The sequence below is a fragment of the Crinia signifera genome, chromosome 11 (genome assembly GCF_055691185.1).
Source record: "Crinia signifera chromosome 11, ASM5569118v1, whole genome shotgun sequence".
Lineage (NCBI taxonomy): Eukaryota > Metazoa > Chordata > Amphibia > Anura > Myobatrachidae > Crinia > Crinia signifera.
Genome location: NC_139227.1, coordinates 43,408,053 through 43,480,141, shown reverse-complemented (window position 1 = coordinate 43,480,141; position 72,089 = coordinate 43,408,053). Strand labels below are relative to the sequence as shown.

Genomic DNA, 72,089 nt, shown 5'->3' with positions numbered 1-72,089 from the left:
ATGCTAACCTGTCTCTAGTCCACACAAAGGAGCGCAGGTTGCGGACAGATATGGGTATGCCGCTGCCGGCTTGGATAATGTTATAAATCACCATCATAAATGTTAGTTTAAGTTACCACAAGCGATGTGACAGCCCCTACCCGAGTCAGTTCTGTAAATAAGCAAAGCATATGGCTCTGGGCAAAGGCACATATGTTCTTAGGCAGTGGCTTCACAGATGATGCCTTGAAAAATAAAATGATAAAAAACTCTAATTATAAGCAGCACATACAGTATGAGAATTTCATAACCGGTTCATCCATGAATCTCCATAGGCATCCTATGTCAACAATTATTCTTGTTAACCTATTTCCAAAATACGTTTCTATATATCCCTCCCACCAGGATACACAACACTAACTGCAGATCTCTAAAGTGTCATCAGAACAATTAATGAGAATATTGTGTGTTTCTTACAGTTTTTTGACAATCAGCATCTTTTCACTAATCCACGGACTTTCCGACTCTCGACAGTCGGAACATTGAATTCCGACTGTCGAGTTTGTGCAGGATCAGACAAAAACAGCCAGGAATTCCAACTGTCGGGACATTCCAACATCCGGAATCCCGAATTGAGTACCTCCTAGGTGTTACATCTCTACGCTGTTGGAATGTGCACCATAAGAAACACAAAGGAAAATATCATTATTTTGTTAATTTGTGTTAACCACAAACCTATTGCCTTACACTGGGGGTCACAATATTTTGGGAAACAGGAATAATTGTCATTAGGAACTATGTTAGTATAATATAATGGGCACCTTTGCTGCTATATTGCACCACTGCCGGCGTAATATGAAGGGATGTGAATCATAGTGTCAATGTTGTCTAGGTCAACACTCGATAGGACAACACCAAAATGTCAACATGGAAAATGTTGACTTTGACAAAAGTTCAACATGGAAAAGATCGACATTGACAAAAGGTCAACACAGCAAAAAGTCGACAAGAAAAAGGTAGACACATGAAAATGTTGACGAGTCTTTTAAGTTTTCATGTCAATGTCAAGTTCTGTCGATAATATACGGACCCCCATTAAATGTAGCATGTACCCTCATTTGGCTTGCTTTGCTTGCCATTCTTCAGGCATTAGGTTGACAGGTTAAAGCGGTCGACAGGTAAAAGAGGGACCTTGGACTGTATCGTTCCCAATTGTAGTCGACGTGGATTGTAAAGCCTGAAAAGGTTCCACGAAAAATTATGAAAAACTCATGGCGATCCTTTTCACGCGTTGACCTTTGTCATGTTGACCTATTGCGTTTGGCGACCTTTTGGCAATGCCAACCTAGTGCATTTCGACCATATCGTATTGACCCCTAGACACTGCCGATGTATCACCTGGATACCAATGAGAAGGGACACATAGCTAATATAATACAATGTGCTCCCCTGGCAGTGTAATGGGCACCAACTGGCATTCTATGTAGGTCAGCACAGCAGCTGGTGTAATATATAGGGTAAGATGTAGTAAGTCTTGAAAAGTGATAAAATGGAGTGATAAACCACCAGCCAATCAGCTCTTAACTGTCATGTTACAGGCTGTGTTTGAACAATGACAGTTGGGAGCTGTATGTTGGTGATTTATTATTCTCCATTGTATCACTTTTCACGGCTTAGTTCATCTCGGCCATAGTGTTTTGAATTTTTTCCTATTTGGGGCCCATTTTTTTTTCTTGTTGGGGGTCAATGGGTTTCGTATTCCTATCGGGGGGGGGGGGGATTGCCATTCCATCCACCTTGCACCCTGCCTCGTGCTCCTGGCGACAAGCATTGCCTCACAACATGTGTCTCAAATAGGACTGCTCCATCTGTACACTGGCTTGCAGTCCTTAAAACCCTCACATTCTAAAGTATTAACATTATTTATCTCTTACCACATTCAGCAAAACTTTGGCAGTGCTACATGGATCACACAGCCGTCTCTCTCTGTTACTGATACTCTGTGACTTACAGTCAATTATTGTTCTGCAAAATATAGTGTTTATGCAGCTCCACTCCTGGCATTTCAAGGAAAACCATTCCTCAGGCCATTTTATTTATAACCAGGTCTTCTCAGGGGCACTAATGGTCTCTTAAACTATAGCTGTGGACCTGCTATCAGTGGATGGGTACAAAGTCACACAGCTCTCAAGGCTGAACAACTTACATGACAATTCAGTTCAGTGCCATGACTGTTTGATGAGATGGAAACTCATTGCACCAATGTAACACCCTGTTCAGAATGCAGCCACTGGACTGACTTCATTTGCAAAACAGCTTTTCTGTTGTACCGCTCCACACTGTCCACTGTTTTATCTGTCGAACTTTTGACCCTGTTGACCTAATACATGTCCTTACCTCCTAACTGTCCCGATTTTTGCGGGATGGTACTATTTTTGTGTGACTGTTCTGCTCTCCCATCCCATGGGCACCAGCATTCCGTGGGGGGGGGGGGGGGGAGTCCCTCTGTCACTGCCCCCTGTCTATTTCTTCTGAGAATAAATGCTGTACATTCCCCCATAGTGATGAAAACATTGGGGGCAAGATGGTAGACGGCATTAAGCCAATTGCTTAAAAGCGTATAACCACTTAGCGAGCAGTCCTGAATCACCCCTAAATCCGAAATGGGTTGGCATCTCATCCAGGTCTCCCCGTCCATTGCTCTGTCCATGGTATTGTGGATTGAGAGCAGCATTCTTAAACCGATGACTTATCAAAGCAATGAAAAAAAATATCTTTAAAGAAAAGCTTATTGACTACATTAAAGACTGAGAGCTAATGGTGACTTTTAACTATTTGAGACCCTTAAAGAGAAAACACTCGTCCGCCGCGGCGTTCTGCGAGGCTGGCGATCGCCGGAGAGGTTAAGAAAGAAGAAAGTTGTATTTCTCACTCTCGAGCCTTAAAAGTCTCTACGTACAAATAAAAAAGGTGCAAAAAGTCATTGGAGATCAGGAGTGCGGTCAGCGATGAGCAAAAATCAATCACCAGACGTAAGTCGGAGTCTTTCTTCTGCCATAATGATTAACCCTCCAGCAATTCACAAGAAGATAAAAGCTGGTATCGCTCAGTCCCAGCTTTCTGGGTTCTCAGTTCTGACCTTTACACTTCACAACTAAAAATATAGAGTGGAGATCCTTTATGTTACAAAAAAAAATGCATCGTATCGAAGGCCTAGTCCTTGAAGATGCATTGCTTTCTTGTATGATATGTGCTTTGTAGTTGAGAGAGAAAGAATAAAACATACGAGTTCCAAAGGACGGAGAAATGTTTACTCGTGACTTCACCACCTGACAGTTATCACCTTATTACGCATCTGCGCGGGATAATGCAAATGTGATGTCAGAGGTAGAGATGAAAGAAAAGCTTCCAGTACAATTGTTTCATATTTGCTCAATACTTCCTGGTTGTCCTACATAAGTAAAAGACAGATAGTGAGTTTGAAGATGCTACATGAGACTGAATACTGAATACTGTATAATTTACATAGTGAATAAGAATTCAGTGGCACTGTAATACATACATGCGTACCCTCCTGGAACTGCTTGGAGGCTCCGGTAAATTGTATGGTACTCCTGACTTCCTGGAAAGGTAAGCAAATATCCAGCTTTCCAGCCAGCTCCCCGAAACCCTCATTCTGCCGCCCACAACAGCGTAAATAAGGGCAAACCTAGGTTTTCAGAACTGTATAGCAGGGCAGAGTCACAATGATGCAGTTGATGAGCCCCGCCCCCAGCCAGACTTCCTTCCTACACAGCCCTAGTCTATCTATATAGCAAAGTAGCTAATTATAATGTACAATCAATGCACCAGTTTTTGTACCAGTGGAGCTTACATTCTATTTTCCTACCACGGTCCTACAACATCCATAGTTGCTGATTTTCAGTCGTTCCACTCTGAGAGAGATATGCTGGTGCACAGTGCTGGGGAGTTGGGCAATGCAAAGGACATCTTCAGCCCCCCCCCCCCCCCCCTTCATGATGGGGCAAAAGTGGCATTGTGAGACTTTATTCATGTAGCCCAATCAAACCAAATTTGCAAGCACATCTATGCCTGGCGGCCATATTTCTGTATTTATTAACAGTTTCTTATATAGCGCACACATATTCTGCAGCGCTTTGCAGAGAATGGTTGAACATTCACATCAGTCCCTGCTCCAGTGGAGCTTACAATCTATATTCCTTACCACATGTACATGCACACACAGACATTCTAGGGTTCATTTTGTTGGGAGCCAAATTAACCTACCAAAATATTTTTGGATTGTGGGAGGAAACTGGAGTAATCCTCGCAAGCACAGGGAGAATATACAAACTCCACGCAGTTAGGGCCATGGTGGGAATTGAACCCGTGACCTCAGTGCTGTGAGGCAGTCATGCTAACCATTACACCGTCCATGCTGACCCATATTGAACTGTTTGATATTTTTGGTATGTCACTGAAATGATTGCATATACAAACGCATAATCAGTGGTGTCAACAATTTACCGATTGCGAGTGTCAAACCAACATATTGCTCACTGATTCTGATTTTGGCGTGCCAATCCAACAGAGTGGACCTTAAAAGACCCGGATAAAGAACTGCAAATATCTGATTGGTTGCTTTGGTCAAATTTTCCATTGAATCTCAAATGCCCCCTTCCAGTTTCAAGGACCGCTGCGTGGGGCTTGTGCCAGCTCTGGGAGACCTGCCTACCCTTGCAGCGGTTAGGAGGCAGGAACGGCATCCAATTTTTCGGAAGCATCCTGGCTGATCCAAGATGGTCAGGGGTAATTGTGTATTGTCAGCGTGGTTAGTTTTTTTCCGTGGTTCCTAAAGGAATGTAATAAAGCACAGGTTCTCAAAGTTGGTCCTCAGGTCCCCACACAGTGCATGTTTGGCAGGTCTCCTCACAAAACCAAGTGAAATAATTAGCTTTTAAAATGTCTCAGTCAGTAATGAGTGCGCCTGTTAGGTGACCTGGAAAACGTGAAATGTGTGGGGTGCTGAGGACCAAGTTTGCGAACCACTGTAATAAAGTGCTGAACGACGTTGTGGTTGGGTGTTCATTTAACAAATTATATTTTTATATGTGTGTCCTGTGGGGTTTTGTAATACTTTTTTATGCAAGTGCACTGCAGATCCCAATGGGCCCTATATGCCAGAGCATGCTGTCACTTGTGGTTCGTATACTGGCAGCAATTTATCATCTACATGACAAGTTCAACTCGATGAAATCACCAATAAATGCAGCATTAATTCCCCTTATTTTCCCTTCTCAGTATTTTAAACCTCTTGTAAAACAGGTTCCTGAAAAGATATACCATACGAATATTAATATTCCAACCATAGGCCCCGTGGTGATATTATTAAATGCGAGCTCATCTTTATTGCAACGCTGCATAATGTTTTACACTTCGAGGCGGAAGTGTTAGGACAAAATACTGATTATTTCAAATATGTTTAAACAATTCACTTTGACACTTTTGCCGTCATTCGCTGTTTACGCTCTCAGTTTTCCCATCACCTATCAGCTGAGGCAGAGACAGATTACAGCGTCCTTTGTAACCATCGCTGTTACATGATGGGAGATTGAAGAAATCAATAAAAATTAAATAGATAAAAGCGATCTACACATAGGACATCAACAGACACCACGCCGGATATGTGTAAGGCTCTGTGTACACGGGAATTGATTTTTGGAGGATAGGGCTAATATATGTTTCCTTGTGATCACCACTTGTTGTATTGTTGGACATTTTAAGATTATTACAGAACATACCAATGTGTGTGTGGGGGGGGGGGGTGTCGCTGAATTTGTGTGATGTGATCAAGCGTTTTTGCTTTATTCACAATTCAGCTATCAGGTATACGCCGCCCTGCCAGATCATCTGCCCTGTTCAAGGCTGCCAATGGCTTAGTGCAGCCCAAAATTCAATTAAGGGAGCCACAACAACTGCCAGTGAGGCCATTTGGAAAGGCAGTTGGCGGCAGTTGCTGTGCCTCCCCTTTTTGAATTTTCAACTGTGCTGCAGCCCCACCTCTGGACTCTGAATCCAGTCACCTTTTTCAGCCAGTCAGAGTGCTGCCTCTGCTCGTCTGACCTCAGCATCAAATCAGAGGACAGCATTTCCAATAAAAGGACTTCCTGTAGCACCAGCAAGTTGCCAGTGCAGCAACATTATTCTTTCAGATGCCAATCTGGTCTCTTGCAGTCTGCACACTAAAGACAGAGAGTACACGTCTTCTTTTGAGAGACAATGTAATAGCAGATCATGTTAATAATTATTTCTGCTCAGTAATCACTGCTGAAAGAGAGGGGAAAGGGCCACAGTTAATTTGCAAGTATATGCAGAAAAATGAGGGAGAATCAAGTACATTGATAAAGGAGACAGTCCTAACAGGACTCTCAAAACTGAAAGTGGATAAATCAATGGGGCCAGAAGGGATACATCCAAGTATACTAAAAGAGCTTCAAGGGGAGCTGGTAAAACCATTAACAGAATTATTCAACCAGTCACTAGCTACTGGAGGACTGGAAATAGCAAATGTAGTCCTACTGCACAAAAGTGGAAGCAAAGAAGAGGTAAGAAACTACCGACCAGTGAGCCTTACATCAGTAGTAGGGAAATTGATGGAAACAATCTTAAAACAAAGAGTTGTAGAATATCTCAAAACCAGCAATTTACCGGATCCTAAACAGCATGAGTTTACTGGGGGAGATTATGTCAAACAAAGCTTATTTACTTTTTTGACTGGGTAAGTAATATATCAGGGGGGGCAGTAGATGTAGCTTATCTAGACTTTAGTAAGGCTATAGACACTGTCCCACATCACAGACTGTTAAATAAACTTGAAAGCTTGGGATTGGATTCTAAGATGTTTGAATGGATAAGATCTTGGTTGCAGGACAGTAAACAGGATAAAAGGGTGCATGACCTATATCAGAAAACATACCAAGAAAGACTAAAAGATCTTAATATGTATAGTTTAGAGCAGAGAAGAGAAAGGGGGGATATGATAGAACCTTCCAAACATATCAAGGGCTTTAACAAGGTACAGGTGGGAGACATTCTTCACAGGATGAGGAGCAACAGGACACAAGGACATGCACTGAAACTGGAGGGAGGAAGATTCATGGGAAATTTGAGGAAAAATTACTTCACAGAAAAAATAGTAGATAAGTGGAATAGCCTCCCATCAGAGGTGGTAGAGGCAAATACAGTATAGCAATTTAAACATGCTTGGGATAGGCATATTGTTATCCTTACAAAGAAATAAGGATCAAATATGGTTTGAGGTAACATGTTATAAAAAGAGGCAGACCAGATGGGCCAAGTGGTTCTTATCTGCCGTCAAATTCTATGTTTCGATGTTTCACACTACTCAGTAGCTTCAGCTCAGTTACTGCAATCAGCATTCCGGTTCCAGTCCAGTTCAGTCTACTGGTTGTAGTCCAGATCAGATTCCTGTCAGGCCTGCATTCCGGTTCGAGTCGAGTTCAGTCCTCTTGTTCCAGTCTATATTGGTTACTGTACTCCTGTGCCTTCAGCCACTTCACCAAACCACCTAGCTTCCTGCACGTAGCTCCTAGCCCAGCTCCTTGCACCCAACCCTGCCCGGGGAACAGACAAATCTTCAAGAGTGACACAGGCCTTATTCTTCATGCAGCACATAGTCCAACACCTTTCATCATGTCCCGAGAACACGGTCTATTAGGTTAATTGAGTTGAGGGTTATGAAGAAGCCTTGGCGCCATTAAACATGTTTATATAAATAGAATATCTCCTTTTTACTCTCGGGTCATATTTTTCATTAAGATAAAAAAAAGCCCTCGCACTTGATTTACTGTAAGCCATACTAAGTTCTATTAAATGGGGCAGTGATATTAATTAACACTTAGGCTTCAGAAATATGTCTTAAATTGGTTACGTCTCCAATGTTATTATTCGTCTCCTACAACTAAATGGATCCCGGACATTTTTCTTCGCGCGTCTCAGCCTCATTTTATGCGTCCTACTTGAATTACGGAATATGTTTCCTCCCAAGACTCCAAAGCAGATACTTATAAAAATTAAAATCAAATTAATTTGTCTACATTAATCTCAGTAATGACTGTCTAGAAGGCACTGAGCCGCACACTCAGAATGCACTTTACATATTATTAAGGACAGGAAACGTTCCGTTCACCCTTCGCTCATGACAAATGTTTCGCGGGGAAGTAAACTACTGGCTGACAAAACAGAGACTCGTTAGCATAAACATGTCAGATAAATCTTTACTTCTATTTTTAGATGGTGTGTTTGTCAAGTTTAGGACAAATACTGAGTAGAATGTGTACAAATCGATTTATAAATCAGCATTAACCGTTGCGGCAAAGGGTCCGCGAACGATGTATACCCAGCGCCATTGTTAGATAATAACCAGCAGATCTCTGTTAGGTTCTACCAGATAAAGGGCCTTATTTTGATTCATTCTTTCTGACAAAATCCTTCTTAGATGGGCAAAACCATGTGCACTGCAGGTGGGGCAGGTGTCACTTGTGCAGAGAGAATTAGATTTGGGTGGGGTTTTACTTCAAAGTGAGATCTATATTGCAGTGTAAAAATAAAGCAGTCAGTATTTTCCCTGCACAGAAACAAAATTACTCACCCAAATCTAATTCTCTCTGCACATGTTACATCTGCCCCCCTGCAGTGCACATGGTTTTGTCCATCTAAGAAGGATTTTGTCAGAAAGAATGAACCAAAATAAACTTATTTGAATTATTATTTAGGGGCCTATTCATCATCTGTGATGAGTGCGTTACACATGCATAAACGCTAGTTTATGCATTTTTTTTGTACCCAGAACCCCATTCTTTACTATGGGAAGGAGGCCAAAAGTTGTGGAGAGGGATATGATCAGATCCCTTAGCCACCATGACACTATGGGGGTTATTGTTATTGGTTCGTGCATTCACAAGGGGGACCAATGTTTTGGTTTATTTATGCACATGTCCAGACACAGGATTCAAGTGGGCACGGCGAACTACATGTTCGTCATCCCCATTGAATTGCATCATCGGGTCCCTCTCGAACCGCCCACTTGTACTGCTCCGGGGAAAGCAGAGGACTTGCCCACCATTCTGGGGGAATTTTCAGGATGCCTCCCGGTTATTTCAGGAGGTTATGCATGTATGACATAGGCTCCTAAAACATTATAATCCACTTTTTACCAAATCAACCTCAATCCGATGTCACCCCTACTCTGCTGTTTTGTGGCAGCAGTAATTGAATGTTGCTCAGCACGGTCTGATTGTGGCATACTTGGGGTGCAGCAATCTGGGTGGAGCAAAGTTGGGGGTGGAACAAATTTATTTCCCTTTTTTTTCTTTATTCAGGAATGTATTCACTATTGTTTGGGCCATTGCTAGTGGGTGAATTCATCCTTATTTGTATCCATTTTTCTAGATTTTCAAGCATTATTATGCATTTAAGTAAAACTTGGCAGGACAGAGACACCGAATGCTGAATAAGCAATGAGGCTGACATAAACCACGTAGGGTTCCTGCAGGCTGCACTGCATAACTGTCACATGGTTATGTTGATGAGGATGGGCACGAGGCCTATCAGAGCAGGGGGGAGGGCTTAGAGGGGTTAGAAGTGATCACGAGTTAGGGTGATCCTCCTCTGTCTCAGGAAGCCCCACCCACCCTTCCCTATTTCTCTTCTTCGGCGGCGGTAAAGAACGGTCATCTCTAATAGATCTGTGTGTACTGTATGTAGATAGTGGGTGCACTCTCCCTTGACAGCGATTGTCTTGGGCCATGCTTCTGCACGGGGGATGGCCGTTACAATCTGCCCGGGTGGTTGTGTAGGGAGAGTGATCACCAGCGTTGGTATACATTATCATGTTTAACCCCCACTTTCCTATAATGACCGTTCTTTGGTGTCGCCACCATTTATAGTTATATATAGTTATTTGTCAAAATAAATGTTGACAGTCTTTTGAAACACCAGCACTTTGTGTCCGTGTATTTATTTTAGGATTATTAGATAAGTAAAAGTTAAGTTCTGGTTTATGTAATGGTTTTAGAGTGTGGGCCTGGGCTACCCGATAGTGAGTTTATGGCTCACAGGAGTAAAGGGAGAATCCCTGGTGGGCCCCACTACCTTCTGGGCCCACCCATCCTGCTGGAGTCCTGTTCAAAACTGGACTTGTGCACTCCTACATATATTGTTACTGTTGGAGAAGGATCACTGAAGGGTTCTTAGTTCTATAGGAGCTGAAACTACACCAACATTAACCTTATGGCTAGTTATGTGTCTGCGGGGACTGGTCACACCCCTTCTGGTGACTGGTCACACCCCTTCTGGTGACTCACTACAACCCTTCTGGTGACTGACCACACCCCCTAGAATTCAGCTGATGCCAAACAGTTCTACCCGTCTATAGTTCTATCAGTTGTTTCTGCCAAATCAGACATTTACCCCGCTATGCTGAAGCAATCATAAACCAAACTGAGGGGGACCCAGCCACTATCTGTTGCCAAGTAATGCCCCCACTCCGAAACTACCTGTGATTGTCTGCATGGCTCCTACTAATTTAGTGTTCAGTTGTTGCCAATATGTTATGTAATCTCTTTATTTAATGCAAATTTCAGTTTGTCAGTTTTAATGTACAGTAACATCAAGGACAAACTACATTATCGATTTTTATCTCAGCGGACAGTCGCTACTAAATAAGTGTTTTCAAAAACATTAGGACTAGCTCCGCTGGATTAAAGGGGACGTCGGCTGCAGCTTTATACGCTGATTTACCAGAACATCTCCTATATAGCAGCATGAAGAAAATCATTCATTACATATCATCAGTTATATAGGCGCAGTGGGCAGGGCTGTCATCTGTGGTGGGCTGTGGGGGGCTGGACTCAGTACAGAAAGAGGGGGGACAACCATTGGCTCCTATTGTGGACCGATGCACAGGGAGGACTTTTTAAAACAAGTCCTCGTCCTTGCAGGTCTGCAAAGCTCCACCTATATGTCACAACATGTTAGGGGCAGAGTCATGTTGCAGAATACTTTTTCAGGGGCAGTAAGCGGACCGGACTACTATAACCCAATTGGGTCCGAGATAAACACTATTGGCCAAATGTAATTTAGATTTTGGTAGAATTTTCCCATTTCCCACTTTTTTAAAGTGGCAATCATTTACACTGCAGACCAGGTTGATTTTGCCAAGTAAATGATTTCCACTTTAAAACAATAGGTAAGGGCTACCATCCCCTACTTTTGGGTGACCTCCACACAACCGCCTATATCCCGTTGGATACAGAGAGTCGACTTCTATTTGACTATGGAAGACCTCACTTCTACCTCGCAGATGTCCCCTGCTAAGTTCACCACCACCTGGGCGACATGGCTCACCTTCAAAGAATCTTCCCTCTATTACACATACGTGGCACAAACGTCTGCCTAAACACCCTAATACCACAACGACGAACCACCCTACCTTCTCCTTCCTCTAGTTTCATGCCCGAACTGCCTTTTTTTTTCTTCTTCTCTTTCTTCCTCCTGTGTCCCCCCTGCATTTATTTGTGTTCTTTTTCCTTCTCCTTTCCGCTAAATGAGTGATTCATTGATTGACTTATAAATTTAATATTTTATACGACAGATTTTTCCGACGTACTGTAACCGCTGTTATGTACTTGTATGCTTATTTTTTTTTTACTTTGCAACCAATAAAAACTAGTTTGCTGAAAAAAAAATAGGAAAACTCTCCCAAAATCTCTCACTTTCTAAGTCTCACACCCTATTACATTTGGCCCTAAATATGTTCTGCCCAATATTACTGATAATTATAATACTGCTCCTTTTTATTTGCATTTCTTGAGTTATTGGCATTTCAAAATAACGCTCGCCCGAAAAAGGAGTGGCCTGTATGAAAGGGGGTATGGCCATACTCATGGGAAGGTCCCATGAAAAGTGGGACAGTTGGGAGGTATGCATTAAGTGACTGTAGTCCTGATTCGGATTTGGAAGTAAAGCAAAAATAACAAGTAACTTTGTGTCTGGAACAAACCATGTTGCCTTACAAGAGGAGCAAATACATTTATATTGTTTCTGTGCAGGGTAAATACTGGCTGTTTTTGCATGTAGCCCACAGATGATTGACTGCATTTATTTCACACTGCAATATAGATATCAGTTTGGACACACCTCACCCAAATCTAACTCTCTCTGCACTTGTTACATCTGCCCCCCCTGCAGCACAGCATCGTTCTTCCCAGGTGCAAACATTTACTCCACATAACCCTAGAAAATCTTATGTCAACCTTTTCACGTGTTGATCATTTTTAAATTAACCTTTTGCTTGTGTTGACCCTTTTCATTCTGACCTTCTGCAAATCTACACTGTCAACCTTTTTGCTGTCAACATAATAATCTACCCATTTGACAGAACTAAAGGCCCCCATACACTATGCGATTTGGGCCAGATTCTGTTGGATTGGGGCGAGAAATTGGGTGAAATCGTCCCAACTTGCATGTGTATGACATCCAATCTGATGCGTGGTCCTGTGGGCATCAGACCGGAGTCAGAGGTCCGACATGCTGCGCGTCCGATCTTCGCGTCGTACTCCCTCTTAGCGCCGGAGAACGGGATCACATGTGATACATCACATGCAGAAGACCGCAGGCGATACATCGCATATGATCCTGCCACCTGGGAAGGCTCAAGGGAAATCGGATGCGACTTCTACCCGCATAGTGAATGGGGGGCTTAAACATCAAAATAGAGCAACCACAAAACAACTGTAAGCACGAACCATTGATTTCCATTTAATTTAAAATGATATTTTCAGGTATTCTCACCATTTAACCCTGGTCTCTATGGGGTTGTACCATTTGCAGGAATTAATATTTTGCAGATGAGATGCCTGGGGGGCTTGAGACGATGGCTGTTGGGGACTTTGTCGCAGAAACAGTAGCCTAATAAAAATGGAGATTATACCGCACCTAACTGGACAATTACATCGCTAGGGGATCTGACTGAAATGCAGTTTTCTGTAAGTATTATTAAGTAACATACCAGATTTTGCTGCTCCATTTCTGAAGTGGTTCTGTGTCCGGATACTGACATTTTCTTGTGTCCTCATATCTTCCTGAGCCAAAAAACAATTACAAGAACGTCAATAAATGTCATTTTCTGGCTCAGATCACATGTGGAGTCAGTGGGGAACGCAGAGCATCAGAGACAGAGAGAGAGAGAGCAGGGGGTGCAGATAAAATGGTTTCCTCTGGGGACTAATGTAATAATAAATGGCACCATATTGTGTTCACTTTGTCTCAAAGACAATAGACATTTTGGACACATTAGCACTAGCGGTCTGCATTTAAATATTTCTAATAAAATAATATTCATATCAAATCAGTGTAAATATCATGCTATTTTGTTATATATAATTTGATCACAACTGTACATAGAAAACCCTTTCGGGGATTATTCTGGTGGATTCACAGCCTTGCGAGTCCACCCAACCCCGCCTTGCAAATGGTGGCCTGGCTGCCACTGATTCGCAAGGGCGATTGCCTCGCAGGGCCTGCGAATGGATGTAACATCCATTTGCAGCCTAGGGGGATCCACCCACATCGTTTAATGGTCGGCGACCATCGAGTGATGGCGACGGTGCATGCATATAAACGTGACTCTGAAGTCACTTATATATGCTAGATACTGGGAGGAAGCATCTGGTGATGTCAGCTGGCCGCCCCCCACGTTTCGGGGTATTTGCATGAGAACGCCCAGCGCCACCCCACACCCCTCCACGCCCCCGCCCCGCCCACATACTTGGGTGCGTGCGCCCGCCGAACACCCTGTTCGCCGTAGCTGCATGCACCCGGCCTATGCACATGCACAGAAATGACCCTGCGCATGCGCATACACCCACCATCGGAGCCCCTGCAAGTATACATTGCCTAGCGAGCCAATCTGAATCAGGCCCAAAATAAATATATAAATGAATGTCTATTAAAAAAAAAAAAATTCGGCCAGAGCTTTATCTTGCCGAGGTTTCAATCCCAGTATTGGAGTTTCCAATCCTGGGATTTTAGGACTGGACTGCACGTTCGCAGTCTAATGCCGGACAGTATCTGAGCACTCGCTCAGACACTTCAAGGCTTTGCCTGTCCTCAGCTATGCGATGTGGTCAGAGGTCACACGGTGCAGGCCAGTCAGCCACTCCGCCTGCCCCAAACCCATATCGTTCTCCCAGCCCAACTACCAGCCACTCGCCCGCCTAAGTGCCACCCACCCACCAGGCTCCAGGCCGCACCCACATGGAGCCTTTTTAGGGAATACCAGAAATCACGAAATTGAGCATTTTTCCAGGATTGGCTTCCCTAGTTGGGTGGATGTCTCCCCTAATGCACCAGACTGAGGAGGAGACTTTTCTTCTACTAAATCCACCCTTGTTTGGAGTTGTCAATGCTCCTCCAACTTGATCATCTTATTCACATGAATGACACCTGCAAAGAAAGAGTTTTTGACACCATTAAATTAGGTCCACCCAAAGAGCAGATTTCCTGCTGATGTCTGCAAATTGCAGGAACCATACAGCATGGGAGAGAACACAAATTCTACACAGAGAGGGCCTTGGTCAGAAATGTATCTGATAACCTCGAGGACGTTTATGTATCGGCAATGGGTGCAAGGTGTGTGTCACACACAAGGGCACCAGGGTTCAAGGAGGCCCACACAACACCCATATAATTCTACTAACCCTTCCAAAGTACTTTTGCAGGCCGCACTGATGACACAAATCACCAAGAAAATGGCGTGGTGGCCATTATAACAGTGACTCCCGCTTGGGCAGTAGATATGTCCCCGGAAATAGACAGGCGCTATTTTTTTCAAAGAATCTGTTAAAAAGTGAGAGTCTACAGTGCCGTGGCCAATGATATAGAGGGGGCCTTCAAGGATCCAGGATTCGGGCCCCTTCCTCTTTTAATCCGACACTACACAGTGCTGTGAAGCAGTAATGCTAACCTCTAAACTAAACAGGGCTATTAGCTTCTAAAACATGGGTGTCCTAGACATAGAAACACCTGACACGGACATTGTGATGTCTGGTTTCCATCTTGCTTCTAAAATATGAGTGTCCTAGACGTAGGAACACCTGACACGGACATTGTGATGTCTGGTTTCTATCTTGCTTCTAAAATATGAGTGTCCTAGACGTAGGAACACCTGACACGGACATTGTGATGTCTGGTTTCTATCTGACCTTTTGTTAATTTTGTTACATTTTAAATTCATTGATGTTCCCGCGAGTTGCCAGCTGGCTGCTCAGCTCTGCCGTACCACCTGCCACAACAACACTCAGCCCTGCCTTACAATCATTTTGCAAAGTGAACCCCTTACGGAAGTCGCTTGGTTTTATACGATTACTGAATAATTCATGGTGTTTGACAATGGATTATAACAGATAAGGAAATATTATTTGTAATCTTACCGTCGTTATCATTAGCGTTGCCATTTTCATACAATGTTATTGTCTCATAAGCATTGTCACATGCCCATGTAGCTTAATGTTTGCAGAATTCTGCGCTGCCCGAATGGCTTGTCCCTTTCCATTTTGTGCCTGTGATTTTATCTCATATCGATTCTGTTCAACTGTGTGAGGATCCATTTATTTGTAAAGGTGATGATGAATTTGCTCAATCGTGACGGGAATTGTCTCTGCAACAAAAATTGCAAGAGACCTATTACCATAAACTCTTACTGAGCAACATATTTCCCATGTTTCACCTCTCATATCTTTCATGTATTACTTAGCCCTTGCTCGGCCAGAAGAGACGGAGCATTAGCACCTAGAGATTGTGTACAAGTGTGTTATTGTTGGCGGAGGTCTGTTTAAGGGCACAAGTCTCCGAACTGGATCTTTGCGGCCATGGGAATTGCTAGATCTTGGAACCCAGTTCTTAAAGTGGTCATTCTGGTTTTATAACTGACACTGTACAATCATCCTAACAGCATAATACAGTATACGATCAATGGCTATCTCCCTGTAATTTCAATTGTTGGTCCTCGTGTCTAGGTACACATATGGGCGTGTCTATGCTTAAATGCTTGTTGATGTTAGATATTTCTATATAACATTAGTAACAACATATTTTGGGAAGTTTTAGAATATTGATACTAACACTGCTGCCAGCAATATGAGGTTTCTTGTTTGCACCTATATATTTGCTGCGATATTTATTTTCTTCTCGCTCAGCACAGTATAAATTATACATGTGATGTCTATGCAATAAATAAAAAATGCAATTCGACCTTGTGTTCAGTCAGATCCGTGCAGGCTGCAATGTGTAAAAAAATAGAAAAATAAATAAATACATTTTAAAAAACGTCCCCCCCCCCCCCCCCCCCCTTCAGCCTGGGGCTGCTTTTTAAAAATCGTGGGGAACCCCTATTTGCCATGTTTCCTGATTTTTTATTACCAGCCCCGGCTCTTTCAGCCTGGTGCTGGTTACGGCTGTGGGGGAGACCCCACGCCGTTTTTTTTTATTTATTTATTTTTCTATTTTTTTTACACTGAAGCCTGCACGGATCTGACATATCTGATCCGTGCAGGCTTCTGTCAAATACGACAGGAAAATAAAGTGTATTTTCCTGGCGTATTTGCACGGCCATTTTACGCCGCTTAGTAAATCAGGAATCACCATTCTTTTGAATGGTGATTCCTGTCGTATTCTATCAATGGTGTATTCATTCATCTTTGTAAATACAAATACGTATGTCCCATCAATACGAATACGAAAAATCGTATTATTGGCATAGTAAATGCCAAAAATACGAATACGCCAAAAAAAAACGTATTTTCCTATGAAAATACTTTTTTTTTTCAGCTGGCTGAGAGATGCTCCATCTGTAAACAAAAAAAACCATGAAAAAACTCATGTCGACAATGTCCATGCTGACCAAGTGAGTGTTGACCGTCTGTCAATGTCAATCTAGGGTATGTTCACCATTTCTATTGTCGAACCAGTCACCATCGAACATTAGTGGTTGACCTAGTAACTGTCAACATGGTCAAATTCAACATGGATTGATATGGGCAACATGAGTTTTTCACAATTTTTCCATATTGTTTTCATATATTATCATCAACATCGACTACAACTAGAATCATTCATTTTGGACACGCTACACTAATTAGGGATTCAAATGCTACAAGTTGACACACACCACAAACATTAAAAACAATGTTGACCTTTTTATGTGTCGACAATTTTCATTTCAACCTATTTGCTTGTGTGTCTGTCTTTTTCCATGTCGACCTTGTGCAAGTTGACCTTTGAGGTCAAATAAAGGAAGCAACCCTGTCTGACCAGCGCCAAGAAAGAGCAGAAGCAACAACACAACAGTAGTAGTGCATTACTTCCTGGCTGCCCTCTACAGATCATTGGCAGTAACTACAACGCCTGCAGCTGTCAATAAACAGACCCTCATAGTAAATCCTTGTTTTGTTTTTTTATTCAAAAAAAAAAAAAGTGTACCATGCAGCGAAAAGCTTTGAAATTCCTAGACCGAGTCAGCACCAGCAGCCGGCAGCTGTGACTATAGAATAAATGAGGCCGTAGCACAGAGCAGACACAACTAGAAGCCAGAGATCAGCTGTGTTACAGGCCTCTGCAGAGAGAGCTAAATGCAAGGTTAGTGACTGTGGGTGTGACACCGAGTGTGAATCGACCTAGATTAAATGTGTTTTATTACGGTACACATCAGGACAACAAGTCGGATGCCCCCCCTGGTAGCTGTTGAACTTCACAGAACATATTTTTTTACAGCGGTTTCTTATTTTTTTCCCCAGCTAACCATGACCTCAATCATCCGCAGAGCGATGCAGAGGAGAGCACCTGAAGACGAAAGCGACGTGTCCAGCGACGAAGACCCGCTCCTTCCACCGGGCCCGGCCGATGACAGCGGGATTCATGTAAGTGCCAGTTTGTTGTTTAACTTTGACCTCCTACCGGCAACTTTAGTGGCAGATGTGTCATTTAAATCCTGGCTAGAGTCGCCCGGCTTCGATTAACTGCTATTCTCCTGTACAGTTTCTAAATCTACGGGGCAGAGGATCTTTAGAAAGAAATAGAGGGGGGTAAAAATAACACCCACGTGCTGCGATGCATAAATATGGAGGCTCTGTAGATGCATCAGTGACTCCGTGAAAGGAATTAGAAAAGATTCCAGATAATTCCGCTTGACAGTAAAGGTCTATGAAGAGTTTTAACCTTGTCGTTTTCATCAAAGTTTAATCTACACTAAACCTAATTGTTGCTGTGTGTCACCGGGTCAGCGCTGGTAGAGCATTATGTGCAGACGGTGCTTAGCAAGCTCACACACTGAGACATTTAGCTAATCATCAATACATGGTAGAAGAGGCTAAAGGCGAGACCAACCACTGTAGCTAAATTACCTGATGTACCTAAAGGAATTGGGGGAGTGCAGCTGATTATAGGGCCCAGAGCAGAGAGGGACCACCTTCCCTGTCACAGTTACATGTGTTATATACAGAGTGTAGCTACCATAGGTGCAGGGGGTGCAGCTGCTATGGGGCTCAGAGCTGAGAGGGACCACCTTCCCTGTCACAGTTACATGTGTTATATACAGGCAGGGCCGTTTCTAGACAATTTAGCTCCCAGGGCGAAGAAATAAAAATGCGCCCCCCCCACCCCCCCCCCCCCCCATACATAACATGGTATGACAATAATTGCGCACGCCGAAATAGGGGGTGTGGCGGAATTTTAAAAGGGGTGTGGCTTATTATAAGGGCATGGTCTAGCAGGAAAACAATTACCTTAAATCACACTTTTGCGACCTGCATGACCAGACACTGGTTACCGCAGGAATTGTTATTTACCTCCCACATTTAAGTTGGCGGGCTGAAGGCCACACAGTTACCTAGTATGCCTCACAGATCAAGGCCAAACAATGACAGGCTACTTAAATCATTATACACTATTTATCTGTGATGACAATTACACATTACGCTGTACACTGTGATGACAATTACATATTACGCCACACACCGTGATGACAATTACACATTATGTCGCACACCGTGATGACAATTACACATTATGTCGCACACCGTGATGACAATTACACATTATGTCGCACACCGTGATGACAATTACACATTATGTCGCACACCGTGATGACAATTACACATTACGCCGCACACCATGATACCCATTAGACCCTACACTGTGATGGCAATTACACAATACTCCCCACACCGTAATGCCCATTACACATTATGCCGCACAACTAATGCCGTTTACTAATATGCCCCCACAGTGCCACACATATGCCCCCACAGTGCCAGAAATATATGCCCCCACAGTGCCAGAAATATATGCCCCCACAGCGCCACACATATGCCCCCACAGTGATAGAAATATATGCCCACAGTGACACACATATGCCCCCACAGTGACAGAAATATATGCCCCCACAGTGACAGAAATATATGCCCCCACAGTGACAGAAATATATGCCCCCACAGTGACAGAATTATATGCCCCCACAGCACCACACATATGCCCCCACAGTGACAGAAATATATGCCCACAGTGACAGAAATATATGCCCCAACAGCGACAGAAATATATGCCCCCACAGCGACAGAAATATATGCCCCTACAGCGACACAAATATATGCCCCCACAGTGCCAAACTCACTTTCAGGGAGATTACAACTCACATTGGGCGGGATTCACTAATAACACCCGCTGTACATCGCCGGCATTCGCATAGTTAATAATTGCATATGCATTAACTTATGCGATTATTAACGTGAAAGCGAAGACTGGCGATGTGCAGCAGGTTTCCCCCTCCCTCCTCCCTGCACTCGGAAGCTGTGCAGGGAGGAGGAGCACACTAGTCCGGGCAGCACAGCAGGAGGCTGCCCGGACACAGGTGAGGGGGGTGCGACGCTGATCGGCGGGGGGGCACGCGTAGCGGCGGGGGACGCAAAGGGAAGCCCATAGGCTTCCATGGGGTTACGCCATCTAGAACTGGCGTAACCCCCCGCAGTGAAGCCCCGGCGGTGGGGCTTTGCTGCATATGCAAATGCAGTAAAAACCCCGAAAACTGGGTTTTTACCGCATTTTCAGTTTGGTGAATCCCGCCCATTATAATGTAGCATGCAGCGTCCATTTGAGGGGGTGTGTCTACCTAATCCTATGGGTGTATGCATTGTACCTCAGGGGTGGCAAGTAAAGACTAAAGTACAAAGTGCAGTACTTGCTATATATTGACATTACGGCTACATTGCACAGCAGGGCTACACACAATTCCCCAAGTACTAGAGTCGCTTACTCACACAATCCCCACAGTACTAGAGTCTCTTATGTGCACAATGCCCGCAGAACTAGAGTCGCTTACCCACACAATGCCCTCAGTACTAGGGTGGGTCACTTACCCACATGATGCCCAGAGTACTAGGGTCACTTACGCACTCAATTCCCAAAGTACTAGGGGTCACTTATGCACACAATGCCTGCAGTACTAGGGTAGCTTACCCACATAATGCCCACAGTATTACAGTCACTGACCCACACAATGCCCGCAGTAGTAGTGTAGCTTACATACAAAATGCCCACAGTACTAGGGTCATCTAGCACGTTGGTGGGTGGTGGGCGTTCGTTGGGGTGGCAATTTCTCGCTTGCTAGACAGCAAGTGTACGCTGCCTAGTGTGCAGGACTGAATCAGGCCCGCATTGCCTACCTACAATAGTTAATCCCCTAACACATAATGCTCACAGTAGCAGAAAGGAGGAGACAAGCAGAGAAAGGTACATAGAGGGAGATAAGAAAATAAACTTTCAGTTAGGATGGGAAATTGTCCCAAACTTACCCATTGTTTGCAATGTTGGAGAGCCGCGGGCTGTATGAGGGGCGGGGCCTGATGGAGGGGGCGGAGCCACGACTAATAGCTGGCAAATGAGCAATGCTAGTGCTACACTACAGCAGCAGCAGCAGCACTGGGGATCTCCGGTGAGCACTGCAGAGACACTTCCACAGCTTGTCAGTTTTGGTGTGCACTGTGACAGGTGTAGCAGCAGAGAGCGAGAGAGGCTTTGCTATCTGATGCCTTTCCGTTTTTTGCTGACCTGGGTGAGCAGACCAGCTTCCCTGCTCTCCTACACATGATATTGCGGCGGCCGGCTTTTAAATATTGCGATAATGTCAAACATCGCGTCGGGACGCGCATGCGCAGTCTGGATGTTTGGCCAGGATAAGGAAACTTAGCGGGGCAGCGAGAGGCTCCGGCAGCAGGCAACTCCGGTCTCTCTCTGGGTCCCCCGCTGCTGCTGCTGCTTCCGAGGGGAGGGGAGGGGAGCGGAGCGCATTGCGCCTCTCTCCTTCCCCTTCAGTGTGTGTAGTGCACTGTACCTGAGCTGAGCCGTCAGCCATTCATACCTCGCGGGCTGGCTCCTGATTGGCTGCCGGCCCGCGAGCTCTGATTGGCTCGGCTGACAGTGGCAGCCCAGTGACACAGTCAGTGAGGGAGAGGAAGGAGAGACGCTCAATGCGTTTCCCTCCCCTGCCCTGGGAAATCTCAGCAAGAGGTGTCGTGGAGTCGGAGACAGAGCGGAGGAGGAGGAAGGGGGAGACTGCTGGGCGCCCTGGCTGTCTAACAGAGGCAGACAAGCCGTGCGGCGCCCCGGGCTGCTGCACGGCTTGTCCGCCTCTAGAAACGGCCCTGTATACAGGGTGTAGCTACCATAGGTGCAGGAGATGCAGCTGCTATGGGGCCCAGAGCTGAGAGGGGCCACCTTCCCTGTCACAGTTACATGTGTTATATTTATATACAGGGGTGTAGCTACCATAGGTTCAGAGGGTGTAGCTGCTAGGGGGCCCAGAGCTGAGAGGGACCACCTTCCCTGTCACAGTTACATGTGTTATATACAGAGTGTAGCTACCATAGGTGCAGGGGGTGCAGTTGCTATGGGGCTCAGAGCTGAGAGGCGCCACCTTCCCTGTCACAGTTACATGTGTTATATACAGGGGTGTAGCTACCATAGGTGCAGGGGGTGTAGCTGCTATGGGGACCAGAGCTGAGAGGGGCCTCCTTCCCGTCACAGTTACATGTGTTATATTTATATACAGGGGTGTAGCTACCATAGGTTCAGTGGGTGTAGCTGCTATGGGGCCCAGAGCTGAGAGGGACCACCTTCCCTGTCACAGTTACATGTGTTATATACAAGGTGTACCCAGGGCCATCTTAACAACATTATGGGCCCCCGGGCAAAGCAGGGCAGTGGGGCCCCTACTTACACAGCCATTTAAAAAAAAAGTTTTTGTGAGTGATTACACTATTAAATCTTATAAATTTATTTTAACTGCTGCACATCTCCAAGTTGCTATATACCTACATATCTATATCTAAATGCATGAAATTGGCCCAACAGTGAAATGGCCAAGCATACAGATCCCTATTCAGGACATACAGAATTAAAAGCATTTGTAGTGCCTCGCCACTTATGAGTAAAGGGAAATAATTGAGATGTAACAGGAAATCTAACGTAGACACATGTAAAGTTCAGTTGGGATGTGATACACACTATCAACCTATCACCTTCACCCCCTTACAAACACACGCACACACACACACAAACCCGTTATACAGTAATGTATATACAATATATCTACCAACCCCCACACACTCCTTATATACTATATACCTATCACCCCATTACATTACAACTGGGCACACACCAGCCGCTGGGTGCTTGGGAGGGGGACCACACATATTAGCCGCCAGGTTCTTAAGGGGGGCCGTACACATTAGCCGCCGAGTGCCTTCTGTGGGGGAAGGCACAGTAGGGTTGGGGAGTTTTTTGTCAATTATAAGGTTATTTGTATATAGTATTAGGTACTTGTTTCCTAGCACGGCGCCAGCGATTTTTATCTCAAGCATCGGGACCTACAAAATAGCGTTGATCGCATTGCATGCAACCAAATCGCATGCGATGCGATCAACGCGGTTTTTACATTGGAATCAATGTAAAATGGTCCCTGAGACCCAATTTTACATTGGGCCCAATGTAAAAAGCCCCCGAAACCCCAATTTTAATTGCATACCCCCCCTCATGGGTAAAATGGCCCCCCATTGTTAACGCCACCCCACAATGAACGCCAACCCAAAGCGTGGCGAGCACAGCGACTATCCACGTCGCAACTATCCACGTCGGCGTGTAGTTGATTTTATAAAGTGTGGTGAGCGCAGCGAGCCCTGCGACGGGACGCGCATAACTTCACAGGTATACGTGTCCCCTCGCCACGATTCGGGCTGGGTGGCTCGATGCGCTCACCAGACTTTATAAAATCAACTCCACGCCGACGTGGATAGTGGGGTTATGAAAAGGTCATAGGACGCGTACCGCCGCCCCTCGCAGGCTAGCTGCGCTCGCCACGCTTTGGGTTGGCGTCAATAGTGGGGTGGCGTTAACAATGGGGGGACACTTCACATACTTAAAACCCATGACGGTGCATATACAATCAAAAATTGGGCCCATTGGCCAGTTTCCCATTGTTACCTATGTAAAACCGCGTTGATCGCGTTGATCGCGTCGATCGCATCGCATGCCATTATAATTGCATGCAATGGACGCGATCAATGCGATTTTATCATTTAAAGCTAATTTACCATTGAGCCCTATGTAAAATTGCGTTGATCACGTCGGTCACATCGCATGCCATTATAATGGCATGCGATGGATGCGATCAACGCGATTTTCTCCTTGCCGTCAATAAAAACACTTAATTGACAGAAAATCGTGTCCATTGCGTTGATCGCATACCTTAAGTAACCTTAACTTAAGGTATGCGATCTACCACGACGGGCGCCGTGCTAGGAAACAAGTACCTAGTATTATAATATAAGTTATTGAGAGTCCCTCATGGAGGTTATATAATTGTTGTCATACACCTGCGCAGGTACATGTTGTGTTAAAGATTGGTTGCTAAAACTATTCAGTGTGCCGGGGGAACCAATGTCTTGTTACTTACTAAGTATTAACCCCTCCCTTGCATGCACCTGAAAAGTTTTACTGAACTAATTTGAGCATCTATCACTATCTGTATGTATGTTGTGAGAGGCTCCAAGGTAGGTAGCTCTTAGTTCAGATATACCAAGGAGCCATTATCATGTGGCTCCTTGCTGACAAATTGTAGACCCAATTTAGGGTAACGGTGGTGTAGGGTGTGGTGCCCCTGGACTGGTTGGGCTGGGTGGCTTCAGTGCAGCATGCCCTTACATTCTATTAACACTTTTCCCTCACTAACACTATCTCTCTCTTATTTTAATTACATTTCATTTATCTCTCTCTTTATGTATAGCTTCGGCTTCCTATCACTAATTATTAACACTTAGTATATCACTGGCATGCCGCGCTGGGCCTCCTAGCTTATGATAGTTTTTGGGGTGCCACACCCTGCACCTAGATATAGCGCTAGGGACCCCCAATATACAGAGAAGCCTTGACGCGGCTTGGGGGCATGTCATACACCTGCGCAGGTATATGTAACCAATATCTCTGAATTCTATTATCATGTAGTGTTCAAGATTGGTTGCTAAAACTATTCAGTGTGCCGGGGGAACCAATGTCTTGTTACTTACTAGGTATATAATTGTTATCAGAAAGAGATTCCTCCTGAAAAGGGAATTGAATTATTTCACTGGTTAGTGCCAAATTATAACTGTATAGCACCAGACTATTGGGGAGAACAACATGGATTGTTCCAGAAAAGAGGGAACATGTCGGACTGGTAAACAGCTTATACACCCGCATGCAACCTGCCAGGTGACCTATAGGCGAGGCCATAAAAGGGGGCACCTGCTGGACAAAAGTGGTTGGAGCGGTAGACAAGGAGGCAGGACTGTAGGGTTAGTGCTTAGAAAGTGATCTTGGTGCGGTGTCCGGGAGGCAGAGGCACCGGTCCACTGGAAGGCGTGACCCTGCCAATCGGGCGGTCCCGGAGAGGCGGTCCTAAAAAGGGGGCTGGCTGTGAGTTGTGGTCGGGCTGCACTGTTGTGACAGGAGGCAGGTCGTGAGCGGCAGAGAAGGAGGAGCGCCTGTACCCAGAAGGTGGGCCGTGAGTAATAACTGGAGCACAGGCTGTAGTGTGAGCAGTAGGGAGGAAGAGTCCACAAGGCAGCAGTAGCGGAGGGCACTAAACCTTACCTGGGCATCGCAGATCCAGACAGGCAATGGTCCTTGCAATAGGGATTTCTTGTCAGCCCCAGTCCTTATTTTTCAGCAGGTGTTAATTGTACTGGTGCCCACAGGTGCCGATTCTGTGGGTGCTTGAGGGCCCGAGCACACACGGAAATTGATGAGCACCCACCCGTTCAGCAGCGGCCCACCTGCCCGTGTCCCACTGCACTCCCCCTCGTCGCTGGCACAGGTACTGTGTGGGCATTTATGTACCTGCACTGTGGGGGCATTTATGTATTTGGCACTGTGTGGGCATTTATGTATTTGGCACTGTGGGGGCATTTATGTATTTGGCACTGTTGTCATAATTTGAATATTGGAGACAACTGTGCTGCGTAATATAAATCAGTATTATTTTGTGGCCACACCCCTTTCCCATGAAGCCACTCCCCTATATTTTGGACTTGAGCACCCACCAGCAAAAACAAGGTGGTGAGTCAAGTTCCACCCACTTCACTACTTACTTACTTCTCTAGGAGTGATTAAACCGGATAGCTTTACTAGTGGAGTAAAACTGCAGAAAGACACACTACAGGAGCAGCCACAAGTGACAAGCAATGTAGAGCGACAGGTTGCCTCCGCTAAAAGCAGTGGAGACTGCAGTATTAATTCAGAGGAGTAAAGGGATCCCAGATTGTAATAAAAGCTTATCCTTCCACTGCAAATCAGCTTTATCAAACTCAGGAGAGCAGGGTCATTCTTTGCAGCAAACCACCACCAGTTAAGCAGCAAACTGCCTATATATGGAGAAAATATCAGTTTATTGGGACCAAGATTAATAAGCCAGAAGCGCTCCGCACTATCAATAGACCTAAACCTTTATTATTATATTGAACAGCCTACTCCAGTGAGGTCAGACACATTTAACAGCCTCAGACTAAACTGATACAAAATAAGTTCTTCAGTTTATAACAACCTTGCCATAGAATACAAAGGACTTATTGTTCTGCAGTGTAGAGAGAGAAAAGGGACCTTTTGAGACTGTTTATGGACTCAAAATGCATGCATCAACATAAGTTAATGTATGTGCACATAAAAAGGTGTTTCAGAGGTTAGCTGTAAAGGGGAATTGCGCAATAGAAAGCATAAGTTATTTATGGAGGAGTAGATATGGTGTTCTAGACTGTTTAATGTCAAACATTTCCTCATATTGTTCTAAAGTGATATTGTACATTGCAAAAGTGTTTTGTTATTAACGTAATGTTACCATGTAACGTCAAAGTAGCGCATGTTTTTGTAATATGTTACTCTATGCAACTGAATACATTTATGTGAAGGTTACCTTTAAAATCAAGCAAAGTGTCAAGAAAATACTTACCTTTGTTGGGTGACAACGAAAATTAGAAAGAAGAGTGTATCTTTACTTACCTATTCAGTGCTACACTGGGGGAATCCAGACATTAAAATTATTCCTGTTACACCTATGGTAGCTATACCCCTGTATATAACACATGTAACTATGACAGGGATGGTGGCCCCTCTCAGCTCTGGCCCTATAGCAGCTGCACCCCCTGCACCTATGGTGGTTACAACCCTGTATATAACACATGTAAATATGAAGGGTAAGGTGGGCGATCTCAGCTCTGGGCCCAATGGCCGCTGCACCCCCTGCACCTATGGTAGCTACACCCCTGTATATAACACATGTAACTGTGACAGGGAAGGTGGTCCCTCTCGGCTCTGGGCCCCATAGCAGCTGCACCCCCTGCACCTATGGTAGTTACACCCCTGTATATAACACAGGTAACTGCGTCAGGGAAAGTGGCCCCTCTCAGCTCTGGGCCCCATAACAGTTGCACTCCCTGCACCTATGGCAGCTACACCCTGTATATAACACATGTAACTGTGACCAGGAAGGTGGACTCTTCCAGCTCTGGGCCCCATAGAAGCTGCACCCCCTGCACCTATGGTAGCTACAACCCTGTATGTAACACATGTATCTGTGACAGGGAAGGTAGCCGCTCTCAGCTCTGAGCCCCATAGCAGCTGCACTCCCTGCACCTATGGTAGCTACAACCCTGTATGTAACACATGTAACTGTGACAGGGAAGGTAGCCGCTCTCAGCTCTGAACCCCATAGCAGCTGCACTCCCTGCACCTATGGTAGGTACCTGTGTCCTGATATCCCATCTCTGCCCTGCAAAACATTTCCGCTGTGTCCTACTGTATCTGCATTCTGTACTCTGTTCACAGCCCAAGGATACAGTGTAACAACCTAGGTTGTCCAAGGGGTTGATGTTCTAAGAGGCGGTTTAGACACATTTTAGTACATTAAGTCCATACCTCCATAGGCGAATCTAGGGGGTGGTCCGGGGGTGCACAGGACCACCCATTAGAGAGAGAGTCATGTTGGGAGGTATGTAAGTCTACCCAAAGACTACCATACCTGCCAACATTCTGCTGATGCTCCGGCGGGACAGTGTGTGTGGGAGGGACTCCAAACACTGCCGGCCGCGGGACGGACGTGGAACAGTTGGGAGGTGTGCACTACTAATAATTATCAAATGGAGCAACAAACACAAATGACCAACACAGCAGACGCTGAAGCTACAGGGGGCAAAGAACAGATTTATTTTAAAATAATTAACTATATCTAATTATCTAAGATATCTAATTATTATTATAATTATCAACATTGTCATTTTATTATTATTACCATATCACACACATAGGGCCTTATTCTGATTGACTCGCAAGGCTGTGAAATTCGCAGCCTTGCAAGTGTCATCAGATGCCACCTTCTGTCCGCAGTAAGGCCCATATTCTGCAGCGCTGTACAGAGAATATTATTATTACTTTAGGTTTTTAAAGAGGCCACTGTGCGGCAGCCATTTTTGGAGGGCCATTTTAGCATATTCCATGCAGAAGACCAGACCTCCACCACCGCTTGGACTGAGGTGATATATAACACTGCTTACTCGGGTTCCAGCGACTAATCACCACTTCACATCAGTGGCGGCCATTTTGCCTTTGACTTTAGCTGCAGCTCCGTCATGGATCACATGGCAAGAATAAAATGTGGGCAAATTGGAGATGCCTAATCACAAACCCCTAACCTATTTGTTAAATGGTGGAAGGTACTCTCTGATGCAGCCACAAGATAACCACGGATTACTAGTGAAAGAGCCAATAAAATTAAATACACATAGTGTGTCACATGACTTCAGGTCACATGACGGCCTCTTCCAGCGACTATGAAGAACCCACAAAGTATCCAGCATAGATTTTCTGTGCAGCACATAAAGTGCAGTAGACATTTAGAGAAGCGCTCCAGCGTGCCCTACTGCTTTCTCCCTCCGGTAAGTTTACATTAAACAAAGAACAGATTGTAGTTTCATTTATTGGTATATAAATATTTCAGCCCCAGGGCGCCTTCCATCATCTCACCAAGGCACAGTTCAGTGAATATGAGAGACTGCCTGAGGTCTTGTGCCAGGAACATCACTACATTATTAGCATCAAGGCAACTACAGACATTTCCTGAAATATACAAAACTCTACTTAGAACAAGGAATAAAAAATGTGCAGGGATGAGCGCTAGGAATTGGTAATCGCCTGTCCGTACCTGCCTGAGTTTGACCACACTAGGGATAGACATGTACATTACAGGTTGGGGGTAGGGTTGTAGTTCATTGCTGATTTGCATGCAATGCATCAAACCAATGACCACAAACCATTAAAGTCGGACCTAATTCTCCTGTGAGCTGCCCGGCAGCTCCCCGGGAGACTCACATACGATTTAGCACTTGATGTGCTATTTTTTACATGTGATAAATCACATGCAATTTATCACATGTAAAACCGGGGAGCTGCAGCGGGCAGTGAAGAGCAGTGGGGCGGGTGGCGGTTTTTGAGCGCTAGCGGGCAGTGATCAGCGGCATGGGCAGCGGCGGGTATTAGAATTTTTAAATAACGTGTCCAATGACTGGCTGGCCTCTGATTGGCTGAGAGAGAGCACTCTCAGCCAATCAACTGCCTCCCTTCCGAGCAGCCGCTGATTGATTGAGAGAGCTCTCAACTAATCAGAGTCTGGCCAGTCATTTCAAAGGCTATGTTAAAATTCTAATACCCACTGCTGCCTGTCCCGCTGATCACCGCCCGCTAGCGCTCAGCACCCGCGCCCTGATGCAAGGTGACTTGCAGGGAAATCTACAGCATGAGCAAAGAGGGAGGTCGGACATCATCTTACGTGCTGCACGTCCAACCTCCTGATCTGGTCCGATGTGCACGGGACCGCACATCAGATTGGATGTCACACACGCTTTTGGACAGATTTCACCCGATTTATCAGCCCAAAGTGCCAAAATTGGGTGAAATTGGCCCAAAATCGCATAGTGTATGGGCACCTTTACTGTGCCTGGTAGGCCAATAAGTGAAGGGGGCGGAACAGAACATTGGTAGGGCTGCGCATCTTTCCAATAAGAGAAGAGGCAGAACAGAGCCAACCAGGCATACACATCTTTCCAATAGGAGAAGGAGAGGCGGAACAGAACAGGCCAGGCATACACATCGCTCCAATCAGAGAAGGAGAAGCAGAATAGAACAGGCCACATCTTTCCAATAGTAGAAGGAGAGGCGAAACAGATCAGGCCAGGCATACGCCCACTTTGTTTGTTTGTTTTTGTGCTATTCAGGCTTGCGCATACGACCCGTGTGCATGAGCAGTCATTTGATAATAACTCGCACTGCAAATCCTCTGATTAATGATCAACTCTGAATCAGGCCCTGTATACAATATATTGTGACATAGTTTGCCGGCAATACTTAGACAGGGTTAACAACATATAATGTACAAATGCGTTATACATCCTGATGTAGCACTGACAGATAAATCAGCAGAACGTGAATGTGTTCTCCTCTCTGATGGTTTCCTGTTCCACTTTATAAATAGAATTCCCATCCAAATTTCCCATTCGGGGCTTCTGCATTTATGTGGATGTCTTATGATAATCAGCAAATTCAGAAACGCAATCACAGCGGATGAAATAACATTTATTTTGGTCTCGGAAATGTTTCTGTTCTGCATAGCCAGGGGTAAATTGACTAAAGGCCCATACACACTAGACGATATTGGTCACAATATCGCTCAGAAAGGCCTTTCTAAACAATATTGTAAACGATATCGCCTAGTGTGTACGCTCCCTGTCATTAACAATGCGCACTCCTGCGCATCACTAACGACCTCGTCCAAGCCTATCCTTATGAGGGAGGTCATCATTAACAACGGCCATGCTGCAGCGGAAACATGGCCGTTGCTCCCCCCGCCGCCTCCTTGCCATCGCAAGTGTGCATGCACTGGCCAATGCCTCCACCCTCCCCCACCAGGGGAGGAATTCCGACTGTTGGGATGTTCCGACAGAATACCCCCTTCTATCTGTTATCTTCTTGAAGGTGCTAAATAAATAAGAAGTAGAATCTGATTGGTTGCTATGGGCAACATCCCATGTTCAATAGAACTCCTATCATAGTAAGTTTGTGAAGATAGACAAGCCAATAGGTCAAACCCAAAAGGATGAAATGACACATGAAAAGGTCAACATGAGTTTTTTTTAAATATTTGCTTCAATGTCAACAACTGAGAATATGGACCCCCTACTCAGTGTAACATGTGCCCTCACATAATTTACTTTGCTCCCCATGCTGCCACGCTACGTTCTCCCTCTGTGTCGACATGAATGGTGACATAAGAACAAGCTGGTTTAAAATAAATAAATAAATAATGGAAAACTGATATTGACTTTGTCACATGTCTACTGTTCTCATGTCGACATTTTGACCCAGTCTACCTATTGCATGCCGATCTTTTACCTAATTTTCTTATTTACCATCACCCGTCCTCCCAGTTTTCGCTTGGCAGGACTGGGTGGCGATACCCTATAGAAGCCTATGGGCCGCCATCCGCGCCCCCCCCCCCCCCCCCCCCCGTCCTCCTGATCTCCTCCTCCCCCAGCAGGTGTCACAGCCGGCAGGACATCCGGCTCCAGGGGGGAGGAGGAGACGCAGGGGGACACTGGCAGTCGCCGGGATGTGACGGAGACCCCTGCAGACCACATCAAAGGTATCGCAGGGGTCTCCGTCACCGCAACCCGATGCTAGCCGCATATGTTAGTACATATGCGGCAGCATCGCGGCGGCTGCCAGGCGAAGGGTGGCGATGTATATTAATACATTCCGCCCTTAATAGGATGAGAGATTCAGAAAGTGAGAGATTTGGTAAGAAATCACCAGTTTTTTTAAAGCGGCAATCATTTACATTGCAAAATCCAACTGGTTTTGCAGTGTAAATGATTGCCGCTTTAGTAAAACTGGAGATTTCTTACCAAATCTCTCACTTTCTGAATCTCTCATCCTGTTACATTTCTCCCTACGTAGCGTTCAGTGCATTGCCCACATAAAGATCATCAATAATATTCAAAGTCACCGTAAACTCTAATTATTATTCATATACTGTAGCAGCATCCAGGTTATGGGATTTATGGCCCGATTCAGCATCACTCCTTGTTATCCGAATTCGGCCCCAGTCTCGATGGTCAGACACATCCCCTCTCATGGTACCAAGGGGTTTCAGTGGCAGGGGGCAGACGTTTGGCTGGGCGGTGTCTCAGCACTCAGTAAGCAGCGATTTTCGCTTATCAAGCCAACCAGAATCAAGCACTTAATGGGGGTTTATTTATAGCAGACATTATCAATGCCGCATAAGGTGGTAATATGAGGGCACCCGGCCAGTCTTCCATATACTTATTCACTCCTGCAATGTATTGTAATAAATGGCATGAAAATCACATTAGACGTATTTTCATAAAGCTACACATATATACATCATCTCCCCTTGTGTATGTGCGTGTGTGTGGGGGGGGGCATTATTCATATATATGGGGGGGGGCACAATGCATACGCGGGCTTGCAGCAGGCTGCCCCCTTTCAAAGAGACAGTTACTGACGGAGGGCGGCAAAACACATTATGCAAAATGATTGTAATCACTGGGAAGCCGCAGCCAGGCCTAATGTGTCTTTATGATGCAGGTGCTGCTGTATCGCGCATAACAATACTTTATCGGTGATTTATTCCTTAAGAAGTCTTTTCAAAGCGAGCTTCTGGTACCAAGCATCTTACATGTAAAGTGTACACAAACTGCTATCTCTGATGTCATTGAATAGATTTATTACCCAGCTGAAATAAATTAAACAAAAATAATGACATTAGGTTGAACTGAGGCTAAAATACCAGTTCCCTCTGCCATACACGGGACATATCGCTGGTGTCGCTTGGGTTGCAATTTTAGTTAGAGTTTCAAAATGAAACTGGACCCAAAATTGTTGCAAGGACTTACGAGGCTTTACTGCGTGTATCCAATGTGTGCATCCAGAGCATACTTGTCTACCTTCAAGTTCTCCTCTCCGGAAGACTTTCTGCAGCTTTCCCTGGGATGGTGGTGGCGCTTGCTGTCATTTAGTCCCGCCCCCTTTCTTTTAAATGCAGTGATTCCCAGCTCTTCAGGGTGGGGGTGGTACTAAATGATGCTCATCGTGATTTATATCTCCCAAACATACAGGTCAATTTGGCAACGTAGCCAAAAACCCTGCATATTTAAATGTCCCTGATGATGTCACTACAATATGGCGGCTGATATTGTTCAGTTTGGATGCACAATATTGGCCACCTATGGCTATTGTTAACTAAATTGGCCCATGTCATCTAGTGTGTATGGGGCTTAAAGGTGCCCACACAATACAGCAATATTGGGCTGATCGGCCGACTGTTTCCTGCAAATCATTTGCAATCGCAAACTATCGTGATTTGATGCGCACTCCTGCAGATCTTTAGCTGCATCTTCTGATCTTACCTGCTGCAGGAAGACAGGAATCTGTAATTGTGCGTTCAGGTGGTTGGGTATTTGGGAGTTGGGGCGTGTTCTGGTGCTCAGGCATGTTCAGGAGCTTGGGCATTCAGCTGTTCGGGCACGCTCGATAACGGGCACTCGAGTATTCGGGTGAGCTGGAGCACTCAGATATTGGGGCGCTCAAGTGTTTGGGCTCCCAGGCGATCTGCAGGAGGATCAGAGGCTGATGAGGGTGGCATGCGGTCAACGGGATGAGCGACGTTTGTGCGGGAGACCGATGACAGCGCATAGCAATAGGTCAATGGCATGCAAGGAAATCTACAGGGGCAGCACGCGTCGGCAGCACAACTCAGCCGGGAAGATTTCTGGGCATATCACCGAAGGTGTTCAAATTTTTCTAAAATCTTAGGATAATCTTTGTCAAAATGTCCTCTTTGCACAAAATCTTTTGTCCAGGACTGACGGGGAGTTCAAGGGAGATCTTAAGATAAATCTTAAGATTGCAGAACTTTCTAGTGTGTGGGCACCTTTACTCCTTGGGTCAAACTGATGAAGCTCGGAATGCTGATTACGTTCCCAGAGTCGGTACCTCTCTGAATGCTGAGTATAAAGTAAAACATATTGCACTTTATTGTATGGGAATAAGATGCACAGAGCAGAAGATTCAGCAGTAAAGCTGTACCTGGGACCACCCCCTCCCATCATGCTGCTTTGTACAGGGAGCATCAGGTAACACTACATCTATAAAACAGATAGCAACAGCTGGTGAGGCTTTTCCATGACTAAGGACCTTGGGGTACAAACGTTTTTGCAAATATAAAGATTAATGTGGTGTATGAATTATTGATGGGGACATTCGCTAAGCCTTTCATATTCCTGCAGGTAATACGGAACATCAATACCTTTGCCAGAACAAAGACTTTGGCCCAAGGATTTCTAGACATGGCTCTCTTCACCGCCAACGCTTCCCAGATGAAGCACCTACTACAGGAGGGGCCTGATACTCCGTGCTATTATTTCCTTTTTACCCTTCTGGTGAGTCCTTATGTCATAATCCAAACTCATTCAGGTTTCTATGAATAATTAAAATCATGCCAATGGCAAAATCTGGTTCAACGTATAATCTTACTGCATTAACCCCTTGTCAACTTTTCCTTAATTAACATTTTTTAAGGGCAGATATTTATCACCAAGGTCATGTTTGGGAGTCAGCAAAGATTCTAATTGGCCACTGGTACTTATATCCCTGGTGGATCCTCTCTGCTATCTTCTATAGGGTGCTAAATAAATAAGTTGATTCTGATTGGTTGACCATAGCAACATCACATGTGAAGTCTTATTCCCATCTTAGTAAATTTCCCCAGTTGCATATTGTAATTGGTGCTCAGCTATTCAGCTCCCAACTGTCACGTGTTCAGCTCCTAACTGCCATGTGGCTGAAAAATGGCAGTTGGAGCATAACAGCCGCACTCGCTTCACCTATGGTAGCTACGTCCTTGCTGCGCTTCTCCTATAATCCCCCAGAAACTAGTTTATATGCGTATCTTGCTGCATACAGTATGAGTCTCCACATACACCCTAGGTAAGATAAACGTACAGACAGGTTTTTACTTCTAAGCAGAAATTGCAACTTTATATTCAAGTCCAAACCTGTTTTGATTGAGTGATTGATTGGTCGAATGATTTTGAATGCAGGGCAAATACCAGCTGTTTTTGTATGAAGGGCACAAATGCTGGGAAGCTTTATGTGTATACTTCTATTTAAGTTAGGACATACCCCCTCCCAATTCTAAATCACTCTGTACATTTTTCATCTGCCCCCACCTGCAGTGCAGGTCCAGCTCAGAAAGTATAAAGCAGAGCAGCAGTTCCCTGGTCTGTAAAAAGTTCTTAAAGGCTCTGTAACAAAAAGCTCTGGAAAAAAGCTCTGGAAACAACTTTGCAAAATCATTGGAAAAAAGCTCTCATAAAAGCTTTGAGAAAACTTTGGAAAAAGCTCTGGAAAAAGCAACAGTTCCCTGATCTGTAAAAGTTCTGGAAAAGGCTCTGGGAAAAAAAGCTCTGGGGGAAATACTCTGGAAAAATCTTCTGGAAATGCTCTGGGAAAAGCTCAGTGAAAAGCATTAAGAAAAGTTTAGGAAAAAGCTCTGGAAAAAGCTCTAGAATAAGCTCTGGGAAAACAAGCTTTGGGAAATCACTGGAAAAAGCCTTAACTTGGAGAAGCTGCGATAAAAGCAAGTGATAAACATAACCTGGCTTATAGCGGTGCATAAAAGTATAGCGCCTCTTAAATATTTATCTTGATATATGCAGATTTAAGATTATACTCTGAAATAAACCAAATAGGTTTCCTTTAGACTTCAGACTTGGGCATAGAACAGCTATATAAATAAACACTTCAATCAGCTGACGTATGCATTTACTGCACTGGAGCATAAAATGACACAGGTTATCACGGAGGGTTTTAAATCACTTACAGTTCACTCTATAATTAGACAATGGTTGATTGCCAGTTTTACACATGTATTCATAATGCCGAACCAATTATAAAGGCTTAGTTGAAAGGCATAAGTACATTTAAATAATCTAGTCTTTGTTCCCCCTGGGCATGATTTAGCAACTAAATATTTCTGCAGTCTTTAAATGCGACTAGCCGTGCAAACACAGAATGCATAATTGTGTGTGCTAGAAACACCAACTTAAATCAAGATAAACGCAGCAATTCCTGAGAGTGCTTGGCGACGTCCCCCCGTTCTACACAGTTAAATTCTCCTCCTGCCATAATCGGTTTTACACATGACAATTCTGCAGCTGTGATTCTTCTTCTAGAAACACAAAGGGAAACTTCTGAGCATGCAACAATGCAGACACAGAATGTAATACTCTTGTGGTGGCATCACACACCTAGCGTGACTCCCAACATTGGCATGGTGCTATGCACAAAATAGCGTAACTACCATAGGTGCAGGGATTGCAGTTGCTATGGAGCCCAGAGCTGAGCGGGGCCACCTTCCCTGTCACAGTTACATGTGTTATATACAGGGGAGTAGCTACCATAGATGCAGGGGATGCAGCCAGGGCCGGCGCCACCACTAGGAAGGTCTAAGCATTTGCCTAGGGCGCCGGCCACTGGAGGGCAGCAGTTCGCCTCTCGCCCCCCCCCCCCCCCGTGCAAAGGAAGTACCTGCTGCACCGTCTGGGGAGTGGGCAGGGGGTCCATGCCGGCTTCTGACAGGAGCCTGCAGTGGTGTCCTTGCCGCGCGGGTACCTGTGGAGCTGTGTATAAAGCTGGCGGCGGTGGGGGGTCCCTGCAGTGAATAAGAAATAACTACAGGGGAGCGCCCCAGGCGAGTCGGCGTGGGGGCGCCCCGGTGCCGGGGGGGGTGTACCTGTCCTGCGGCGCTGTGTATATAAAGCTTGCGGCGGTGGCAGCGGGGGGTCCCTGCAGTCAAGAAATAAGGAGCGCTATCCGTCTGGCTACGCAGAAGCGCTTCTGTTGTGAAAACACTGGCCGCACGGCGCACGCTGATTGGCTGAATCTCAGCCAATCAGCGTGCGGCCAGTGTTTCCACAACAGAAGCGCTTCCGCGTAGCCAGGAGGATAGCACTCGTTATTTCTTGACTGCAGGGACCCCCCGCTGCCGCCGCCGCAAGCTTTATATACACAGCCGCAGGACAGGTACCCCCGCGGCACGGGGGGGGGGGGGGGGGCAAAATGCCGCCCTGAATAACTAGCACTATCCGCCGGGCTATGCGGCGGCGCGGGAAGCGCTGCCGGGTTTGAAAACACTGGCCGCACGCTGATTGGCTGAGATTCAGCCAATCAGCGTGCGGCCAGTGTTTTCAAAACAGAAGCCCTTCCCGCGCTGCCGCCTAGCGCTAGTTATTTCTTATTTCTGTCACAGTTACATGTTTTATATACAGGGTGTAACTACCATAGGTGCAAGGAGTGCAGCTGCTATGGGGCCCAGAGCTGAGAGGGGCCACCTTCCCTGACACAGGTACATGTGTTATATACAGGGGTGTAGCTACCATAGGTGAAGGGAGTGTAGCTGCAATGGGGCCAGAGCTGAGAGGGGCCACCTTCCTTGTCACAGTTATATGTTTAAATACAGGGGCCACCTTTGCTGTGAAAGTAACTTGTGCTATATACATTTTTTAGCATTGGCTGGTACATAGGCTCCCTTAATAACTTTTACTATGGGGCTTACAAATATCTAGTTACGCCACAGGAGTGGTCACATGCCATGCCCCCAGGGGTACTTCTAAAATGGTCAGAGGGGGGATTTTGATGTGATGTTTACAATTCTGCCCATCGCTTCTTTTTCCACTTCTACGCAGATGCACCCGTGCTCAGGTCTGTGCACCAGATTGCAGAGGCATCGCACTGGGGTGAAAATGTGTTAGTAGAGCCTTCACCCCAGCAGTGAATGTAAAGTGAAGAGCTGTGATTTGCACAGTGCTTCTTTTTATAACTCTCCATAGACCCACCTCTCCCCAGACCAATGCACTGGTTTGTGGAGGCATTGCACAAGGGTTGAGAGTGATAATGCACTTTGAAACGTGTTAGTAGGAAAATGGCCAAATGCTATGGACAAGTGATTTTGAGGTTTCCACCTTTGCATCATATGAGGACTGTGCATTTAGAAACACGTTGGGTGGGAACAACCAAGATATTTAACAGTACATTTCCAATGTGATTCCTAAATAAGGTCTTATAAAATTATGTATTTTAATTAGTAAATATTACTTTTCCACCTAACAGTACTGTAGCTTATACTTACAGTAAATAGACTGTGAACTTTCAGGCAAGGCCTTAACTAGGGTGGTTTTGACATGTGCCATCGCACAGGCCACTGAAAGGCAGAGGCATTTTTAATTTTACTGAATCTCACTTGCAATTTCCACCTCTTTAATCTCCGGCATCACCTGGCCGCCCCCATCTCCCCATCATGTCCCTAAGCACCTTCAGTCACATACTACCCGTATATGAGGTGTCTGACTACAATAAAGAAGGTCATGGATTCGGATCCTACTAAAAAAATTGTGATTTGAAATAAGATATATAACTAAATGACCAACAGCTGTCAAATTAAGTGCAGAAAGGATAGTATAAGAGGACTGGTGTCCAAATCCATTTTCTAAAGATTATTTTGTAAGTACAGGTGTTATATATATTCACTGATGCTGTATGCATATTCTTATACCATACACATAAATGAGAAATGTGCTTATTCCTCTGGGAGCCCCCTGGGCAAGGACCAGTGCGTGGAACCAAAATATGCCAAAATATGACAAAATAAAGTGTCTTTGAGCTGCTGGATGAAGCTTACGTGTCCTATCACGAACCTAATTAAAGACATTTAAATCTCTATGAATGAGGGTCTGTTATAATTGGTCTGTCTAGTTTCATCTTCTTCACTGTCTATAACTTGGGGGGAGGGGTGCGGGACCCGGCTCATACAAACGTCACCTCTCACTTCCTTTCTTCTCGCTTTGAGAAAACATGCTAATAACCACAAGGCTATTAACAGATTAATTAACAGCTCATATCTGGCAGATTTTATTGAGGGAGAAAATGCGAAAGTGTATTGTTCCCAGAAGATGTCTCCAGTTGTTATCTATCCACTATCTACTTGTCCATCTTCCTTATGCATGGATGGTGATTGGATTAGAGGGGTGAATCTCCTCAGCCTTCTGCCTCCGGGGGTAACCGGCATTTCACCCTGCTCGCCATTGATACAAAGTGAAGGCGGACTCTACCCATTGCTCTCAGTGGACAAAGTTGTATTTATGCCAATTTTAAAAGGAGTTTGGTGCAGTACCTTCTGGATGTATTGTCTTACTAACACCCTACTGCACGTTCTACTTAACATATTGAGTATGTACTAAGGTTATAGTCCCTGAGGACTAAGGGGGCCACTACTGCCTCAGTCACCCTCTTCCTGTCACCCACTGTTTTTCCCTGTCATACTCTGTCTCCCCCTGCCATTCCCTGTCACCCTCTGCCTCTCCCTGTTACCCTCTGTATCTTCCTGTTACCCTCTCCCTCTCTCTGTTACCCTCTGCCTCCCACTGCCTCTCCCTGTCACCCACTGACTGTCACCCCTGCCTCTCTCTGTCACACTCTCCCTCTCCCAGTCACCCACTGCCTCTCCCTGTCACCCCCTGCCTCTCCCTGTCACACTTTGCCTCTCCCTGTCACACTCTGTGTCTCCCTGTCTTCCCCTGCCTCTTTCTGTCACACTCTGCCTCTTTCTATCACCCCCTGCCTATTTCTGTCACACCCTGCCTCTCCCTGTCCCACCTGGCCTCTCCCTGTCACCCACTGCCTCTCCCTGTCACTCTTTGCCTCTCCCTTTCACACTCTGTGTCTCCCTGTCTTCCCCTGCCTCTTCCTGTTACCCTCTCCCTCTCTCTGTTACCCTCTGCCTCCCACTGACTCTCCCTGTCATACTCTGCCTGTCACCCCCTGCCTCTCCCTGTCACCCCCTGCCTCTCCCTGTCACACTTTGCTTCTCCCTGTCACACTCCATGTCTCCCTGTCTTCCCCTGCCTCTTTCTGTCACACTCTGCCTCTTTCTATCACCCCCTGCCTATTTCTGTCACACCCTGCCTCTTCCTGTCCCACCTGGCCTCTCCCTGTCACCCACTGCCTCTCCCTCTCACCCCCTGCCTCTCCCTGTCACCCCCTGCCTCTCCCTGTCACACTCTGCCTCTTCCTGTCACCCACAGCCTCTCTCTCACCCTCTGCCTCTCCCTGTCACCCCCTGCCTTTTTCTGTCACACTCTGCCTCTCCCTGTCACACGCAATTATGTATATACAAATATATGTATACAGTATGTTATATGTATATACAATTGTTATGTATATACAATTATATGTATATACAATTATATGTATATACAATTATATGTATATACAATGTTAAATGTATATACAATTGTTATGTATATACAATTATATACATAACATATGTTATGTACAGTATATACAATTATATACATATACATATGTTATGTATATACAATTATATACATAACAACCAATAGAATGTCAGCTAACTATTGACCTATACTCTTAAAAATGGATGTGATTGGTTCCTACACAATACAGCCCAACATCTTCGTGCTTGATTGTATACCTGTATGTAAGCAAATGCCGTTGTAGTTGCGAATCATTCTTTACAAAAATATGCAAATGGAGCAGGCACCAAGATTTGCATGCAAAGAAGTGCCCAATGGCAGCACATTGGTTAAACATTGGGCACACCCAAACAGTCTTGACAAGCCTGTGTTTTAGTAGCCAATCCCCATGTTTCTGCCCACAAATGGTGCCTGGCTGTTAATCAATGTGCAAATAAATTCTCTTCTGCGACCGATGTTGTAAGATCATTGCAGCATTGCAAAGCGTAACTTTTTATGCATCCGTAGTGTCATTAAATTGCTCTAACCTTGTGTCCATTTCTGGATAAAGCCTTTGAAAAGACATCACCAGGAAGGTGGCAAAGGAGAAGAAAAAGAGGACTCTCTTTGTGGGGCACTCTTTAAATATGTCAATAAGTTTTTTTAAAATGTAACTTTTATTAATTTTATATTTAAGATAAGTGGGACAAATGGGCCTGTCGTATAAAAATAGATTAAATTGGATTGAGTCCTTCCTGTGTCCCTTATGCAGTGAGCCTTTACAATATATGCTATGTACTTGGGGGTACACTAATTGGTAGGAAGGGTTTTATTCCCCTCTGGGGGTCTTGAATAGACAATGTGTTCCCAGTGTGGCCGAAGCTCTATTATCTGGGGATCGTTTGGAGGCAAAAGTTTATTTTTATGGAATCCTGTATTGGGTAATTAAGGGGTATATTCCCTGTTGGTAATAAAGGATTCTAAATAATACTGATGAGGGTAAGGTTCCCTCCAAGAAGTAGACTGCTTATTAATTACCGATCACATCAAGCCGTCTTGAGAGGCGAAACGCGCGTCATCAGATCTAGACACTGCCCGCCGGTGGGTCAGTGTGGACGGAGACTGCTCGGTAAATTAGCCGCGTCCCAGACGGGACTTCAATACTTACAGAGAACTCGAGACGGACACTTGACGTACCCTTATCTGCACCCTCAGGTACCATATCGCTCTCTCATTAGAGACTTGCACATTAACTATCCCTGCTCTGTCTTGGGACAACAGGGAAGTCTGCGGCACTTAACTCTAACAGCTAAAGCGATCACTTTATTTTTTACTCTTTGCTGAATGGTAACAGGATCTACCTCTCTCATTACTGAGTACGCTGCAGGAGCATGACTCACTAACAGCAGTTGGTAGCACTCCATTGTTACCTTTCCTGGTATTGTGTATGAATAGAAGGGTTGGACAGACAGACACTGTTACTACCCAACGTCATCCAATTTAGGACTAGGTACTTTTTTTTGTCCTCTAAACGAAACAATATTGTGACACTACATGTACCAGGTATTGACGTACAGCAGAAAGTACTTGAATCATTGATCACTCAATAGGAATACATTGCGAATTTCCTGTGATCTGCGCATATAGCGGACAAATACTACAATCTGCTTTTTGGTCACCCAACAGTAGCACATGGTTAATTATGTGATTTATCATAGACCTAAGCATCATTTGCTTGTACAACAGGAACACACTGTTGAGCACATGCGATCTGTTAACTGTGATCTTTTTCTGCGATCAAAGATACATGCCTGTTTATTGCAGGACACTGATTAAGTAGATGTGATAATTGAATGTTAACTTAGAAAAACTGGATACTGAGAGCAAGACATTGTTGCAACATGCATGCTCAACTATGAAGAAAAGTTTAAATGTTGCAAATTGCCAATTGTATCTTCAGCAAATAGACACAATCTGCTCTTATAGACATCCATCTGTTGTAGTCAGACCGTATATTATATCTGCATAAATATTGTTTTACATTTGATCGATTATTTTCGGTAATCAATAAGCAGTCTCCTTCTTGGAGGGAACCTTACCCTCATCAGTATTATTTAGAATCCTTTATTACCAACAGGGAATATACCCCTTAATTACCCAATACAGGATTCCATAAAAATAAACGTTTGCCTCCAAACGATCCCCAGATAATAGAGCTTCGGCCACACTGGGAACACATTGTCTATTCAAGACCCCCAGAGGGGAATAACACTTCCTACCAATTAGTGTACCCCCAAGTGCATAGCATATATTGTAAAGGCTCACTGCATAAGGGACAGAGGAAGGACTCAATCCAATTTAATCTATTTTTATATGACAGGCCCATTTGTCCCATTTATCTTAAATATAAAAGTAATAAAAGTTACGTTTTAAAAAAGTGATTGACATATTTAAAGAGTGCCCCACAAAGAGAGTCCTCTTTTTCTTCTCCTTTGCCACTGTCTATATTTGGACTCAGGGGAGCACCACCAACTCCAAAATTAGCTACACCCCAATCTGGTGATATTTTCGAGAATTGGTTACAGGCTACCCAGGCCGTCCCCCACCACAGGTGAGACTAGGTCTCCCTTGACCTCTCTTACCCTAGGTGGGCAAAAACCTTGTGCGGAATCCAAAAACCACACTTTTATCACCAGGAAGGTGCCTGGAGGTGCTGGCTGCTCCCGGGTGGGCTTCCCACTAGGCCGTGCCCCCTCTGTGATGGTATCATGGTGCTCTGCAAACAAGGCCAAAATTTGGATTTATTTTGATCCTCGTCTTCCTGAATAATTGTCGTTTTGGTGGAACGTTTGTTCTCAAAATGGACAAAACCATGCTGCAATGCAGATGGGGCAGATGTAATGTGTGCAGAGATAATAGATTTGGGTGGGGTGCAGGGCCGGACTGGCCATCTGGCCACTTTGTGCAGAAAGTTCTGATAGAACTTTCTGCAGTAGCGCTGTGCCCATCCTGCTGCCTCGAGTCCTGTGTGCCGTGCCCCCCCCCCCCCGTGTGCTGCCTCCTGGTTGCACCTCACCCTGTCACTATGCGCCGCCCGCCCTGCACGGCCGCACCTGACCTGCCGCACGCTGCCTCCTGGCTGCCCATCACTATGCGCCGCCCGCCCTGCACGGCTGCACCTGACCCACTACTGGCGCCACCATCCAGATTACAATCCAGGGGCAGGAGAAGCTGCACAGCGTCAGTCACAAGGTGTTGTTGGAATGGATCCGTCCTGCTGTACCAGCGCAAGACTACTACTAGTAAGTGTCCTGCTTGTTTTCTGTCTATGACTAGTCCTGATTCCTACTCCTAGTGCCCTACCCTATCCAGAACCTCTGCTCTGCTACCTGTGGCTGCTGCAACTCACACTGCAGTCTGCAGTGCAGACTCAGTGAGACTTCTTTACTGACTTCTTTTCTGAGACCAGGCAAATTTGCACCCAGCCTCCAGCCAACAGGAATAATTTCCATGGCCCATAATAATATGTAATGGGTATAAGGATTGTGTCATATTCTGTAATGGGCGTTACGGTGTGTGTGTCATAATGTGTAATGGGCATTAGGGTGTGTTCCATCATGTGTAATGCCTCCTTTTTGTGAAGCCACGCCTCTTTTTCATGACGCCACGCAAGGATCCCGCCTACTGAGCATGGGCCTCTGTGCTCAAAATGCCAGGGCCGATTTCTGGTCCCAGTCCAGCCCTGGTGGGGTGCGTTCAAACCTAAATCTAAATTGCAGTCAATATTTACCCCGTACAGAAACAAAATAACTCACCCAAATCTAACTCTCTCTGCACCTCTTACATCTGCCCCACCTGCAGTGCAGCATGGTTTTGCCCATTTTTTAGAACAAATTCGGACTACAATGCTACATGTGAGGTGGCAAGTTGGCAACAGCACTCCTGCCCTATAATCAGGTCTGATTTAGGCCCTTAATTCTGTACAGTTACCTCACTTTCTAACCTTTACTTGAATTTATAATTAAATAATTGAAGAGATCCAGTGACTACATTTACAATTTTTTTTAAAGAATCTCAGTGATATTTAATGGAATGCATATTTGGTGTTTGGGCGAATTTTTGTCAAAAAACGGCCGAATTTGCACGTTTTCCCAAAATCTCCAAGTGAATGGGATGCAAATTGCGGTAACAATCTCACTTTTTGCTGTGAATTCAATTACATAGTCGAATTCTGGCAAAAAAAAATGCGATATGGAAAAATGCGATAAGGTGCGATTTTGGAACCTTGCTAAAAATCGCATCCTATTAAATGTCACCCTCTTTCTTTATCTTAGACCAAAGAATCCGTGCAAGAAAAATGTCATGCATTAGATCATTTACATTGTTGCACATAAGGAATTATAACTCAGCAATGTCAGTTAAGATATTAAATTAACATTTTTTTTTTAAGATTTAAAAATGTATTACGCTAGTTTACAACAAAATCAATTATCTCAGCATACTTTAGAAATCTCAGTGAAATTAAAAAGGGCACGTTGGCACCGTGCTAATGTAATTAGCCATAAATAGACCTTGCATTAATGACAGTAAATATAATACTTACATAGTGTAATGATTCTAGATGGGACATTAAAATCTGTTACTCAGTTTTATAAAGAATTATATCACGAGACCCCTCCATTCATTAACAGGCTGCCAAACCCTTCCAGAGATAAATTGCCGTTTCATTGCCATAAAAAGCATGTTATAATGGTACCAAATTGGAATTTTAAATCTTCGCCGTCATTAAAAATGAAAGCAGGCTGATTTAGCGCGAGGTCCAAGAAAATATTTTTCCTTTAATTCCGCCGTTCCTTCTCTTGTACGTTCTATGCCCTGAGGTGGGGGAAAAGGCAGAAGGGAGGTTTGATACGATACTGTATAAATACTTTGCTCAGTGTGAGTGGTGGATCTCCTATGTACATGAGGCACATCATTAGGGGTGGCATGAGGCACATTCCCAGGGGTGGCACTTGCTGGTTGGGCAGTAAGGCATGCTCACTTCCCTGAGGAAGGAAAGAGCAATGGTCGGAAGGAGGCCCCAACGTGATGGGGGCAGTTAAGGGATGGGGTGGCCTGAACTCCTGAATTTGCTCCTGCTCAGCATCCTCCTCAATAGCCTCGCTATGGATGCCCAAGCCCCATTGATCCCCTAACCCACCTTCCTCTGCAAAACAATAGTGGGGTATAAAATATCTACAGTAATTAGATCAATCAATAGATCAACCCCAATTTTTTACACGCTTTAGCTCGACAGGGTAAAAAAGTTAACACAAAAAAGTTGATACAAGTTCTAGATGTTTCTTGGGTGTCATTTTCTGTTTCAACTTATAGGACCACAATAAGGGCAAATGTATACCCCCTGCCCTTGATTGGCTCTCCTCTCTTCGGGAAAGGTGACTTGCAATCCTCGTGCGCAGTGAATGAACGAAAACTAGAAAAATATGTGGAAAACATTATGAACCTATGTCGACCTACCAACTGTCCTGATTTTTTTAGGATATCGTTTTTTGAGGGGCTTTCCAGCTCTCCCACCCACATGCTAAAGTGTTCTGCACTGGTTGGGCAGTTGGAAGACCTCTTGGCACAGCATCTCTTCATGCCAGCAGAGGTATTGGCGGGATGCTAGTAGTTCACATACCCGCAACGGGAGGCGTGGCTCACAAAAGCATCATCCTCATGGATTCACACCCCTTTTTGAAAAGGCCATACCCTCTTTTCAGCACCAGACACACAAGGGATCTAACTCCCTAATTGTAAACGTTGGGAGGTATGCATGTGTGTCAAGTCATGTTGACCTTTTGTACCTATTGACCATAAGCACTCTCTACATTATACCTTTTGACCCTATCAACCTATGCATGTCGAATATACTGTATGGTGATGACCTATTGTCTTTTATCCAGATACCGTAAAATATATAAATGTTAGATTATTTTTATATCGTATAAATAAATGGGGTAGATGTAAATTACTGATGATAAGGTTGTCAGAAGCGCATATAGAAAAAGTGGTGTGGTGGTGTGATGCATACGCATTAAGACGTGCCTCTAGCAGCATTAGCATTCCACCTCCATTGTGGCTGCGTTTGGACATTCTGGAGAGGTTCATAATATTAAATAAAATACATATTCAGCAGTTTACTGTATTTTAAATAAATTAGATGATTCTTTCAAAACATAAGTACCAGGGGGCGTGAGTTAGTACCAAGGGGACAAAGATGGATCAAGAGCTTGGGAGGTGCCCCCTGTGGTCTAACATTAAGAGTATAACACACAATTCATGTCTGTACCCAATGCTGATGTTCTTGCAATTTAGTGATTATAAGCAGATTCCCCTTTGCAAAGCCTGGTGAGGCAGGAGCAATCACTCACCAGTCAGAGAGACCTAACTGGTGGTGTTTCAGACCATGGTAATCCATCTACGAGTCCTCCCTCTCCCACTGGCAGAAGATGACCATGCCAATTCTGACTTATTACCAGTGCCGCAGTGCCAATGGTAACCCAACCTACTCCAGCCATTCCTCTCTGTGTATTTGTCCATAATACATGGTAAAATGTTAACTGATGGTAATCCCCGTTCAGGAGCGAATTATGTTAAAATACCATTTAGCTTCTAAATGCCATGTTAGTCTGGGTTTAAAAAAATACTGTTAGGAGCTGGTTGGTTGATACTTTGGGTGAGATTTAATAGGATGAGAGAGTTTCAGAAAGTGAGAGATTTGGTAAGAAATCTCCAGGTTTTTTTTAAAGCGGCGATCATCTACACTGAAAAATCAAACTGATTTTGCAGTGTAAATGATTGCCGCTTTAAAAAAAACTGGAGATTTCTTACCAAATCTCTCACTTTCTGAATCTCTCATCCTATTAAATCTAACCCTTTATTTCATAATTTTAGTATATCAATTATATCAATTAATTTATAGAGGTTACATTTTATTGTATTAATGATTATATATTGGTTATGCTTTATTATAGTAATCTAAACAAGCCAAATTAATGTCTTGAACTGTTGTAGGATAAATGTGAATAAATTAAGATTCAGGTTAGCAGCGCTTCCTAAGGGAAACAAAGTTTCCCATCACCTTTCTGGGGACATTAAAGTTAAAGTTGCCGGATTTTGCAAATTGCCAGATCGCCGCTCATAAACGATGCTTGGTTGGTTGATACCCCAACAAGTCAATATTCATGAGCACGCGGCCTATCAATGCACTAAGATCGTCTGTCTGATGAATATCGGCCACAAACTGCCTCTGTAATCTCATTGGCTCTTAGTGATTTCAAAGACTGTGCACTCAAGCACTGAGCCGACATGTGCCGACAGGCAGTATTTCATACCCTACCACCCACTGCGTCGTGGTGGAAGAGTAAAATAGTGTGCCAAGCGCAGCGAGGTACCGTGCCCGAAGCATGGGGAGCGTAGCAAGCCATGCGAGGGGATGCGCTACAGTTTAATGGAGTCCAAACCCTCAAATCAACCTTTTGACTGTCGACCTTCCCATTGTCAATCCAATACTTGTGTCGACCTACCAATCCTGTCAACCTTAGTCATGTCAACCTGAGCCCTGTCAATCTTCAGTGGTCAACCCAATGCATGTCGGCCTAAATTGGCTCAACCCAATGACCCATACTCGTCACTATTTCCCCCATGTCCTCATCGTCCTAGACTCGGCCTGTCAGAGATAAAAAAGACTTTCATTCTGCAGCTTCCACATTCAGTTAATTCATGTGATATTTGATCTGCCTCTGTCAAGTTTAATATGTACCACAGTCACTAATAACAGATGGCACCCCATCCCCCTGATCATGGCTTAATGCGTTATGCTATCATTTGTTTATTCTCCCTTGTGCTATCCAGTCTTTAAGCCATACGTATTTGGAGCTGAGCTGCCACAGTGATTTAGTGTATACGACTAATTTTCTTGTCATTTCAGCTAAGTAAAGTAAAAAGGCATTAGGAAGGAGACTGTGTATATATACTGTACATATAATATATATATATATATATATATATATATGCTGCTCCTCTCACCATGGGTCTCCTGCTGCTGCATCGTTGATTGCTGTAACCTCTGCATAACCAAGCTCCTTGATAAAGGTCCGCCATATGGACCGAAACGTCGGGGCATATATGGATGTGCAAACAAAATGATTGCTGTTTAATTGATTGAAAATTCTTTGGATGAAATAAAAATACCCAAATTGGATTTTATAATCAGTCTTCTGTCTGAATTATAAAGGCGAGTGCCCGACATCCCCTGCAAACAACTGTAGAGGATACCCTCGGACTACAATTGGGGTTGTGTATTAAAACACATTCCCCTTGTCTGGCACCCCAGATTGTTGTACTAAGATATAGTGCGAGTGCGGTCTTACCCACGAACTATATATATATATATATATATATATATATATATATATATATATATATATATATAGAAGAGTCCTCCCAGTCGGGAATGTGCACTCGCCAACATATCACAAAGACTTGTTCAGATAAAATTCAAAGTGGTCTTTATTTTCATATGGAGATATCCGTATCTTATGCCACAATATAGCCCCGACGTTTCGGTCCTACATCTGGACCTTTATCAAGGAGCCTGAAATATCATAACATACAGCATATCACTAAAATGTGAATGCAGCAATAGTGTTCTAACAATAAAGCATAAACATAAATGTAAGCAACAAGCATTAGAAAGCCAAGTACTTACATAGGCAGAAGCATTTCAAAGTGCGTATATGGGTACAGTAGTAGCAGATCAGCATGGTTCAGGAACGCCAACCATGTCTGAGAACTGCCCAGGCCCGGACTTATATACCTGAAAACCGGAAGTCACATGTGCACTAATTTCCCGCCATCACGCGGGTAACATCGTATGAACGGAGCTTCGTTGCCGGAAGTGCGTCACCGGATGTCCGGTGTATGGAACGCAAACTTCCAACTAGCTGGCTAAATAAACAAGCGGCACGTGGCGGTGACCCGCATGGTTGTGCGTATTATGTGGACGGATGTCCGGTCCAACTGTCGGTGGGATAATAACACAGCTATAGCGGCGCATGCGCACCATGGACAATCTTTGACTTAGAGAGATTTAGCTAAAAGAATTTTGACTAATCGTTTCAGGTAACGCCGGGGACCTGCTGTTACAACAGCCTCAGAGTATCAGTAATCTACACACTTGTAGTAATCACAGTTTATGGGAAAAAAAGATCTGCATAAGATCTATACAGTGTACATACATAATATATGAACTATATATACTGATAATGTACCTCTGAGGATGTCTGGCAGGACATTTATATATGAGACAAGCGAAAAAAATTACTGTACAAACTTAATAAACATTAAACATAAAAAATTGAAAAACATAAAAAAATAGAAAAAAAGAAAAATGTGTACAAAACAGGCTTGACGCATGTAAGTCATACTGAGTGAAAGAGGCCTTTTATACAACTTGTTATTGGGTCAATAACTGCAGTATACTGCCAATCATGGGCATAATATACCATCTATTTGTGACATATCAAGCCTACATCTCATGGGAAATTCAATTAAGGGAATCTGCCATAGATCTCAAGGACTGCTCGTAGCCAGAGCTCAAAACCTTATTGGCTAACACAGACGGAAAAGTGTGGAACAATATTTTGGGCTATTAACGTAGGAAGATGTTTAACGGATTGTTCTCATTCAAGCCATTAGGGGCTAATGTGCCCAATTGATGAATCCATTTACTTTCTTTTTTCTTTAGTAGAAGAGTTCTATCACCTCCCCTCCGCGGAGGGGGAACCCAATCAATAAGGCGACATCTAAGGCTGGCAATTTGATGTCCAGCCGCAAGAAAGTGTCTGGGGATCGGCAATTCGGTTTTATTGGTTTCAATGGCTGATCTAATGGAGTTGCGATGGTTTGCCATTCGCTCACGAAATTTCCTGGTGGTCATTCCAGTGTAGGCTAAACCACATGGACACGTCAACAAATATATGACGTGGTCCATGAGGCAGTGTAATCGGAATCTGATCTTGATCTGTTTTCCCGACTGTGGGTGAGGAAAAGTAGGACCTGATAACATGCTGTTGCATGTAGTGCAACCTGCACAGCGGAAGCAGCCGGGTTTTTTAGTGTAGAGCCAAGTATTGGAGGTTTGAGGGCTTGGGCTCATGGTAGGTCGCATCAGGATTTGTTTGAGGTTAGGGCCTCTTCGGTACGCCATCATCGGGGGACCGTGATGTTGTAGTTTTAAGTTCTTATCAGATGATACAAGGGGCCAGTGTTTGATAAGGCTTTTTTGTATATTAGCTGATGCATGATTATATGTATTCACATATAACATGCGTGGAGCCTTGCTCTGTGTTGGTCTTGAACCAGATTCACGGGCTATTACGTTACACCTAGCTTTCTTTAGGCATCGCTTCAAGTTGTTCGGCTTGTATCCTCTTTCAAGAAAACGGCATGTCATCTCCTCAATTTGGATTTCCATTTGTTCAGGTTGGGTATTATTGCGGATAACCCGCATATATTGGGAGACCGGTAGGTGCTCTTTGAGAGCTGGTGGATGTTGACTGGTAGTCGATAGGAGCATATTCCTGTCGGTGTCCTTCCTAAACAGACAAGTGTGAATCCTCTCAGCCGAGAGTGTAACTTTAATATCGAGGAAGTGAACAGATTCTGATTGGATGTCATATGTGAAACGAATTGGGCTATCCAACCCATTGAGATGCGCAATCATTCCTTCCAAATTCTCAATGGTATCTGTCCATAATAAAAAAACATCATCGATGTATCGTTTGTATAGCTTCATTTTGTCCCCGAAATGTGGCAGAATATGCAAATTTTCATAGTCGTGCATGTACAGACATGCGTAGGCTGGGGCTAGATTGGAGCCCATGGCAGTGCCTGCTCGTTGAACGTAATATTTATTAGAGTACAAGAAATGATTGCAAGTTAATATCAAGGTAGCCAGATCCATCAGAAAATCTGTAGGGGGTTCCAAGGTGTCTCTCTGTTCAAGTGCTTTACGTAGTACTCTGAGTCCATCAAGGTGTGGGATAACCGTATATAAGGAACTCACGTCCATAGTTACTAAGTAACATATATCAGAGGTGTCTATGACTTTTAATTTGCTAATAAAATCATTAGTGTCCTGGATGTAGGTGTTGCCGGATGTTACAAGAGGTTGTAGGTGGTGGTCGAGGAAGATGGCTAAAGGTTGAAGGAGGGAAGCACGGGCGGAAATGATAGGCCTACCGGGGGGGTTAACAGAAGACTTGTGAATTTTTGGTAAAGTATATATAATGGGACAAATAGGGAAAGGTACAGTGAGAAAATCAAAATTTGCTTTAGTGATCCATTTGTTAGCTAAACCATTGGAGAGTACAGAATCAACTTTCTTCTTGAACTCAGGAATCGGGTTGTATGGTACTTGCTCGTAGGTACTTGTGTCAGATAGCTGCCGTAGAATTTCATTGTTATACTGAGCCCAGTCTTGAATTACTATGGCTCCGCCTTTGTCGGCTTGCCGTATGACTATGTTGGTGTCTTGTCTCAGGGTTTTTAAAGCTGATCTTTCTTCTAACGACAGGTTATTATACTTTGGCTTGCTTGAAGACTGCTGAGTATCATATTCAACCATCCTGGTATAAGTCTTTATGCTGGGGTTTGATGACAAAGGATCAAATACTGAGGGAGGTTTGAATTTGGATATTTGTTCCGTTTGGGTATTGCCACCAAACTGTTCGTGCAATCTCAGTTTCCTGCCAAACTTATATAGATCTATGGTAGCGTCAAATGGATCGTGTGAACAAGTGGGGACGAATGAGAGTCCTTTTGTCAATAATGAAATCATAGGTTGGGTCAGTTCAAGTTTAGACAAATTAAACACTAAATTTTTGCCTGTTTCCTGTTGCGTTTTCCCAGTTCCTCCACGGCGGGGATGTGGTCTCCGCCTCTTCCACGTGGGGGGCGGTTGGACCGGCCTTTGTTTTTTATACTGCCTGAATCTAAAAAATCAACCTGTGGGCCAGATTGCTCGTTATCAGAAGCTGAAGTTGAGGATCCAGTGTTCAGATGGTAGGGGTTTCTGGAGTTGTACTGGCGTCGAGGTCTAGATTGTCGATGTTGTCGGCGGGAGCCCTGTTCACCGGACAACCAGCGGTAGACGCTATGGTTTTGATAGTCACCGGTGACTATAGTCAGCTTATTACGTTTGAATGCTACCAGGTCTCTTTTGTACTCTTCAACTTGTGTCCTTATCTTCTCTATGAGATTGCAAGATTTGTCGCTCTTGATGGTAGCCAGGTGAGCTATCCCAAAAGAGTCTATATCGGATTTCACTTTTTTGAGCTCAGTGCCAACCTCTTCTACAACCAGTAGCATGAGGTCAAGAGAACATTTGTTCAAGACCCCACACCACCGGCTGCAGAATGCTGGGTTGTTACGCCCTATGGTAGGGATATTTGCCACACGGAAGCCTCGGGGGATAAACTTTTTTCTATGGTATTCCGAAAGGAAATGGCCGTGCAGGGCAAGGTCCGTTTCCCTCTTTTTTAATTTGAGTAACCGTTGGTACAGGTCGATGGGCGATTCAGTGGGAAGTGCGTCAAAGTCTGTTTGATCAAACAAGACCTTGTCTGCATCATCATCGGTGAGGGATATTATCCCATGTTCAGCTTGGGACAGCAGGTTCTCATCAAGGAAACCGATTCCACCTGTTGCCATAGCTTATTAAGATAATAGTTAGAGTATTAGCAATTGAGGAAAATGATCTTATTGTGTGTATTGTCATAAAACACTTATACAAGAAATCATATGAAATATATGACCCGTCAGATATGCGGAGGGATCATAGAAACCTCAAACAACCACGTTTTTTTGTGCAATAATGGTAGTATCATACATTCATGTTATCAAGCACGTATGGTATACAAACAAAAATCATTTGTACAAACAAAAATAATGATGAAGGAACTGATAAATTCGCTTAAGTCCCAAGTAGAATGCCGCAGTCCCAAGACAGGTCGTGAGCCTGACCTAGAGAGCTGATCCGGGTGTGGGTGTCGGGTCAAAGATAATTGTCAGTAACCTAACAATCATCAAATACAGTTCGATGGAATGACCGCACTCTCACTAATATATTTGGGTATCACAGGGGTGCGCATAAAAGAAACAGACGAAGTCCGTGCCTTTAAATATAGAAGAGTCCTCCCAGTCGGGAATGTGCACTCGCCAACATATCACAAAGACTTGTTCAGATAAAATTCAAAGTGGTCTTTATTTTCATATGGAGATATCCGTATCTTATGCCACAATATAGCCCCGACGTTTCGGTCCTACATCTGGACCTTTATCAAGGAGCCTGAAATATCATAACATACAGCATATCACTAAAATGTGAATGCAGCAATAGTGTTCTAACAATAAAGCATAAACATAAATGTAAGCAACAAGCATTAGAAAGCCAAGTACTTACATAGGCAGAAGCATTTCAAAGTGCGTATATGGGTACAGTAGTAGCAGATCAGCATGGTTCAGGAACGCCAACCATGTCTGAGAACTGCCCAGGCCCGGACTTATATACCTGAAAACCGGAAGTCACATGTGCACTAATTTCCCGCCATCACGCGGGTAACATCGTATGAACGGAGCTTCGTTGCCGGAAGTGCGTCACCGGATGTCCGGTGTATGGAACGCAAACTTCCAACTAGCTGGCTAAATAAACAAGCGGCACGTGGCGGTGACCCGCATGGTTGTGCGTATTATGTGGACGGATGTCCGGTCCAACTGTCGGTGGGATAATAACACAGCTATAGCGGCGCATGCGCACCATGGACAATCTTTGACTTAGAGAGATTTAGCTAAAAGAATCACCAACATAGTCATACGGCAAGCCGACAAAGGCGGAGCCATAGTAATTCAAGACTGGGCTCAGTATAACAATGAAATTCTACGGCAGCTATCTGACACAAGTACCTACGAGCAAGTACCATACAACCCGATTCCTGAGTTCAAGAAGAAAGTTGATTCTGTACTCTCCAATGGTTTAGCTAACAAATGGATCACTAAAGCAAATTTTGATTTTCTCACTGTACCTTTCCCTATTTGTCCCATTATATATACTTTACCAAAAATTCACAAGTCTTCTGTTAACCCCCCCGGTAGGCCTATCATTTCCGCCCGTGCTTCCCTCCTTCAACCTTTAGCCATCTTCCTCGACCACCACCTACAACCTCTTGTAACATCCGGCAACACCTACATCCAGGACACTAATGATTTTATTAGCAAATTAAAAGTCATAGACACCTCTGATATATGTTACTTAGTAACTATGGACGTGAGTTCCTTATATACGGTTATCCCACACCTTGATGGACTCAGAGTACTACGTAAAGCACTTGAACAGAGAGACACCTTGGAACCCCCTACAGATTTTCTGATGGATCTGGCTACCTTGATATTAACTTGCAATCATTTCTTGTACTCTAATAAATATTACGTTCAACGAGCAGGCACTGCCATGGGCTCCAATCTAGCCCCAGCCTACGCATGTCTGTACATGCACGACTATGAAAATTTGCATATTCTGCCACATTTCGGGGACAAAATGAAGCTATACAAACGATACATCGATGATGTTTTTTTATTATGGACAGATACCATTGAGAATTTGGAAGGAATGATTGCGCATCTCAATGGGTTGGATAGCCCAATTCGTTTCACATATGACATCCAATCAGAATCTGTTCACTTCCTCGATATTAAAGTTACACTCTCGGCTGAGAGGATTCACACTTGTCTGTTTAGGAAGGACACCGACAGGAATATGCTCCTATCGACTACCAGTCAACATCCACCAGCTCTCAAAGAGCACCTACCGGTCTCCCAATATATGCGGGTTATCCGCAATAATACCCAACCTGAACAAATGGAAATCCAAATTGAGGAGATGACATGCCGTTTTCTTGAAAGAGGATACAAGCCGAACAACTTGAAGCGATGCCTAAAGAAAGCTAGGTGTAACGTAATAGCCCGTGAATCTGGTTCAAGACCAACACAGAGCAAGGCTCCACGCATGTTATATGTGAATACATATAATCATGCATCAGCTAATATACAAAAAAGCCTTATCAAACACTGGCCCCTTGTATCATCTGATAAGAACTTAAAACTACAACATCACGGTCCCCCGATGATGGCGTACCGAAGAGGCCCTAACCTCAAACAAATCCTGATGCGACCTACCATGAGCCCAAGCCCTCAAACCTCCAATACTTGGCTCTACACTAAAAAACCCGGCTGCTTCCGCTGTGCAGGTTGCACTACATGCAACAGCATGTTATCAGGTCCTACTTTTCCTCACCCACAGTCGGGAAAACAGATCAAGATCAGATTCCGATTACACTGCCTCATGGACCACGTCATATATTTGTTGACGTGTCCATGTGGTTTAGCCTACACTGGAATGACCACCAGGAAATTTCGTGAGCGAATGGCAAACCATCGCAACTCCATTAGATCAGCCATTGAAACCAATAAAACCGAATTGCCGATCCCCAGACACTTTCTTGCGGCTGGACATCAAATTGCCAGCCTTAGATGTCGCCTTATTGATTGGGTTCCCCCTCCGCGGAGGGGAGGTGATAGAACTCTTCTACTAAAGAAAAAAGAAAGTAAATGGATTCATCAATTGGGCACATTAGCCCCTAATGGCTTGAATGAGAACAATCCGTTAAACATCTTCCTACGTTAATAGCCCAAAATATTGTTCCACACTTTTCCGTCTGTGTTAGCCAATAAGGTTTTGAGCTCTGGCTACGAGCAGTCCTTGAGATCTATGGCAGATTCCCTTAATTGAATTTCCCATGAGATGTAGGCTTGATATGTCACAAATAGATGGTATATTATGCCCATGATTGGCAGTATACTGCAGTTATTGACCCAATAACAAGTTGTATAAAAGGCCTCTTTCACTCAGTATGACTTACATGCGTCAAGCCTGTTTTGTACACATTTTTCTTTTTTTCTATTTTTCTATTTTTTTATGTTTTTCAATTTTTTATGTTTAATGTTTATTAAGTTTGTACAGTAATTTTTTTCGCTTGTCTCATATATAAATGTCCTGCCAGACATCCTCAGAGGTACATTATCAGTATATATAGTTCATATATTATGTATGTACACTGTATAGATCTTATGCAGATCTTTTTTTCCCATAAACTGTGATTACTACAAGTGTGTAGATTACTGATACTCTGAGGCTGTTGTAACAGCAGGTCCCCGGCGTTACCTGAAACGATTAGTCAAAATTCTTTTAGCTAAATCTCTCTAAGTCAAAGATTGTCCATGGTGCGCATGCGCCGCTATAGCTGTGTTATTATCCCACCGACAGTTGGACCGGACATCCGTCCACATAATACGCACAACCATGCGGGTCACCGCCACGTGCCGCTTGTTTATTTAGCCAGCTAGTTGGAAGTTTGCGTTCCATACACCGGACATCCGGTGACGCACTTCCGGCAACGAAGCTCCGTTCATACGATGTTACCCGCGTGATGGCGGGAAATTAGTGCACATGTGACTTCCGGTTTTCAGGTATATAAGTCCGGGCCTGGGCAGTTCTCAGACATGGTTGGCGTTCCTGAACCATGCTGATCTGCTACTACTGTACCCATATACGCACTTTGAAATGCTTCTGCCTATGTAAGTACTTGGCTTTCTAATGCTTGTTGCTTACATTTATGTTTATGCTTTATTGTTAGAACACTATTGCTGCATTCACATTTTAGTGATATGCTGTATGTTATGATATTTCAGGCTCCTTGATAAAGGTCCAGATGTAGGACCGAAACGTCGGGGCTATATTGTGGCATAAGATACGGATATCTCCATATGAAAATAAAGACCACTTTGAATTTTATCTGAACAAGTCTTTGTGATATGTTGGCGAGTGCACATTCCCGACTGGGAGGACTCTTCTATATTTAAAGGCACGGACTTCGTCTGTTTCTTTTATGCGCACCCCTGTGATACCCAAATATATTAGTGAGAGTGCGGTCATTCCATCGAACTATATATATATATATATATGCTTTACATAAAAATTAATGTCCCGTCTTAAAGCTGTATTTGGCTGTGATCTCGCCGTCCTTTCTTGTCACAACATTCAGCGAGCTTCTGGCAGCTGGCGTAGAACGAAGGCAACATTAAACTGATATAAAACCATACAAATAAAATAACACTGTACACATGGCTAAAACAAAGAGAAATACTTATCTGGAGAAACAGGACTTTGGCACAGATTACATGCAGGGGATTGTTGCTGTTCCCAACAAAAAAGGCCATTGCTCGATCACATAATTACAGACCATTGATGTTTTGCAATATAAGTTTGCAACCCCCATCCCCCACGTATTGTATTGTGAATCAATACCACGGACATAATCAAATAACAACTAGCGCTAAAAGGCTACACTAACTGACCTTGCTGTTCGCCGGGTGCACGCACCCAACATTGCGGTCAGTGGGCGGAAGGGGGGGCATGGGGTGGCGGACTGAGGGGGCCACCCATGGTAACGCCCAGCGTTTCATGGGTGTTGTCATAAAAACGCTGGGTGTTTCCATGGACATTACCCAGTGACGTTGGCACCAGGGGTGGGTAGCTGACATCTGAGCCTGTGTCTCGCAGCTGGACTATGGTGGTGTAGAGACGCATCACGAGACGCGATGCCTCCTGCTGCATTACTATATTACTGCTATCACCGATGCTTTCATACAGGCAAGGTGATAGCACCTCCAACCACATCCGAATGAGAGTATTACGCATTATTCCCAAATAACACAGTCCAAAAAGTTGTCCCGTTGCCAAGGATATTTGAACGGATTTAGGGTATGTTGGGGTTGATGAATTACAAAAATAAAGTTATATTTTTGAATTAGCTCTAGATTTTGAGACAATGGACACCTTCAATGAATAAGGAACAAAGTCATAATGTGTGCATGTCAGAATTTACTCACAGGAGAGATTTACTAAAGTGAGAGTTTTTAAAAGTGAGAGATGTTGCCCACTTATCTCTCTTTCAAAAGCTCAAACTTTAGTAAATGAACCCCTAGGCGTTTACTGATTATTCTAGAATATTCCCCCTCCACATTTAAGGGGGTCGGCCTCTAGCGGTTGAGCTGGTTCCTCTGCCTGTTTTGTTTTCCTTGTTTCTCCTCTGTGTACCTCGCCATTATTCCATGGTTTTCCTGATACTTAGACAGTGTTCCCCTTTCCAGGGCCAAGTGGTTGCCTTTTAAGGGACAGCATATGTGATGTTATGCCATCACCGCCGCTGATGTGAAGAAGTGCTACTGAGATGAGTAGGCTCTGTGCATGCTGAAGACAAGATGAGAGGGGATTGGAGGGACACAGAAAGAATAGGACATAATGACACTGCTGTGGGCAGTATGTTTATAAAGAGCACTACTTTTGTGAGCATTATGTGCATAAGCGGCACTACAGTGGGCATTATGTATAAGGTGCACTACAACTGCAGGCATTATGGGTGTAAGCAGCACTACTACTGTGGGGATTGTGTATAAGGGGCACTACTGTGGGCATTGTGTATATAGGACCCTACTGTGTGGCATAACCAGTATAGGGGTACTATTGTTTTACCACATTCCTTCTTTATTAGACCATTGTCCCTTTATAGTATGGGAGTTAGGGCACAAATTTTTAATTTGCAGGGGGTGCCAAATCCCCTAGCACTGGCCTTGGCTCTGACTAAGTCTTTTCCGGGACCAGTTTAAGCCCTAGCAAAACGGATGTCACATTTGGAATCAGCACCACAAAGTTACACCAAAGTACTGTAGCTCTTGTATGATTATAAATAAAATGAATGTTGATCAGTGTCATTTGCTTCATATCCATTGTAACAAGGTCACAGTGAAGACAGGACACGGCAGGCAGTTTTCTGTATTTGTGCAAGTATTTTATGTCATACATGCAACACACCAACTTTACAGCAAACAAAACTTCATATGGAAAATCAAAAAAACATATTCTTCCACTCAGCGCTCTGTGTGCACTGTGTCTCAGTGCCTCCAGGCACTGTCAGTCCAAGACCCTAGGGCTAGAATACTTGGCCTACTAACTGGTCTCTACCAGGCATCAGCAGACTGACCAAGATTTAAATCCCTTCTTTTGCAATCACCCCACTTCCCAGATGTGGCTGTGAAAGTCTGAAAACCCGGACTGGAGCAGTGTGCTTGAGAGCCCACCCTTCTATCCCTCAAGCACAACTCAGAAACCCATTCCTGGCTTTGCAGTGAACCCAGGTCTCTTACCTGGCTGCAAAGCACTCTCTCTGAGGCTGGACGGCTCTTCCATAAGCCTGGTGAAACTAACCCTGTTCCACCACACCATACTCTATATAATATTAAGAAAAACTCTCTTTCAGCCTTTGTGTTATACTGTATAATATCAAATGTATTGGTTTCTTTAAGTCACTTTAATGGGGGAAATAACATCACAAAATAAATGTACCTCCAACAATATTAGTCTCATTGTAATGTATTCTTCGAGCTGTCGGCAATCCAGAATAAATGTGTTTTGTTCACATAAAAGAGATTGTGAGATTTTCCTTTGCAACCATTGTCACTCAATAAACCGAAATTGCAAAGAAAAAAATAAGATATCATGTGACTTAATTATACTTGTGTAGGCTTCTGAGACATAGGAGATGTTCCATAAACACAAATAAATAATTAAGGATGACAGAGAAGTGTCAATCACACCGTGTCATGTGCATTATTGTGTGATAATGTTGCGGAGAAACAGAAAAGAGAAAATCCTGATTGTTCTACCATCCTGTAACATACGTAGAAACATGGGGTCTGCTAAAGTAGTAGTGGTCTGAAGTTTGGATATGTGCAATTGCGCTGTCTCTAAGCAGCACCGTATAGTGGAATTTATTGTTATGAGAATTTATTGTTATTTATTGTTATAAGTTATAATTTAAATGATGAAAAGTGCTTTGCCTGTTAAAATGAAAATATGTTAAAAGGAAAATATGTTAAGAAACAAAAATACATTTAGTAATGTTTACACTGTTTTGAGTCATTTTTGTTGGTGGGGGAGCAGAGTTTTGGTGGCGATGCTGAGGAACACGCTGGCAGCTACAGTACCTACACTTTCCCTACAATACCTCTCTTGTTGGGTGTAGGTCCGTGAGGAGTGACCTTTGGCCTTAGATCCAGTGTCAAAGGCCAGTTGGGACAGCCAATCTCAAACTAGAATATTAGGGAAGGCATTGACATGCTGGAGGAGATGTAGTTGGCATACTGGCACTCAAGATGCTGGTAGTTAAGATACCGAATCACGATCGTCAGAACCGGGGTAGTATGTGTTTCTGCATGTGACCAGTGGAGGGCGCGGAAAATAAGTAACTTGTAGATCTGATATAGCTGGTGTGATAGCACAGGAGTGAGAGGTGATTGGACACAAGGGCACCAGGAACAGAGGCACAGGTTCTAACCCGCCGGTGGTCCTCACCAAGGTATCCCGCAAGGGAATTTGGTCTTCTCTACGACCGACGAGCAGATCACGGCCCTCTGTCCTGGTCTCCTAAACCCAACTGTGTGCGGCTAAAGATCTTGACAAGCAAGAAATAAGTATTGTAGGTAAGTAGTGCTGGTAATTATCAGTCTGGGAACTGATGTTTGAATGTTCTGGCCTTGGAGCCAGTGATGGTAACACTGATCAGGTAACTAGTGGTCTGAGAACTGATGCTTGTTATTACCAATGGTTGGTCTGACACTGATGTATAGGCTGGTATCTGGCTTGTTACCGATGGTGGTGAAAAGAAAGCTGTATTTTTCGGCTTTAAGGCCAAAAAAGAAACAGGTGCCTAATGAAGTGTTATGTCAAGCTCCTCCTTCTGGGGTGTGTCAGCTCCCCTTAACAAGTACAAATGGATAGAAAAAGGGGTGGAGTGCTAAATGAAATTAGATCAATTGGGTAATTACAGTAGTTAATAACAATTTATTAATGGAAAATATTAGACAATTAATATATATATCAAAAATATATATATACAGTATGCACATTAAAGTAAAAAATACAGGTAATCATAAGTGTATTGTACAATTATAAGCTAAAAACTAGTTGGACATTTAGAGGTTGTATACTTAGTTTTGTGGAGTCCTGCTCCTCCTTGTAAAGCTCTAAGGAATATCATGTGCTCATTCCCCAATGAGGATCCATGTATGGTGATGATTGAGGGAGTCCATAAACCTTGCAGGATTCTTAATGATCGCTGGAGGGTAATTGCAGTCCTCATATATGAGAGGTCTCCTCACAATGATGCAATGATTTGTAATCCACAGTATGCACAGTAGCGCACGCAGGGGGGGTTTCTGAGTACCCAGAATCCCCCCCCCAGGAACCTAAGGAACCTAGACTGAAAGCTGAGGGTCCCCTCTTTCCATCGGTACAAGAGTTTTAAAAATCGGCCCTGGGGAACTGGAGATATCTGACTTCAAATCAGTGGTCCCCATCCAAGCCTGTTAATTGCTCTTCCCAGTCAGATATTTCAAATTCTGTCTGACTTAGAGTTTTTCTGAAAGACACTAGTAGCTTGTCTCTACTGTTCCCAGAACCAGAGATATCCGCCTTCCTGCAGCTGGTTACTCCTCCAGCTCCACACACCTGGAATGTAGTTTTATATACTCATTGGCAGATTGCTTTGCCTCCTGAACTCTGATCCCCTAGTCCCCAATACCATTTTGTAGGTGGGATTCTCTAGTTTTTAATTCCATTAAAAGCTAAGAAATCTATTTCTGGGAACTGGAGATATCTGCAGTCAAGCAAGCTGTCCTCCCACCAGAAAATTATGAATAATAAGCCCACTCCACTATACACCCCTCCTCTTCATATTAAACATCCTCTACCACCCTGGAAGTTATGCATCAGGGCCCCTTCATTCAGCCCAATGCCCCCTTCTCCCACCCCGTCTCCCACCATCTGTGCAGTATAGGGGTAATTAGTGGAAAATACTGATCCAGGCCCTACATGCTGAGCGGTTGATATAATACCCCCTGCCACCCGCGGGACATCAAAGCTTCTGCTAATAGCACCCCCCACCCCTACCGCTGGAGGATAGGTAGGGGCCCCAATACATTGCTATGCCCAGGGGTCTACACTGCTGTTATGTGTGTATATATATATATTATTATTTTTTATATACATTGGTCTATCTATAATACTTTAACTGTCCCGGCATATACTGGGTCACCTAAGTGCCCATCTCCGTGCTTTGCTCCACCCCTCTGGAAAATCCTGCGTTTGCCCCTGATGCAGGTGGTGGTATCCCAATAAAGTGCAAAAGTTTCCAATGGGGTCCCAAGGATTAGAGCTACTTGGATGCAGATTCCAGAAACAAACAATAATGTCCAAAATAAACTGTTAAAAAGAGCAGGTGCCTCCTGACATGTTTAGTCATCCACTGACCACTTTATCAAAGATCTTGTTACCGATGTTTGGTCTGATAACCGGTGGTACTGGGTAATAACGGGCTGGGTACTGATGGCACAAGCTGCTATCGGACTGGTTACCGATGATACTGGGTGGTATCGGCCCGGGCTGGATACCGATGGCAAAAGCTGATATCAGACTGGTTACGGATGGTCAATCTGGGAACCAATGGTACTGGGTTGTATCGGACTGGGTACCGATGGCACAAGCTGATATCAGACTGGCACTCTATGGCTCATACAAAGGAGGAAGACAATTGTTTTTGGCGCTGATTGTGGGAGGCCTGCTTATATCCCTCAAAGTGCCTGTTGATTGGCTGCTGCCCGCAGCAGCAATTTGGACAGAACCAGCAAGTGAGCTTACCTGCTTCTACCTGTGACATATGACCTGTGGTGGGGGTCAGAGGATACACTGAGGATTGTTTGTGGTAGGTAGCTGATGGTCTCCAACATGAAGGTGCCCAGAATGCAGACAAGAAGACAATCAGATGTTAGTCTGTGATACTTCAGCATGCAGGAATTCCAACAGGTGTACAATCAGCCAGGAATGTGATGCAGCAACTAAAATAAATTCTGATGCCGCTCACAATACTCACAGGTTAGGCTGTGGGGTGGGGTTAGGTTTAGACACTATGGTGTGTGTTAGGATGAGACTGCAGGGGGGAATAGGTACCAAGAAGGGAGGGTTAGGCACTAGGGATGATCATCGATGTGGTCGACATCGATGGCGATAGTGCAAGTGACCATCAATGGCAGCTTAATATGCAACAAATGATCATCAATGGTCATCCCTATTCTTTGACTAACTGGCCTTTGGGCCAATCAGAACCTAGGAGCGGGGCTTCGCATGTGTTGGTGCTAAACTATGCTCCGTGTCCTGGCACCTGGGAGAAAATAAAAAAAAATTATAAACTATTTGGTTATGCCCTACCTATTAGGCACTAAGGGGGTACGGTCTGCGCTAGCCACTAAGGGTGAATGGTTATAGTTGGGCTGCAGGTGAGGGGGTTAGTAGCATGCCAATGCTTCTACACCGCCGGCATGGTAAACCCCGGGATCGTGTACCCAACCCTTCTAACGATAATTTTATACAGTATGCTGTAATAGATTACACAAGTGTCCATGAGATACTAACATTATTATTGTGTGGTTACAGTGTATCTCAGTGGTTCTGCAGCTCATCGTGGCCGCCCTTCTCGTCTACAAGGGCTCCAAGAATATTGAATGTGACGACCCAGAGAGGCGGCTGAGTGACAGGTACGCCCGGCCGAGGCTGCGTTTCTATGCAAATGGGATTTCCGAGAGGTGACATCAGGAATTTGTGCAATTCTTCCCTGAACCATTAATATGAAAATTTTCTCAACGGGTGAAAATTGGTTTAGCAAAGAACATTCGCATATTTGTTTTAAAGTTAATTACCACTTTCTCCTTGTTAAAACATCCGCAATGCGGAATGCACAGAACAATGATACTTAGCAGATTTTTTTCCTCTCTCTAATGTGAGCTTTGTATTTTGAATAAAAAAGTTAAAGAGACTTTGATGAACTAAAAGCAGGGGAGGAATGTTCTCCCATTCCCAGATGTAAAAGCCAGGCGATGCTAACCTCTACTGGTGGGAGATTATTATATCAGACTGTAGAAATACAGTGACCCCCATTCTGAATCGTACGCAACTCTGCCGCAATTCCACACGCCGGCTGCAGATATATAAGCCTCCGCACGAACCAGAATATTCGCAAGGGCATCGATTAGGGATGCCAATCCCGGGGCTATTTTTCAATCCCGGGATTCGGGATTGAAAAATGCCTAATCCCGGGATTCCCGGGATACCCGGGATTGAGTTTGTCAATAGAATGACAAACTTTAGTCCCCCCCCAAACCCAGTCTAACTCACCCGGCCATTGCTGCGAGAGCCGGGCAGTGATGTTCAGAGGCTGGCTTTTCATTGGGGGCCGTGTGCGGGTGGTCTGGAGGCCTGCAGATGTGCGGGAGCCAGGCAGCGGTGGACTGGAGGCAGACTTGGAGTAGCCAGGCGGCAGTGAAGGCGGCACGGGTACCGGGCGGTGGGCGGGCACGGAGCCGCAGACAGGCTGCGCAGCGTGACCTCTGACATCAGGTCACGCTGCACGCAGCCGCAGAGCAGCATGCCGGGTTTTGGGAGAAGCCGGGCAGCGTCTGAGCTGGTCTCATCGCTGCCCGACATTAGATTTGCGCATGCGCAGGACAATCCCGCAATCCCGGCATTTTTAGGGCCAAATCCCGGGATCCCGCCGATCCCGGGATTGGCCACCCTAGCATCGATGGTGGGAATATGCGCATGCGCAGGGTCATTTCTGCGCATGAGCATACGCCGGGTGCGTGTGGCCATGGTGATCAGAGTGTTTGCCGGGCGCACGCCTCCAAGTTTGCGGGTGGGTGGTGGAGAGGGAGCATGGAGCAGCAAGCTGTTGTATTTGCATATGGGAACGCCCAGCATTTTATGGGCGTTCCCATGAGAATGTTGGCCATTTCCATGCTAATGGGCAGATGATGCGGGTGTGGGGGGCAGGCAGCTGGCATCACCGGATGTCAGCTGCCCGCCCACTTCCCCCAGAGTGCACACGCATATCTAAGGTTGCACTGGGCGACCAATGAATGATGTGGGTGTTCCCCCACAGGCCGCGGATGGATGCTTATGTAAAACAGCCATTAGCACCAGTGAGTGCGAACAGACGCTGTGAATGATTGGTGGCCAGACCACCCTTCGCAAAGCAGGGTTTGGTGGACTCGCACTCGAAATAGTCGACATGGACACTGTCACACCTGTTGGCACATGTCAGCTCAAAAGAAATTTGAAACTCTCGTGTCAACCTTTTGACTGTCGACCTTGCCATTGTCAACCTAATGTTTGTATTGACCTTCCAACCCAGCTGACCTTAGCCATGTCTATGTATTTCAGGTGTTGACCTCTGATCTGTTAACCTGGCCGATGTTTGGTGTTTGCGCATGCATGAATATGCCCATGTGCAAACCCCCGGAGCAGACGCCGGTGGCAAGTTTCACACTCACCGGAGCATTCGCTCAATAGTGAGCATAGTGGGCACTCAATAGTGGGCATTAAGGCGGGCATGGGGCATCAGCAGGGGACGTCAGTGTCTGTCCCAAATTTGTCGGGAAGCGTACACTAGAAACGTTAGTCCAGCCTGACTTTTCTTTACGAACAGTGGAAAAATCATTTGATGGTGAGCGATCATCGAATGATTTCGGTTTCAGTCGGTGAGGGGCGTGGGGGGGGGGGTGCAGACATTCACCGGGGCGACGTTTACCTGCAAAAATACGCAGCCTAGCCTGCATGTCTGAATCAGGCCCCTATACTTTGCGATATTAATAGCAGCTATTTTAATTCCAGTAATTGTCTGGCCTAGTATGTGGTCCTGTCAGCACACGTGTTGTACTTTAGCATGTTCTTGTGCACTTACCTACTGTGCGCACTTTGCGCCTGATTCCACATGGATCGCTAATCTGAGAATCACCATGCGGTCACTGGTCCATTTGCAAATCAAGGAACATCGATGAGACCTAACCATCTACGCAAATCTGAATAAGTCGGAGGCTGACACTAATATGCGGCTGAGACAGACTGGAAGTGGTCAGCGTTTTTTCAACCACGCCCAGAAAATAACGTGTTTCCACCCACAGACACTGGCACCCTGTCAGTCAAACTGCACCTGGATTGTGATTGCGAAGCAGTCGTATTTTCATTAGCAATTTGAGTCTCGTGAACTCTGCACTCGCGCAGTTGACTCTACACTCGTGCAGTTGACTCTACACTCGCGCAGTTGACTCTGCACTCGCGCAGTTGACTCTGCACTCGCGCAGTTGGCATATAATTGCTCGATTTTCATTTTTTGAGCGATCCATACTGAATACGGCCCTTTTTTATGCAAAGACCAGAACGCTCTCGAGCAAAAGTATCATGTTTGAAGTTGTTCAGCGTATTTCCTTTAGAATAACATTTAAACCCCGGTACATTTTCCTTTGTGACCTTGTTATGCGTTTACAGAAAGCCATAGGTCAGATTTCCTTCAACATCGTCTGGCTTTTCCGTCAGTCTGTGAAAGTGTTCTGTTACATTCTTGTTATTGTGTTATTGAACCTGAAACACAAGTTAATCTAACACGAAACACGGGGATGGCGATATAAATTCTGCACAGCCAGTAGAATTAATTGTACCGTGACCATCTTAGATTCTATGTACATGGAAACTGGGAGCCGTCAAATGAGTACAGAGAGGGGTGTAGCAGTACATTTCTGGGCTCCATAACTTTAAATTACAGGCCCGCTGATACAATTCTAGCTTCCCCTAGCACTGTTGATAAAGAGGTTTAACTTTTCTAAGACAGAAAGTTATTTGACTCTATAACAGGCAGATGTTCTACTGAAGATCTGGGTGGGGCAGGGAGGCACATTCAGTTACATCCCCAGTATTTAAAAGACACATTTCCCAGCATATGATACTCAGGGGTATATTTATTAAGCTCAGTGAAGTGATAAAGTGTTTGGTTTTTATCACCAGCCAATCAGCTCCTACCTGTCATTTTTCAAACCAAGCCTGTAACTTCACAGTTAAAAGCTGATTGGCCGGTGATATAAAAGCAGGCACTTTATCACTTCACCGAGCTTAATAAATCTGCCCCTCGGTACTTAAACTCACAACCTCATACACCACAGTCAGACACCTAACACATGGAACGATCGTGAACACAATGCGGTCAGAGGTTGACTGACAGGAAGATAGCGTTTGAGAGTGGTAACTGGCTGTTTTCTGGGAGTGGATGGAAAAACACAGTCGTGCCCAAGTGTTATAAGGGAGAGACTATGATGTTTGCCTCACCCAGCCTGTCTCTGTTGCAGAGCTGTTGAAGGTACCGTATAAGATTTACTCAGATTTGCACAGAAACTGTGTTGTTTCATACGAAATGAATTCATTGTAACTGTAACTCATCCAGGGATGCAACATAAATATACAGTATTGTAGCCCTTCCCATATATTGCCACAACACAGTAATTGCCCTGTAACGCACCCTGGTACGGATATGTAATAAATGCAGCTTATTTATTATTTCTATAGAATTGACAGTGGTTAGTAGATCTCAAAGGTAAAATGTTGGTTCTCAAGCAGGCAATAAATAGTTTTTCATTGAGTCAAAAGTGCCTTTCAGAGAAGTGTTGGAGTAATGTGCCCCCGTTGCACACACAGAATGATACCATTCCTCTCGGTTTCTGTATATTGCTGGTATTATCTTCTGGAGAGGCCTCTGCTGATAAATGAAGTCCAGACGACATATTTTGCTACAGCAATTGCTAGGCTAGGCAGCAATTACCGGCGGGGCCCATTGCAGCGGACAACAGCGAGAGAATATTGCTCCTGATTGATGAACTTAAGTGAAAGGTTCTAGAAACAAGAGGGGATATAAATCTCATCATTGCATAGAGTCTGAGAAGCCGTATAATGGTCTTGCAGGTACCATTCTGCAAGCGGCACAATGGACAATGCAATGGTGGACTGCCTGGGTCAGAAAAGGTGCCACTGATTACATTCTCCAGAATTTTTACATCACTGTTAATTGTACTGTATTAGGCGCTGCAGAACACGTGTGGCACCATATTAATAAGTCATAGTGATAATATTGGAAAAAGAGGTTATTAGAACAAAGTGTAGTTACATAATGACAGATTAATTAAGGCTGAAAAAAGATTCCATTGAGTTCAACCTATCTGACGTGTAACTACTGACCTGAGTCATATCTATAGGATTCCCTTAGTGGCCAGAAATGCAACAAGTTTTGATTTAAATTCATTAACAGTACTTGCTGTTAATGAATGGAACTCTGGAACCCACCGGCAATGAGTTCCAGAGTTACTGCTCCAAGGGTGAAGAATCCTCTTCTTAATTCAGTATGGGATTTATTTTCCTCAAGCCTCAGTACATGCCCGTGTATCCTGAGTATAGGCCTGTTAGTGACCAATCATCTCCCAGTTCCATATCATTCCCAATCCTGTATTTGCACATACTAATCATATCACCTCTCAACCTCTGTTTTTCCAGTGAAAACATCTTCAGCCTGGTTAAACTATCTTTGTACTCTAGTGATTCAAGACCTTTTACTAGTTTAGTCGCCCTTCTGTGTACATCATGCTTGCCTACTTTTGAAAACTAGTTTCAGGGAGATTATAGCTGGTGGTAGAATTTTGTATAGCGCCCCATTGAGGGGGTGTGTCATGCTCCACCCAAAGGGCGTGTCTGGTCCCATATATGGAGATATTGTGAAAAGAAATTGTGGCACCTAGAAGCGTTGGTGTGTACTGATACATCTGAGAGGAATCTTTTAAAATGACATATCCAAATGTAGATGAGCCCCAAAGCAGTTAGTAAGAGCTACTATACTATACAGTGCTGGGAAATGGTGCTGATGATTCAATGTTAATGTATCTATCTCTCATTCCTTTTTTCCCAAAAAATGTAACAGTGTAATGTGGGCTATGTGAAATGCGGGAGATTGCTAGACTACTGAGGGAGAGCGGGAGATTGCTGCTATTTCAGGGAGTCTCCTGCAGAATGCAGGAGGGTAGGCAACTATGGTGTACATGTTCCAATTAATTTATGTCCTTTTTAAGGTGTGGTGCCCAGAACTGAACACAATATTCCAAAGTTATTCTGAATACAATAATTTATGCATTTCAAAGCTTCAGAACGATTCCAGTCTTATCTTCTGCCCAAAGGATAGGGCAACTGCAAAAAAAAGTGCTGAGTGAATTGCTGGGGCCCAGATGCGCCTGACTCAGAATACAGGCAATCATTTACATCATTTCCTGATCGATGCCAGTGGTATCAACTTTGAACTGAAAATTGAAAGCAAATCCTAAGTGCCATTGACAACCATGACAACCACATACATCGGGGCAGCGAGGGGGAGGCGGCGGGGGATCCCGGGCAGGCTCCGTTGCCACGGGGCACGCAAGCGTCTTGTGCGTGCGCCCCTGGCGGTAGCCGGACATTGTTGGGGGCTGGCGATAGAATCGCCAGCCCCTGCAAAGATGTGGCCGGCTACATCTGTATGTCCTACATTTGACCATGTCGACCTTTTCACTGTCGACCTATTGACCCTGTCAAACTATTGTCTGTCGACCTTTAAACCCTGTCGACCGTTTGACTGTTGACTTTTGACCTTGTCGACCTTTTCACTTCGACCTTTAGACCCTGTTGACATTTTTAATGTCGACCATTGGACCCTGTCGACCTTTTAAGACTGTAGACCATTAGTGGTCATCCATATGACTGCAGACCTAGACATTGTAGGTCAAATATACCATAACCAGAAAAATAACATCTACAATCACTATGTAGCATGTACAAAACCTATTTGCCATTGCTGTGAATCAGAGACACCAACGAGGATAATACATTGCTGCCTGCTGGCCCCGTAACAGTACTACAATGATGTCATTGCTTGCACAGAATAACAATATGTTCCTTACTGACCTGACCCTTGAGGTTTAGGATGTTACCTTGAGAACAGGAATTTCATTCATCCCTGTGTCTCAGGATTATATTGTTGTAGTGTTTGTAGAGCACCTTCCATATCTCATCTCTTCCTGATCTTTACAACCCCATGGGGAGGGTGCGATAATAGCCTTCGCTGAATACTAATGGCAGTCCTTGCTCAGTGTGTTATTGTTAATGCTGGGGTTTTATAGCTCATCCAATAACCTTATAATAGGTCTCACAATTATTCCCACACCAAAACAACACCCTGTATAGAGGTCTCATGGGTCTTATATGAACGGTAAGTGAGTGAGTCATGGCGAATCATAGGAAGGCGTAAAAGTACATGTTACACCACATAGCACAGAGCGGAAAATAAGACGTCCCGGGATGCGGTCATTTGGTCTAAAGTATGATGGTCGACAGTCATTAGGTTGACACCATTAGGTCGACATGGGAAAAGGTCGATATGGGTCTAGGTCAACCAGGGGTGCAGGTATGGCGGTACGGGGTGGTACGGCGTACCGGTAAAAGATATATTGCCGGTACCCCGTACCGCCATAAGAAATAGCCAAATATACCTGTAATGCGCATGCGCGCATATGGAAGTGGCGGGGGGCGTGGCCTCCACCGCCCCGCCACAGCTGATTGCCTTCGGAGGAGAGGGGAGCGCATTGCTTGTCTCTCCTTCCCCTCCCTGTGTCACTGTGACACAGTCGGCTGTCAGCCAATCAGTGCTCGCGGGCTGGCAGCCAATCAGGAGCCAGCCCGCGAGATAGATGTGGGGCAGGAGAGACGCGAGATGCGTTCCCCTCCCCAGAAACATGCAGCGGCGTCAGGGGACTAGAGGAGGACCAGACCGGACAGGACACAGGACAGGACACAGGACTGGACACAGGACTGGACACAGGACCGGACACAGGACCGGAGAGGACACAGCATCGGAGAGGATACAGGACCTGACACAGTGAGTTGCTCTCTGTACTGCAACTGTTTATGTGTGGCACTTCAAATGCCGCACTTGGGGTATATGTGTGGCACTGGGGGCATATGTGTGGCACTGGGGGCATATGTGTGGCACTGGGGACATATGATATCTGGCACTGGGTGCATATGTGTGGCACTGTGGGGGCATATGATATCTGGCACTGGGGGCATATATCTGGCACTGGGGGCATATGTGTGGCACTGTGGGGGCATATCTGGCACCAGGGGCATAACTAGCACTCTGGGGGCATGTGTGGCACTGTGGGGGCATAACTAGCACTGTGGGGGCATATCTGGCACTGGGGGGCATAACTAGCACTGTGGGGGGCATGTGTGGCATTGTGGAGGCATATCTAGCACTGTGGGGGCAATTGTTTGGCATTATGGGGGCATATCTGGCACATATTTGTCTTGTAGCCACTCCCCCTTGTGTCATGACCACGCCCCTAACCACGCCCATTTTCCCGCTGCGCAGCACAGTACCACTAAGAAATTTTTTCTACTTGCACCACTGAGGTCAACATAGTTCTAGTTCGAAAGGTCATTAGTTCGACAGGTCGTTAGTTCGACAGGTCATTAGTTCGACAGGTGGTATTTCATGCCCTACCATCCAATAGGGTGTGGTTGGAGAAGCGAGGGCAGCGAGCGATGCAAGGGGATGTGGTGCACTTTAAACTGTGTCCATGTTGACTGTGTTGACATTCAGATAAAAAAAGTGTTGACCTTTTGACTGTCGACCTAGACATTTTCAAACTAATGACCTGTCGAACTAACGACCTGTCGAACTAATGACCTTTTGACCTAGAACCATGTCGACCTTTTCCCATGTTGACTTTGACCCATGTCGACCTAATTGTATCAACCTAATGACTGTCGACCATCATGCTGTAGACCAAATGATCCCAACCCGACGTCACATATGAACTCGCTAGACAACACTATTTACAGTCTGCTTGAACAAGTGACACCCAGTGGTGACGAGCAACACGATAGTTGCCTACCCTCCTGAATCC

General features: G+C 44.6%; 1 protein-coding gene across 1 annotated transcript; it reads left to right on the top strand.

Annotated features, from left to right (window-relative positions):
* The first annotated feature begins 17,576 nt into the window (after window positions 1-17,576).
* Window positions 17,577-64,026, top strand: LOC146045131 (ninjurin-2-like). Its single transcript, XM_083163817.1, has 4 exons — window positions 17,577-17,694; window positions 17,853-17,975; window positions 33,993-34,145; window positions 63,721-64,026. The coding sequence occupies exons 2-4, from the start codon at window positions 17,859-17,861 to the stop codon at window positions 63,871-63,873; spliced, it is 423 nt and encodes a 140-aa protein (XP_083019943.1). The 5' UTR covers window positions 17,577-17,694; window positions 17,853-17,858; the 3' UTR covers window positions 63,874-64,026.
* Window positions 64,027-72,089: the final 8,063 nt, after the last annotated feature.

What these genes read in the sequence shown, in the direction of transcription:
- LOC146045131 (XM_083163817.1), top strand. Translation starts at nt 17,859, where the DNA reads ATGACCTCAATCATCCGCAGAGCGATGCAGAGGAGAGCACCTGAAGAC. An exon ending in CCGATGACAGCGGGATTCAT is followed by an intron (nt 17,976 to 33,992) that starts GTAAGTGCCAGT and finishes ATATTCCTGCAG; the next exon opens with GTAATACGGAACATCAATAC. An exon ending in ATTTCCTTTTTACCCTTCTG is followed by an intron (nt 34,146 to 63,720) that starts GTGAGTCCTTAT and finishes GTGTGGTTACAG; the next exon opens with TGTATCTCAGTGGTTCTGCA.